The sequence below is a fragment of the Astatotilapia calliptera genome, chromosome 5, assembly GCF_964374335.1.
Source record: "Astatotilapia calliptera chromosome 5, fAstCal68.1, whole genome shotgun sequence".
Classification (NCBI taxonomy): domain Eukaryota; kingdom Metazoa; phylum Chordata; class Actinopteri; order Cichliformes; family Cichlidae; genus Astatotilapia; species Astatotilapia calliptera.
Genome location: NC_137426.1, coordinates 33875700 through 33934161, shown reverse-complemented (window position 1 = coordinate 33934161; position 58462 = coordinate 33875700). Strand labels below are relative to the sequence as shown.

Sequence of the window (58462 nt, the reverse complement as noted above, 5' to 3'; positions counted from 1 at the left end):
GTGCGCACTGCACCCGGAGAGTTTAACTTTGCATCCATGAATTTATTAACACTTGCCAACAAACTTTGCTATAGTGTTAATAGATAATTTAGCACTCAACCCTCTAACCAAACAATTCATAGCGTCTTATAATGTATCAAAAAGTTAACATGGCAGCATGTTTAAGTTTGAAAATGTGGTGTCCAAAAATGTCATCATGGTGGCTGCATCCATATTTTATGCAGACTAAGCCCAACAGAGAGTATGGGAGATTGGTTTCTCAGACTTAAATGTAATTATTGGTATATTGCTGTTTCATTTCTATTTCCCTGGTATTTTAATAGTAATTTTCTGTTTCTGCATTAATATTACTGTTGTCCTCATAATATTATAAGGAGCTGCAAAGTTACAACTAGTTTTAATTGAACAAAACTAGTGCTGAAGAAAACGAAGGCAATAAATATAGTTGAACACTCCATACAATGTTATATGAATATTTACAAAACAATCCATATTCATATATTTCTGGGCATCCTACTTGTGTTTTTACATGCTGGTAGATATGACAGCACATTTTCCAAATATCCTCACCTCCTTATCATAATAGGATACAGCTTTTATCAGATACTTGGGGGACAAAAAGATGAATACATGGCAAAGTGGCATTTACATAACCGGGTTTATTATTCACGTTCGCCTGTTTGGTGTTTCGATGACAGACAGAGAAGTTAACTGTGACTGTGTGGGGGCAGAAGTACAGTTCTAGTAACAATCAAGCTGTGAAGTGTAATTTTTGTGTCAATTATTACCAAAATTTGCATTTGTGCCACCCATCCGCTCACATCAGCACAGAGCACAGGGTCCACAGCAAATTCACATGCATGCATTAGCGGCCCCTATTTAAAGCTGAACTCTTTGTATACATTGGCCAGCTGATCAAAGTCTCTCCTGCAATGAAATTAAAATGAACAGGGTGTTTGATTTTAGGTGCATGCACACGGCCGTGGTGTGAATGGTTGCAATCCAGAATGGAGCTGTCAGTTTTTGTACCATGATACGGCGGGAACTGTGGAGGTGGCAGCATACATAAATATATGTTTCCTACACTGGCAAATGGATCTTTTATGATTCAGGAACCACAGTCGTCAGTGTTTTTCCCTCACAAGCAAACTCAACTTTAAGTTGCCATCTGTAATTCCAGTGTTATGAACCAGCAACCCATGTACTCCCATCAGAATATGTCACTTTTTAAAAACATATATTTGCATACTTATTTATTTTTAATGATGAGCCTTCATCAAGAGAGATGCAGAGTCAACGAAAATCAAACAAGTTTGTGACACCAAACTTCAGCTGTTGGACAAACGGTCTCACATTTGAGTCTAGAATACTTTGATATACGGGGGACTTCATCAGCAACCCAGTGATTGCAAGGTACCTAAATCATCACTCCTCCATGACTGTTTGACAGTTGATATGAAGTGTTTATGCTGCTGTTTGGTTTTTGCACAACATGACGCTGTGCATCACAGCCAAACATCTCCACTTTGCTCTCGTCTGTCCGAAGGACGTCAAGCGGTCTTTTAGTCTGTTCATATAGAACTTTGCATATCTTAGCCATGGTGCCATGTTTCTTTTTAGCTTTTTCCTGGCAACCCTTCCAAACAAGCCAGACGCGTCTTTTCCAAAATATATTGTCATGAACTTTAACATTTAACATGCCAATTGAGTCCTGTAGATGTTCTGAGAAGTACCTCTTGGTCTTTTGCAGTTTCTCTGTTGAATCTGACCTTGTGGTGAATTTACTTGGACTATAGCTGTCAGGGTTTGGTCTCTTTTGATAGTTTGCCCCTTCATGAAACCTGTACGGTGATTAAACAATTGGAAATTGGCGATGTTGACAGCCAGCTGTGCGGGCATGGAAGGCTGGACGATTGAATAAGCAAACTGGACCTGTCTACCATTTTTGTGCCACTGTTGCCTTATTATTGCCTTGTTATTGTTACGAGATAGTCTATGGCTCATGGTGTACCAGTCTTAATCTATTTTTAAACAGTTCATCATGAGTACTATAGCAGTGCAATCATTTGCACTGGAGCACTGTTTCACACTACAGTACACCAATGCTTCTTATGTGTCCCCACAAACATAAAATGCCACGCTGTCCACATAAACCTCACAGTTATTTATTCTGATGCACTTTTCACAGCGTCGCAGCAGTATTCTCCCTCTTGCCTTTCAGGTCGAGCACTTTTGTACCTGCTGATGAAACCTGACAAACCTTACTAAGCAGTGCCAGCCAGCTCTATTTCTACTGTCAGGCCGGCCACACTACAGCACCCCCAGACACTGCAGCTGTAGTTTGTAGCATATTCTTATATTACCGCATTCTCCACAGCCTCAACCTCTGTACTCTTCAAGCACCAAAGTTTCCATAGTAGTGAGCCAGCTTGTTTGGATGATGAAACTTTAATGATTCCCAAGAGGTAACTGAGCTGTTGCAACAGCAAATAATAGGATCCAGCAAAGAAAAGGATAAAATAAAAAGGTATAAGGTTGAACAAGTTGGAGATATTTAACATACAGCAACCTGTGAGAGCAGAGTTTAAAAGAAAACTCTTGAAAGTATTGACTGATTGGGCACGAAAACTCAAAGAAGCCACAGTTTAGTTGAGTGCATGTTTCAGTTGACTATGTCTGCTTTCTAAATCTAACCACATTTACTACAATTTTAATGATCTTAACTCATTTAAATGGTTCTGTTGCATTCTTGGTAGATGTGCTGGTTGTTATGTAGCAGTTTTCTATTCTGTTGCAGAGCAACTTTGCGATGACTGGATCCATCGGTGTAACTTTGTGCTGAACAATGGGGGGTGGGGGGGGTGGGGGGGTGGGGGGGGGGGGTGTCAAGATCTCTGTCTAAATAAATAAATAAATCTGGGTAAATTCCCAGATGATTAAACATGCAACTACTTTGCTGGTATTAACTGAAATGAGTAAAGAAAATCAACAGCCAATTTATGCAAGATAATTCATAATTTTATTGGGGGGGTTATATTGGTTGGGTCTGATTATTGGAGGGGGTCATAACCCCCTAACCCCCCTGGAAATTACACCCCTGACTGGATCAGACAGGAATTGAACGACCAGTCATTCGATTATTATGTGACCTGCTTAACCACCCACACACCAACTTCCCATGATAACAATAACTTGGCTTTGTCATTGTTGAGTGTCATTCCTCTGTTCTTCCTCTTTGTTTTCTGTCATTTGTCTGCTGATTTAATTAATACAAGAATCAAATGTCTGAAAATAAAACAAAGGACAAAGGAAATTCTTCCAGAAGTCTCATGCTTTGTTCAGCTGCAACATTGCAAAGGTAAGTCATGCTGCTGCGTTGCCCGTTCAAGCATGCAGGTAAGGAAATTCCAACAAGTTGATTCTGTTCATCTTCACACAGTGCGGTCGTTGAGAGGCATTCAATCACTCATCCAAGTGACTGACAAAGAAATTGAAAAGTTATCTGCTTCAAACGGTTTAATCTGTAAATCTCAGAGTTTCTGTACCAATATATCCTTGAAATGGTGATAAAAGGTGACGTGACCATGCACTCGTGTCTTCAACCCAGTTGCAGATGCAGCAGCATAGTCAGATGAGACTGAAGAAGTCACTTGGATCAGTGGTGAAACATTTTTTCCTTGGAAAACGCTGCATCCAGATAAACATAATCAGCTCTCTGGGATGCTGCCGTGTTCATTTTAGAGAGCAGTTTTGTTTTGTTTTTTGGCAGGTTGTCTGTGTTGCATGGTGTGATCTCGGGGTGAATTTGCTGGATTGTCCACTCCTGAGAATTTGGCATTGTGTTAAACACATCTGAATGCTCCAGACAAGCAAACTTCAGTTTTTATAGATAATGTGCAGCACATACGTGTCTTAATTCCTATGGAAGGGTGTAATTAGTACATGAGATGTTAGTGTTTAGGACGTATTCACTCACTGCTTCTACGTTTGGCATCATGTTTATTAAATAAATAATAAGATGATATAAAATGTCCTGTGGTGTTTTTCATCTGAGATCATATTTACAACATTTGACACCTAATAAGGGACAGTTTATTTGTTCTGTGGTATTTATGGAAAAATTGATACATAAATAGTTGTGTAGATTGCTTATGACTGTTTCAGTTCATTAATCTGATTTAATCGTTTTATAAAAACCAACAGATTGACTCCTTATTTAATATCACTGTGTCTCTTTATCTGCACCACAGTTACTTTTTTGTCACTGACATTTCCTTTATAAAGGTTCATTTTATTTATTTGGACTGATGATGATTCTTTTAAGACAAACTCTCAGCAGACTGACAGCTTTGGTGTCTGTAAGTACACATGCTGTACTTTGTGAACTTTATTTTACGTTTTAAATCGATTAAAAAATACCTTCACCACTACAAATCTTAATACAGATGGGAATTGAGAACTGGTTCCTAGTTAAGATAAGATAAAATAAACTTTATTAGTCCCACACATGGAGAATTTGTTTTGTTACAGCTGAAAGTAGACAGTACAAAGTTACATGGCAAAAATTACGGTAGAAAAACACTGGAAGATAAGATGATAAGAATAAGACTAAAATGCTGTACACAATAGAATAGAATAAAATAAAATACTATATACAATAGAACAAAAATACTATACACAACTGAGTAAAATACAACGCTGTCAGAAAAAGAGAATTGCACTTAGTGATCAATTCCTTTGAATTGTTGTCTGCCTATCGATCCCACTTGTCAGGTCCAGTTGTATTTGCGCTACAATCAGATTATTTCGGTTCCTGCACAAAACAATGAGCGCACAGTTTTCATCTTTGCTTTCTTTTGTGTTCATAGCTAAATACTAAGAGAAAGATCACGTGTGTCCTCATCAGGACAGGGACTTGTGTTGGTGTGTGGCGCTGTAGCCTGTAGGTTTATACTGTTAGATGTTAATGATGAGACAGCGTGTTTCAGCTCAACAGGTAATGCCATGAATTGTATAATGAATATTACACCATAATGCATTACTCTTAAGAAAAGTGCTCTGTGTAATATGTGTAATAATTCCTTTTTTTGCGCAATGACCTCAACAATGATCACGACAAAGAGGGAAAATACCTGCAACATGCACAAAAATTGGACCACACAGCACATAATGTCTTTGCTGCTTAGAAATGGTGCCGACTCTTAAAGCGTCTCAAATAAGAATCAATAAGAGAATCGAAATCAGTAACTGATATGGATCAATGAAATTGGAATTGCTAAATTCCTTTCATTTCCCATCTCTTTTACTAACCACGTCAACAACCATAAAAATAAATAAAACATAATTCAGATGTTTTTTTGTGTGTTACTTTATTATGGATTTAAAAAATGTAAATATTCAATTTACAGAAGAATTTCTGTGCTTTGCTGTGACATTTAAGACTGTGGTGCTAGTTGCATTAGTTTTCTCTGAGATGCACACAGCACGATGTATAATATATAGAAATATAAATGATATTACATAGGGCCAAAAGGCAAACTTCCAAGGAACTCTCTGTAGACCATAAAGCTGTGGGTACAGGCAGGAAATGACCAAAACACTCATGAAAATGGAGCATATATTTCTCTGATATTAACTTTAATATAGGAAGAAAAGTGACTTTTGGCTTTTTGTGATCTCTTAACAGTGTTTCAGTTTGCCTGAAACGCGGCCGTGCTGTATGACAACAAATAGAAAATATGTTATTAGATCAATTATGAGTTTTTTTTTATGCACACTAACACAAACCCCTCTGGCCACAGTGACAGTTAGTGGAGGCTTGTTGTGCATGAACAGCCTGTGGTGATCTACATGCCACATGTCATAACAACTCTGACCTCAACTGAAGTCAATTACCCACACTGTCTTCCTGTGTCCCAGTTTGCCCCTCTTTTCTGGGGTTGTTAGACTCTGATGGTAGAGATTGGAATCAGGTCACTCGGCTGCTATCTCCACTCACCCATTAGATAGATATCTGCTCTATCTCAGCGCTGCTGACTGCACAGCTACCTGCTGCTACACTCTGCTCCTCACGCACACACATATATATGCACTTTACAACTCAAACCGGGCATGGTTTGGGCATGGGAAGAACCTGCACATGAATAAAATTTAAAACACCCATTATTTGCCAAGTGCTGTATTTTCTTTTGGGAAAACTTTGCGGTGTCCTGCACTTTTTAGAAAGATAGAAAGAATAACGTAGGCAACAGAACGGACTGATTTTTGGCGAGATGAAGACTGCTCAGTTCACTAATTGATAGTGAGAAAAGCACACTACAGTGGATAAATACTGACATGCTATTCAAAGCGAAATCCTGCACGCTCTTCATGGGCCGTGATTACTGGAAAGCACAGAGGGAGACATGTCATCCATACAAAAATGACCCTGACAAAGACACTCTTGAGTTTGTTGGGTCACAGAACTGGTTCAAAGCACGGAAATAGATGTGAGAGACACTGGACTAAAGAGAGAAGTAGGCCCACAGCCACTGCAAAGGGGAGATTTTGGGGTCACTGTTTCCACTAGAGAGACTCTGCCATAATGACCGATAAGAACATTGTTTATATCTGTAATATGAGCCCACTTCAAGCAGTGCAGTTTTGTTATCAGTCAGCAGTGTTAATGACAGTGAATTTTACACAGTCTGTTGATTTATGTTAACTTCATTTCATCCATCAGTCCTTTGTAGGGTTTGGGTCAAGGTTAACCCTCATAGTGATAACCCTAACCCTTAACCCTGACTCCAACCTTGTGCTATCAGACTATGTAATATTTATTCTTTTAAAAATTGTTCTTCTAAGTCTTGACAATCAGTTTTAACTAAAACAAATCAATAATTTCCCCCCAGCACTATTTGCTTGTCTCCAAAATGGTTAGAACTTATGGCACCTAATGGAAGCTTAATAACTGTGAAATGAAAATTTGGGAAAATTTTGAAAATGTTTCATATTCTGTGACCAAATACCTCAGCAGACTCCAGAGAGTCTCATTAGGTGAAAAACCTTTTGTATTTCTGTCTTTGGGTAAAGTGATAAACAGCTATTCAAGGGTTTTTGCTGCTAAATCAAAAGCCATGTCACCGGTGTTATTACGGATGCAACCTGTAGTTATAGCCAAAGTTATTATAGTCAACAACTATCAACTAATTAGACGTGAAAAAACATTTTCGTGAAGTAAAATAAAAATAATATTTTGAAAAAAAGTAAACTAAATATAACGAAATCAAATTAAAATAACTTTTTAGAGAAAATCTCCTTAGTTTTTGTTAGTTTGTTAAAAATGTGGAAACTTTGATGAACGTGTTTATTGAGACTGAACGTCTAAAAGACTGCTTTCAAAAACAGTCTGTTTGTACTGCAATACTTCTACTGGTTTTACTACATTTAGCCTCTGACACGTGCCCTCCATACAATGATAATTAGAACTAAGAACTTAAAAACAAACACTGAAATAAATTAAAGCTAAACTAAAAGTAAACAAAAACTAAACCGAAATGGCCAAACCGGCTCTGGAAACTAACTGAAACTAAACTAAAATTTAAAAAAGTAAAATAAAAACTAAACCGAAATGGCCAAACCGGCTCTGGAAACTAACTGAAACTAAACTAAAATTTAAAAAAGTAAAATAAAAACTCATTAGAAACGTAGTTAAAACTATAAACCAATCGGAATTCCACAAATACACATATTTCAGGAATCTGTGCACATGTTGGAATTCCAGTGAAGCTAACAGGCTAATGGCGGCGTTAACCTGAGAACACTGACTTTGTTTCTGTGTCCAACACGAGCGATGGCCCTCTTATGATTGTCTTCTTACACAACTTCATGATAAACGTTAGCTTTCATAAGAACGCTGAGCACAGTTCAACTTTTTAAAACAGTTTACAGCTCCTGAAAAACGCCAGGCTTTTCATTGTGAGCGTCAACCCTTTACCTGTTCGTTGCAAGTGTAGTTTCCTGCAATAATGTGACCCGTGACATCCACCCTAAATACGGACTGCACCATGCACACCAGAAGGAGGGAGGGGTGGCCCCTGACTGACAACCCTCTGAGATAAACACCAACAGTGGAAAAACCTCATAAGATTATTCTGCTTAGCTGACACAATATCACAGCGATAGTGCAGATCTGCTTATGTGTGCATTTAGAGCGAGCACGGCCTCTACACCACCCTCCAAGAAAGCGACAAACAGCACACACTCATACCAACACACACAGCAAACCGCACGGGGCGGCTGAATGGGACTCGAGACAAGCGTTGGGTTTTTTTTGGTTTTTTTGTGAGCGTGTCAACGTGTTACAGATGCTCCCATCCGATAAGCAAAGTCTGCATTATTTCTGAGAAGCGAGCACACCGCAACACCCTGTTTTCCGACCCCTCATCCGCTGAATGCAGCAAAACAACGCTGCGGAAGCGTGTCGAAGGCGAGAGCTGCTCTTCGCAAACATTACCCTATAGAGATACGCAGGCCACAATGACCCGATTGAGCCGATAGCAACATGCACAATGTTCTACAGAAAGCCTCCAGAGGACGGCGGGGACGCTTCGGAATCAGCGCTGGCTGAACGTCCCAGGTCAGCCGTGATGGGGTCAGATACTCGGACACCCATCGCCCTCCTGCATCTCCTTTTTTTCTCCTTGTCGTCCCTTCTGTCGTTCCCATCCTCTGCGTAGCAGGTTACACTTTGCCCTCCACTGATGGAAAGCAAATAACAAGCAGCATAAAAGGCCTGCTCTCTGTCCACGGGCACATACACGAGCACACGCACGCACAGCCTTGCACAAGATAACAAGGCCTCTGCAGGGGCGAGGGTGCGCAATGGCTGTGGTGGGTAGGTGGGTGGGTGATTCAGGGAGTTGAGGATCGAGGAGAGGTGGAAGGGATGGTGGTGGTGGTGCGGGGGGGGGGGGGGGCTATGGCACTACCCCACACAAAGGCAGCCCTGAAATAGCCCCCTCACACAATGAGACCTGCCACTCTGTCTATGAGATAATGTCTAATTGAAAACACTGCAGCCATTGTGCTCCTGTCACCGGCTCTATTGTCCAGATAGCCCTCTCCCCCCCACCACCTCTCTTTTTCCATTGACGCAGCGCGATTGTTCCTTGCCATTGTGGCAACCCTACCCTCTCTCCCTCTCTTTCTCTGTCTCTCTATCTCCCCTTCTCTCTGTATTGTTATAATTTCATTACTTATTTGTTTTTTGTTCCGCTTCTCCTTTCACTCCCCTGCAGACCTTTTGTTCACCATATTTAGGCACTTCATTGGGATCTGCTGCCAATGTGTGTCATTGTGTGCCTGCGTGTGTGTTTCTGTGTGTGTGTGTGTGTGTACGTGTGTGAGCAGGTGTCAGTTTCATGAGGAGATAAAAACAGGAAGCAAGATAAAATAGCTCTCTGAGATGAAATAAAGCCCTTGCAGGCATCACATAGAAGGGGAGAGATTGGCTTTATCCCTACACAGCTCCTCATTCTGGCAATATGAAGCATGGCCCTCGGGCTTCATGTAACTTCAAAGTACAAGCGTTTATGAGGAAAACAGACATTATCCTGAACGAATTACAGTCTGCGTGGAAACTGGCTTTTATTGACATTGTGGCGTCCTTCCAGAAACGATGGATGACCCGTCACCTAACGATGGGGAAGAGGCAAGCGGGGGTCATGAATCACTACGTGGGAGAAGTGTGCCAGAAGACCGATTAACTAATGCTGAAAAACGTCCTGCCTTTGAACTTAAAGCTGACTTTTACATGGTTCTTCTCAATCTTTTGTTGCTCATAGAGTTTTAAGTGCTAATAAGCCCAGAGTGTTTGAATCGTTGATAGAGACCCGTGCCGGGTCTGTTTACCTTTGTGGTCAGGGAAACAGGGAAATGTTGACAAGAATAATATTTTGACACTTTTAATAGAACTGAAATCCCAACAGCTATGAAAAGGCCCAGGATGCTTCATGAGGCTAGGTGCTGTGAAACAACTGTAACAGTGAAATTGTGCCTGTGGCTGGAGGCTAGCTGTCATTTACTTTATGTGCTAACAGGTTAATTAATGAAGGGGCTGAATTATTGAAGTTTTGACTTCAATTTTTAGGTTTAGGACTTGCATCGTCATTGATGATGACTTACACCTCAGATGGATAACGATTTTTTGGGCATGAACATCATGTCTTTATGCTTTGGATCTGATAGAGAGCTGTAGTTCTAATAATAGGGTTTGGACACGGCACAAAAGAAACGAACAAAAAACAAAAACAAGAAACCTCCATCAAGGTAGCTCACTATAATAGGTACTGACTTATAAATAACTGGACATGAATAACTTGAGCCTATTATATAATATTTCACAACAGTATATTTGTAATGAATTAAGCAGCTGATTATCTTTCTCTTGACAATACTTTCTTTAAAGATGTAAAGAGCGGTCAGGGGTCAAATATGACATATTTTAAATCTTTAAATGGTCATTTTTATATGTTGGCATTAAACACCACATTTGTAAAAATCATAGTTTCCAAAGTTCTAAGGCTTTTTGTTCATCTTTGACCAATAAGTCATTTGGTTGACCTTGAAGACATCTGTGGGTGTAAGGCAAATTTAATGGACTGTTAACATGATCCCACTCTACACCCCTAAAAAGTCTGATCAGAATTTATTCAAAACTTTTTTAGTTATCGTGTTACAATGCTTCCAAAACCATAACCCCCTTGGTGGAGCGAAAAACACAAACACCTGGAGTCACAGACAATCTGTTGGATGCTCTGTGCAATCGTCAGAGCTACTAACACCATCAGTCTTTCTAAGATTTAGAAGCTAAGTAGATTTTTCTGTAGGACAAGCCCCAGCAGCTTGCAGTAAAAGTGTGCTCCAAGATTGTCACTGGGGTGAATGAACACCACTCCTTACTCTTAGACGATATTGCTTTTACATTGGTCCACATGTTTGGACGCACACAGCCATTCAGCCCGTTGGCGTCAGCATGTGGGACTGACAAACAACAGCAGCAGAGAATAGAGATGAATCCTCCTTCCTGTTTCTGCAAATGGAAGTTAAGTAACTCATTTAGCAGCATTTGTGCACCAACACGTCAGGCTGCAAATGTCATAGTGGTTGAAAGAACGGCTCCAAACAATGTCAATTATTCATTCCTATGAACTTTGCTGTCAGCTAATCATGTCAAAGGTATCTCCTTTGGCTCTGCGAGCTTCTTTGCCTGTGGGGAAAAGCCCAAAGACACTGGATTCTTCTGCCATTACACAAGCAACAATACAGAGAAACCTTTAACTGTGAAATTAAGATTACTTGCAGCCATGGCAGCACTTAACACAGAGTCTGTTTTATCTCAGCTCACATTGTGTTTTGAATGATCTACAAGTGGTCTGATTGTTTTAAAAGGTGTTTTACTTGGTTGACATTCACTAACTGTCTCAACTGAACTAGACAGGTTTGTTGAGTACACACTGTCACTATATTTATAATGCACAGAGCAGAGGGAGAACAATTTAATTTTAGTGAGATTTTAAATGAGAATCACATCAAGGCCAGTGTGTTTTAAAGGAAAGTGTTTTACTGACGTGTTTTAGTTTAATGATTTAAAGCATGTTTCACACTCGAGAAGGGATAAAATTGTGTTAATAAAAGTAAATAAAACAAACAATGCATTCTGGATCCATTTTTACAAGAAGCCTACTACACAGCTAATTCCTAACAACCTTCATAAAACCAAACTTTCCACAGGTAATCCGCTGAGGTCTAAGTTGTTGTAGGTGACGACCCCAAACCTTATCCTAGACAATCAAAATATGTTATCTTTGCAAAGAAATCAATATGAAATGGGTCGACCCTGACCCCATTTTGATTCTTATTGGACTATCGGGACAATCTAAAAAACTTAAGAGCACACTCCTATGTGCAACGTCATCCCCGAACTGCTGTGTTGTTTCGGAGCGGTGCGCCGAAAACATGCCAAAGCGCAAGTGCATCTTTTCAGACAAACTGCGAAAGAAATTTCCCTCGTACCATCCCGGTCGGAATAAATGGGAGGCGTAGTGCACTGTGTGCAGAGCTGGCACAGACTTTTGTGTGTCTAACAAAGGTGCCGGAGATCTTGTTGCTTACATGGACACAGAAAAACATAAAAAGGCTGTGCGAGGCGAAAATTCATCTAGTAAGTTGACTGAGTTCTTTGTTACACCTGGGAAAAACTAGGATGCTGTTGCTCTGCAGCAGAAGGTGCACTGACATTTCATACTATGAAGCATCACAGTAGCTACAGATCCATGGATTGGATGTTGTTGCTAAAAAAAGAAGGGAAAAAAAGCATTTCCAGACTTTAACACAGCTAAAAAGTTCAGCAGTGCCCGCACCAAGACTGAAGCTATTGTCAATGGTGTGATAGTGCTACATTCAGTGAAAGTCACTCTTGAAGCTCTTAATGAAATCCAGTACTGTGGCATTTCTCAGACTTCGGTAACCATGGAACAGGGAAAATATTCCCAATCATACTTTGACTGGAAGAATGGTGGCGTGCAAACAAAATTATTTGAGGTTAGAAACGCCAAATGAGACAGCAGAAACCATTGCACAATACCTCACTGGTACCTCACTATAATTTTTCTTGTACAGATTATTTCTGTAACATTATTTAATTCCAGAGGTTTCTAAGTTATTTTTTTTGCACTTGTTGACTTGTACAAGACTATATGACATTTTTTATTTAACCATTCATTAACTGCACAAAGAAGGCATCTTTTAAATATGTTAAAATCTTCTTTAAACAAACAGTATTATTAAAATTCTTCATGACTGGGCCAAATGTCCTCTTTTTTGGAAATCAAAATATGGTCACCCTATCTTTTGGAAAGTGGCAACTACCTTATGGTAAATTAATAGCTGGGCTTTACTTATACAAATTAACTGACTCGTGTCTTCATGATGATGATGACTTCAACTTGAGTTCTCCCTTTTTATACCTACAGTGGTAGTTAGCTAGTTAGCTAGCTTACAGCTGCAGCAAAAGAGCTGCAACACGAGCCAACGTTTAAGGAGAGTCTAAATACAGGCTGTCCTAAAATTTTCAAAGGGTAGGCTTGCATATGACACATGATATGCAGAATATTAATAAAACATTCTTACCTACAATATGTGCAAATACATGTGATTGACACACATGTATTTGTGTGTCAATCACAGGTTTTAAATGTCTACCATGTTTGCTGGTGTTTACTCTATATTTGATAACTACTGATTATATTAATTAAAAAACATTTACTGTGTGATTTGATGGCTGCTTCTTCAATTGTTAATCTCTATTGGATTGAGATCTGGTGAATGTGGATGCCACTTGAGTGTAGTGAACATATTTCCATGTTCATGTAACCAGGCTGAGATGATTTGAGCTTTGTGACATATGTTATCCAGCAGCCATAACTGCAGCCATCAGACGATGGGCATGCTATGGTCATGAAGGGATAGTCACCAGCAATACTCGGGTAGGTGTGGCATAAATCAGTTTGTATATGTGGTCTTCTGCAGCTGTAGCTCAACTGCTTCAAGGTTCGATGTGTTGTGTTTTCAGAGATGGATGTAACAAATGGTTATTTTTGAGTTATTGTGGCTTTCCAGCTTGAAACAGTCTGGTCATTCTCCTCTGACATCTGGCATGAACAAGATATTTTAACCCAGAAATCTCTTGGTTACCAAACCAAATCTGGTTTGGGTAGACTAAACAAGTCAGTGAGATGATTCAGCCCAAAAAGACTGGGGAAAGAAAAGAAAACAGGTTTAGCATCACACATGCTTTAACCATCAGTCAGTACAAATGCTTTCAGTCATTCATGTAATGTATTATGAGACAGCATTGTAAATTTGTAAATTTCAGATTACCATCTTGCAGTGTAAATTGCTTATATAGTCATGTGAAACGGAAAGCTTTCAGAACTCTATGCAGTCCTGTGAAAAACTAAGTAAACTCGTACGGCTTTCATAGGAGGGTAAGTAGTAGCTGAGTTCCACTAATCATATGCACAAAACTGATCATCAGGAGGTGAGAGCACCTCTTTAAAAGCACAGGATTTGGCTGAAAAGGAAAAGAATCAAAGTGTTGGAATAGTTCAGTCAAACTCGATACCTCAACTCGACTGAAATGCTGTGGTGGGGCCTTAAGAGAGCTGTGCACAAACTAATGCCCACAAATTCATTGAACTGAAGCAATGCTGTAAAAAAAGTGGGCCAAAAGTCCTCCACAAGGATGTGAGAATCTAATAAAGTAATACACACAATAAGTACTTTGTTGCCTCAAGGATCTTTATATTGTAAAGACCTTAGAGTAATGGAGAGAAAAACCCACCAAGATGAACCCGTATGAGCACTTAGTGACAGTGGGAAGGAAAACCCCCCTTTTAACAGGAAGAAACCTCCAGCAGAAGCAGGCTCAGGGAGGGCAGCCATGTGCCATGATGTGGTGGAGGTGAAAGGAAAGAGACAGGATAAAGGACATGCTGTGGAAGAGAGCCAGAGATTAATAATAACTAATTATTAAATGCAGAGTGGTGTATAAACACATAGTGAGTAAAGAAGAAAGAGTGGATCGTGGTAAGCCTATTACAAGTAACTAAAGGGAGGATTCAGGGTCACCTGATCCAGCTCTAACTGCTTTATCAAGACGGAAGCTTTTAAGCCTAACCTTAAAAGCAGAAAGTGTGCTGTCGCCTGAATCCAAACTGGGAGCTGGTTCGACAGACGAGAGCCCCCCACGTGAAAGGCTCTGGCTGGGATTCTACTTTTAGATATCTCAGGAGTTAGTGTGAACCACGGCCTGTGCATAGTTTCTCACAGCACTGCATAGAGTCCTGTGAGAAACCTTTGTCACGTGACTCTATTTGCTGTGCATATTTCAGTCTAATAACGATCATTAAAAAGTTACTTTAAATATTTCCTGCACTGAGCAACAGGTAAATGAATAATATTTCATATCTAATCATTGATTACATCTTCTGTTGATCAGTGTCTGTGATATTGCTCAAGTTTTCCTTCCCCTCCTCTCTCTCCACTTTCCTCAAGCAGTGCCTCTGCTCACTGACCCCTTGCCACTTCTGGAGCAGCTTTGGCTGACGCGCACATCAGATTCAGTTACAGCCAAACAAGCTCACAATGAAAAATGCCTCCACATTTCCCCGGTTTCACAAACACTGTTTGAAACAAAAAGCCCTTATCAGACCTGTGTATTATTCACAGTGTTAATTGGAGGGAAAATAAGTGCATTGTGCATCTCAACGGTGCTGTTAAAACAAGATAAGGACCGCGCAAGCAGGTCCGACGCAGTGGCTATTGAATGAATTGTTTAATAGCGAAAGTGTGAACAAGTTGGGAACTGTGTGTTTTTTTTTCCTTTTTCTGGTGAACTGTGCTCTGGTGGGGCTGATGTGACCATTCTGGTAATCCCCAGGTAGGTGTCATTTATTTATTGTCACTAGCTGTAGCGTTATGTATTCAGGCAGCAAAGGTCAGCGTTAAACATGCGCACAAAGAAACACAATCGCCACCCGTGAAAATGCGATAACTCAGTAGGCAGCGGTAAGTGACACTGAACATAAGAGTGAAACATGGCAGCTAAGGAGACCCGCATGCAGGTTTCTTTCAATAGAGAAGTTTTGCTTCACTCTAAGCAGCTGTCGAGCTCGGGCCGCAGTGAACCTCACCCCCGTGTTCCTGACAAGTACGGCCCTCTAATAAAGTGGCAGCATTGCATGAATTAAAATGGTCCTCTTTTATCTTCAGGCTTTCAGAGAAGTTTCAGCAGCCTAACGGTTGTAGTTGCTTCGATTACTGAGTCAAACAGATGAAAGAGAGATGACAGATTAAAAAGGAAAAGATCATGAGGTCAGAACTTACGAAATCATTCTGTACTTACAAATATGTTTGGTGGTTCAAAACCACACACCATAACCCGGTTTGCAGCAAAGCGGCACTAAACTGAAGCAGTACAGTAAGAGCTGTTTCATTCACCCTGATTCACTTTAGTAAAGTCCATATTTGGTAACGTTAGGGCACAGAAAAGAAGTATATGGTTGCATGTGTTTCTATAAAGGGTTTCTGCATCACAGGTTAGAGCAGTGACAAGTCACTCCACCCTGTGCAAACCGAGGCAAACCGATTGTCCACTTTGAATAAAGCCAATAAACATGTCAGTGAAGCTGTTTGTTTGGTAGGGGCTTTACTGAACGCTGCCACGTCTCGGAGTGATACCATCTATCGCAGAGAAAAGCATCACAGAATGAATGAGTGCGTGAACAGGTACAAGGTTCACATACAGGTCGAACTCATCTGCCATCACAGTTTTACCCCAAAACTGCTGACTGACAAAGTCTTCAGCTGGTAATTATTAAAGATATTAGGTAACTGGTTAGTATCTATGTGCATTTAGTTTAGAGTCTTCACTGAGCAGTAATGTCCATTGCAGGGTCTTACATCATTTGACATAAACATGTCCTAAAGACAGAATTTGACAGAGTTAGTTGGAATGTGTTGATCTGGGTGAGTGAATGTCATAAAATTATTATTATTTCAACTGTTTAAAAAAATGCATTAAAACATTTAGCATTGCATTATGGGATTTAAAGAACTACATAGTTTACAGGCTACAGATACTAGGGACTCCAATTACTATTTTTACTGTTTGCCATTTCTGAGACATGTTGTGAAACATCAGACGTCAGATATGATTGCTGTCAGAGCCAAAACGGAACCTTCAAGTTTTAAGAATCTTTCTAAAAAGACTTTTCAGTGTCATAAACAGGTGAATGACAAAATAAAACTGCAATGCAGTTCACTCATGATGTCAAGCGATGATCATCAGCAAGTTCTTGGACAGGAGTTCAAAATGCTGTAGATTCTTAGCAGTGCTTTTGACATATTGAGGTGGCTGTAGCTCAGGAGGAAGAGCGGGTCTCTCTTGATGATGGTTGGAAGGTTGATGGTTCGATCCCTCCACAGTCTACATGCTAAATATCCTCAAGCAAGATACTAACCCCAAGTTGCTCTGTGATGCATCCGTTGGAGCATGGAGTATCTGTTAGTTAGAAAGCACTTAAAAGCAAAGAAAACATTACTTGTGGCATGTTGCACAAAGTGCTTTGAGTGATCCAGGAGAGTAGAAAAGCGCTATATAAGAATCAGACCACTTACCATGTTTTATACTGAACAGTAGCCAACATCAGCCACTGTGAACTGCAGTTGATTATGATGACCCAAGTGTACCCCAAGAATTAAATGTGTATTTTAAAAGTTATCACTATTTAGGCTTTAGACTGCATGCGCTTTGCTGGAGATCTGTTTTTTTTACCCACTATACACAAAATCTCTTTCAAGTTACATCGTTTAAATTAATAAAAAGAAAGAAAATTCCACATCAATTCTACATTACTAACTTTTGGTAGATAAAGGTCAAAGTTGAGCTAATCTGTGTCCACAGTCAGAGATATGGATCGAATAGACCCAGAAACACATCAGGTTTGATGTTTGTAAACTGTCAACACAACTGTCGCTACTTCTGTCCTTACCATGACTTTTATGCTTCATCCTGGTATGGTTACTAGTGGAGGGCACACAACACAAACTAGCTCAACTGGATTTTTCTTCTTTGCCAGAATCCAGAACACGTTGTTTAGCATAATTTACCAACATCTTTTTGTTGTCTTGTCCATTGTGTCATTTCAAACTGCATTCCTATTGATTGATTAACAGCCATAAGCCATACAGACAGAAAGCAACTCCAAAGGACTGTATGCATATGATTCACAAGCTTGTGGAACCACTTTTAGCAGCAATAGCAACTTGAAGCAAACTTTTTTTTGTGTGTACGACTTTAACAGTCTCTCTCACATAGAGGAGTTTTAATTAACCCCTCTTTTCAATGCAGTTTAAGTTCATTGAGGTTTGTAGATGCGGCTCTTTTAAGATCCCACCACATCATTTCAATCTGGTTGAGGTCTAGGCTTTGTCTGGAACATTGCAACACCTTGATTTATTTTTCAGCCATTCTTTTGCAAAGTTGCTGTTGTTCTTGCAATCATTGTCTTGTTGCATGACTCAATTTTAACCAAGCTTTAGCTGCTAGGTAGAGCTTCACATTTGAGTCTAGAATACTCTGGTATACAGAGGAGTTCAGGGTTGACTTATTAATTGCAAGGTGCCCATGTTTGGTTTTTATCGAAAGGGGTGCTGTGAAAACAAGCTCCACAATGGTCTCGTCTGTTCAAAGGAAACAGTTGGAGAAATCTTGTTATTTTTTTTAGATACAACTTTATAAAACTAAACCACGTTTAATCTTCTTTTTATAGAGAGAAGCCTTTCTCCTCTATCACCATGAAGTGTGGCCAGATGGGCCACCCTTAAAACAAGCCATACTTGTTAAGTGTTTTTCTAATTGTGGTGTCATGAACTTTAACATTTAACATGTGAACTGAGGCCTGTAAAGTCTTACATGTAGCTCTTGGTATTTTTGCAGTTTCTCTGAGTCTTACACCGTCTGGCCTCTGGGTGAATTGCTGAGACAAACAATCCTGGGACGACTGCGACATTGTGAATGCTCCAGACCAGCAAAGTGCTAAAACTTCTTTTAGAGAGATGCTGAGACTTGATGATGATGAGCTAATCAAGTGCATTTGATTTGCAGCACCTCGCTGCTACTTACCCTCTTAATTCCTATGGAAGGTGTAAGGTGTATGGACGTTTTACAGGATGCTCTGCAGCCCACTCTTACTGTGCGATGTATGGCATGACTAAATATATTGCCATGATTGTTTCAGATTGGTACTCTTTAGTCTGGGACAACAGTCCATAATCGCAGTGTATTCCTGGATTTAGGCTACCAGCCAATAAAGCACGGCATTCAAAACAATCCCAGCAGAGGTTGGGAATCAGTTACTGTCATCAAGACATGTGACAGTTAAAAACTCAACCAACTGGTGAAACTGAAAATGCTCATATACCTCAAGGCGAAAAAGCAGCACATCACACCTTTAAAGCTAACCAATAATTTGGAGCAAGAACAAACACCCTTACTTTGTAAATATGCAGTCAAACAACATGTGACAATATTTAGAAAAAAAATCCATTGTCAACTCAGACTTGCAGTCTCGCTTTGACTGTGGCCCAAGTACGTTATGAATATCCTGCCAGTCAGCGAGGCAGGAAACAGACAGCCAGTGGCTCACTCTACCAGGGCTGCAGGGGTCAAAAGCCTGTCAGGTGGTGCGGCGGTGGAGGTGGTGGGGGTCAGGCAGGTGAGCCAGTGAGGAAAACAAAGAACCACTACTAAACCCCCACCCCCTTTTCCTTCCCCTATCCCGTCTGCCTTCTCTTCCTCTCAGAACAATCACCACCAACAGGACCAGGAAGTGATGTAGAGAGGAGGTTGATCTAACCGGGGCAGTTCCTTTCAGATAGGTCAGACAGGGGAAGAGAAGGTAGGAAAGACAGGCGTGGAAATGGGAAAAGATAGAAAACATACACAGCAAGTGGTGGCAGAGTTTCCTGTTTGGGTGTGCGTGTATGTGAGTGTGAGACTTTCCTATTTATAGAGTATTCCAGTCCTGTAGTGTTGTTCACTGATGACTAACGGTGTCCAGTATTGTTTTAAGCCCTGTGCTATTTCTTTTTTAAATATTCCTGCACTGTTGTGTTCTTTCCTTCATATCTGATCCTCATAGGTGTTATAATTATAAAAATAATGTCCGATGCCCAAGTGACCCTGACTGTGACAAAGGTCATGACAGCACTTTGAAGCTACCATTCTGTTCCGTGTTAGCAGCTGCCTCCATTATTGTTATTTTGACTTCAGGGCCTCTGTGGCTCGCCAGCATCTGCAGCGTCTCCCTTCGCTCAGTCTTCCTTGAGAATGTGAGCAGGCATGTGGCATTGAGAGTCAGTCGGGCCATTCCTGCGCTCATAGCACAGACACAAAGCATGTGGCACTTGACAGGGATGCCAGATGAGGGACGCACGCCACCACGAGCCGCAGCAGCCCCCTTGCCTTTTAAGACACACACTGAGGGGTTCCTGCCCTGAAAGGCGACACCTCGGCCTGCGCCACCGAGGCTCCTTGCGTCTTGTCTTTCCCCCCACTTGCGGACTCTTGTCTGTCCTCGGCTCCTCATTTCCGTCACACTTTCTCTTCCAGGGAGGGTAGCGCGGGGGGCAAGACTGTGTCGTATGTTATTAATACTATTGTTAACTGCACACTCAAGGCTGGCCTTCCTGACTCAGCTCATCATGTTACAGGTATATTGTGCACAGCAGAGAAATGGCCAATCCTGCTTTATATAATGCCATCTATATATATCGCGAGGAATGCCTTGGCCAATTATGGTTCGAAGCCGGCTGATTGTCATGATGGATCTGTCAGCAGACTTAAAGGCTTTCTTCTTGGACTAAAAACAGATGATGTCTTTTGACTGAGGTGATATTCTCCCTGTGAGCATCATTAAAAATGAGTAGACACAAGACAAATGCAAGAGACATTTACTTTACAGGCAGAAGAGATAGGGGTCTCCCAGTGATCGAACAGAACTGTTATTACTACTTTACTGATCGATTCTGACACTATAACTTTTGATAATTGTGCTGCGTGCTGGAATATTAGATGTGTTGGAGCGCCCTCTAGAGGCAGGTACCTGAGAGTACTATTGTTGGATGTTACTTGCAGATTTAAAGTTACTTATTGCAAGTATTAAATAATATGTATTTATTTATATTGGATTTAAATAAGAATTTGCTCTTAATCACTTGTCTGGTTAATCAAAGATCACACTGACTGCCTGCATCTTTTTGTAGTACAAACCTCAAATTAAACCAAAATACAGCCTGGCCCTGTTTCAGTCTTGGCTGAGCCTTCTTTAGCACGATGCATAGACATCTGGGACATATAGTCAGAGTGGCTCTTTCTTCATATTCTGTTGATAGCTTTATTCATTTTGGAAAGTTTTAAGATATGTTAAAAGACTGAAATTTACCATAAGTACCTTTGAGCTGTGCAATGGTTTTGAGAACCCTGCAGCTACAGTAAAGTTTTTATGTTTAAGGTAACAATAATAAAACACACACAAAAGTATGGAGAGATTTAGAAATTGTTCTGATTGCTACATAAGAATTTAGTTTTACTTGAACATTAATTACTGATAGATGAATATTTTTTAAATTACTAATTTAAGTGAAGCTTAAACTTTTTTTTGTATAGAAAAACTCTGTTATCATCATGCACATGTGTTGTCAGGCAGTGGACTGTTTTGCATCTTCTCTTAAAATGTATTAAATCTACAGCAGTGCTGAACAGATGGTGCTGTTCACTGCTAGCAGAGTGGGTTGGTTTTCCCATGGCGCCACCCAGTGGCGGTCCTAGCCTGTTTGGTGCCCTGGGCGAACACGCCCTCTTTTTTCTAAACTGAGCACCTGATGGCTTTGACCTTTTCTTGTCCATCTTCCACTGGTTTTAGTGTTGCACTACGGTATGAACATCCATCCCCCAACCCGAGGATCACCACAACATAACGTAATAGACCTACACCTTAAATCATAGATTGGCTTTGTCTAGACTCTAGGGTTTATTTCTGGGATTTTGCACAACCGAGGAGTCTAATCATGAATACATAATGGGCTTGGATTTACATCATTATGAATGAAATGTGCTCTATTTGGAAGCAGCATGTCTCCCTCCCCTTTCGACAGGTTGCGTGTGAGACTTTAAATCATCAAACTGTAAATTATACATTTTAAATTGTTATTGATCTCTTTACCCCGAGTCCTAAAGTGTATATTTATTTTCTTATTCTTCTTAGATTTATTGTTTGTTTACTTGCACTGCTGTAACTGGAGGCTCGCCGTCTCGTCTCTCTATATACTGGACTTATATAGTGGAGATGACAATAAAGTTTACTTTGACTTCAGCAGCAAGTAGGTGCACCGAGGGCTCTCGCGCTCACTTTTCGGTATAGAATTTCGAAAAAACGTCGGTGCAGATTATAAGTCTGTATCATAATGTCTGGTGTTTTCGTGTTTGTTTGTTTTATTTTGCGAGTTGATTATTAGATGGTGCTAATAACCAACTGAGGAGGATGTCAGGATCTGAGGAGGAAGTGCGTCAGGAAGGTGAACGTACGCTGGTCCGGACGGGATTCCCGACCGCGTCCTCAGGTCATGCGCGGCTCAGCTGGCTGGAGTGTTCACACACATCTTCAACCTTTCCCTCTCTCTGTCTGTAGTCCCAGCCTGCTTCAAAATGGCCACCATCGTCCCTGTACCCAAATCCTCCACCATCTCCTCATTGAACGACTGGCGACCTGTAGCCCTGACCCCCATCGTGAGCAAATGCTTCGAGAAGCTGATCAGGGACTTCGTTTGCTCTGCACTGCCTGACTCACTGGACCCTCTACAATTTGCATACCGCCACAACAGGTCCACTGATGATGCCATAGCCCTGACACTACACACTGCCCTGTCACACCTGGAGAAGAGAGACACGTATGTGAGAATGCTGTTTGTAGATTACAGCTCAGCATTCAATACCATCGTTCCCTCAAAGCTGGACAGGAAACTGCAGGATCTAGGACTGAGCAGCTCCCTCTGCAGCTGGATCCTTAACTTCCTGTCTGACAGACAGGAAGCTAAGTGGTCAGACTGGGCAGCATCACCTCATCCACACTGGTGCTCCACAGGGGTGTGTACTGAGCCCTGTCCTGTACTGGTAAACGGACTGATTCTTATATAGCGCTTTTCTACTCTCCCGGAGTACTCAAAGCACTCTATACAACATGCCTCATTCACCCCCACTCATACAACTCAAGTGCAACCTAAACTACATTCATACAGATTCATACTCCGATGAACGCATCGGAGGGCAACTCTGGGTTAGTATCTTGCCCAAGGATATTTGGCATGCAGACTGAGGAAGCCAAGGATCGAACCACCAACCTTCCGATCAGTAGCTGATCTGCTCTACCACCTGAGCCACCCCACTCTACTCACTCTACACCTACGACTGCACGGCCATTAGCAACTCCAACATCATTGGGAAGTTTGCGGATGACACTACAGTGGTGGGTCTTATCACCAAAGGTGATGAGATGGCCTACAGGGAGGAGGTCAGCGCCCTGACCCACTGGTGTCGAGACAACCATCTCACCCTCAAAGTCGCAAAGACAAAGGAGCTGATAGTGGACTTCCGGAGGTGCAGAGAAGTACACACCCCCATCACCATCAACGGCGCTGCTGTGGAGAGAGTGAGCAGCTTCCGGTTCCTTGGTGTACATCTGGCTGAGGATCTTACGTGGTCAGTACACACAGTGAAGAAGGCGCAGCAGCTCCTCTTCTTTCTCAGGAGACTGAAAAGATTCTGCAAGCCATTCTTATATTTTGCTTGTTCTTATGTTATTGTATTTTGCACACCTCTGTTGCTTGTGAAGCTCGCACACAAGAATTTCACTCACATGTACTGTACCAGTGTATCTGCACATGTGATGTGACAATAAAAGTGATTTGAAATCCCCCGCCGCCACGCCCTCTCCTCCCTGTGCCGCAAGCAGCAAGCGCAGCTCGCAGCTCGCAAACGGAGGGCGCCCTTACTCCCCGCAAATGGCCGCAAGAACACCGATCGGTGCCTATGACATCCCCAGAATGCGCATGAGTACGAGCAACTTTTTTTTGCCGATGCCCGTTATGCCGCCCCCCACTACGATGCCGCCCCGGGCAACCGCCCATGTCGCCCATATCAAAACCCGCTAGTGGCGCCACCTGACTGCAGCGGTGGTAAAATTTACACACACTTGTTATTTGAGCAAAAGTGCAGATAAGAATTACTCTGGCAAGGACTGATTTGACTTCTTTACTCGGCAAAAGTGTAAAACTACAGGCTCTGAAATGTACTCAAAGAATACAAGTAACAGTAGGTCTTGAATGAAGGTGCGCTAGCTTTAAACTTCCAGTTCATCAAATGTCACTGAGCGCTCCTTTTAAAAAGATAAGCGCTCTTCTTCCTCCTGTCATGTCTTTCTTACATCTTTCTCCATCTCTGCGTGAAATTATCTCACAATCATCAAACTCATCTTTTCTCTGGTAAGCAGCTGCAGGACAACTGTATGACAGCCTTTGCTGCTACTGTCTGATCTATTGGACACTGTAAACCTGAATAAGTTACCAGAACTCAAAAAAATTGAGGCAATCGATTGCCTCAATTTTTTTGAGTTGATCAACTCAAAAGTCAAATTTTTCCAGAACATAAAAGTTTGGATTACATGGTACTTGTATCTTTTGAGAACGGTCAACTCAAATATTTGCAGTTAATATGACTTAAAGTTTCAAGTTTACAAATTCAAAGAAATAAGTTCACAGAACTTATAAAAAGTACACAACTACAACATTTTTATGTTAACAAAACTCAAATGTTTATTAGTTTGTGTTGTCATTATTTTAAGTACACGTTAGTCAAATATGTTGACTACTTGATACTTAAAAACATGTGACCCAAAACTTAAAATTTTTGAGGCAATTGATTGCCTCAATTACACTGAGTATCGGTAACTTAATATGCAAAAGTCATAAACATCTGCCATTGAACAGTATCTTGACTGCTCCCTTTTAGCACTATGTTGAAATTAAATACATTTAAAAAAAAAATTTAAATACATTAAAAATAATTAACAAAAACATTTATAAATTAAAATAAGTAGACCAAAAATTGTTTAGTCAGGAAAACTGTCAGAGTAATGAAACATAATGCCAAATAATAATTAATAATATCAAAATGTGCTTTTGGCTCTCTGGCTAATATCTGAATAAGACAACAAGGCAGCAATTTGAGTGAATTACAATGCTATTTGTTTTACATTAACCAGTGAAATTTAGGTCATCTTGCGCAGCCCACAATGTTTTGGAAATAGTATTACGAAAAACATTAAAACATACAAAACATTAGTGTTGCTTTGCATTATGTTAATGAGAACAAAGGCACGTTGTATAGTTTGGACCTATTGGCTGAACACCTGTAGAGTAATGCAGGAATGTTTTGAGGCATTATTTAGATGAAAGGAGAGAACTTTGAACCAGTCTTTTATAATGCTTCACCCTGCATCCTTCTTTCAGATGAGTTCCTACATAACCAAGTCATTCTTGAGGGTCTGTAACCTGGGTGACAGTTTACCACTTTCTAGACCAAATAAAATCTTTTGAGTAAATTCTAAAGTGTTGGTCAGGCCTTTGGGGTAGCTGAGGTGAAGTGCATAGATCAGTCCAAACATTACCAGGAAGGCTTCACCAAATCTGGGGAGACTGAACACGGCATCACTTTCAATGACGACAGAGATTTTCACAGGTTGGTAGTGAACTGGACTTGTTGTGTCATGGTCACTGATGACAGTGAAGAGGGCCACTTCAACACCATCAAGCTCCAACTCATCAGATTCGTCCTGAATTAATGAAAAAGAGATACTAATCACAATCTAAACCAAGAAATACAACAGACGACATATAATTTCTCATTTTACCAACTCCCACTGAGATCCAATACCTCTTTTACAAGGGAGACCTGAGTCTCACTGTAAGAGGTGAAAAACAGAAGATCCATGTTCTGCACACATAAATCAGCTAATTCACCAGAGAATCAAGTGGTGTGAGATAGACTGAAACTAAGCTAAAGGAAATACACAGGAAAATGTTTTACTAAACATCTTATCACTTTCAACAAAACACCAATTCAGTTCATTCGTAGTGAGGAGACAGAAAAGACCATACATGGAAACCATATGGGTAGACTAAACAAAGGTAAGTCCAAACAGTGCATCAAAATACATGTTTGTACTTTGATGCACTGTTTATATACACAGTAGTATCTGTTAGATACTTAAGGACACTCACAGTGCAGGTTCTGAAAAATCCAGAGACATCCTCACGCAGATAGACAGGAAGGGCATGGAGAACGGTAGTGCGCTTGGTGTGGATATCATGGATTTCCTATTTCCAGATAAAAACAGAATTGTATATACACTGGTGAGTTTACTGAACAACAACAAAAACAACAGTCAAATCAGAACATATGTCCACAAATAACCTGTTCACATCTTTAATACAGTCAGACAAATAGCAAACACAAAGTGGAGTAATAGCAAAATTCAAAAAGCTCATTTAAATCATTGAACCTGTCCAATGTTCCACTGGTTCAACCTATGAAAATGTGTAACAATCTATTATTACCTGTTCATTGTGAATTCTTAGAATTTCAGCCAGGGCATCTGCTGTCAAAAATTTAGAGAGATTAAAATACTTTGTTTCATACTAGGCGACCGGGCGCCACCTCTAGAACAAGTAGTATCTAACTTTTTAAACAGCCTGCGACCCTCATTACAACAACTTAATGCTAGCTCTGCAAGCGCAAAGTTTCCTTCGGGGAGAGCAGCAAAGCACATAAAAAACACGGACCGACATTTCTGCTATTCTTTTCGACACGCACCCAAAATACAACTAAATATTCGTATTTTAACAATAAACTAATATCAACATTGAAAACTTACTGTAAGTCCAGTGATGCTAGTTGCTGCCGTTAGGTCCAACTTTCTCCAGTCGTCCGTGTTGCCTCTTTGGTGCTGTTCCCGCCCATATACCTTTACTTCTTCTGTGTTTCGTATTAATGCTCATTAGCGCCGCCTTCCGCTTCGGAGGGTGAATCAGAGATTAACTCGGAATAAAAATTGATTCCTGCAGCTGCTCAACACTTACGGAAAAAATTAAAAATATATATGTAGGACACATTGATAAAACAATGAATATTAAATGTCTGTGAAGGTTCTCAGTCATCCAGGTCATCGTAGTCAAAGGAACTTAAAGAAGTCCAGACGCTTTTCTTTGCAAGCTCCTTTGACAATGAATATTAAAATAAATACATTTTGTCTTTCACTAATGCATTTAAGACAATTTGATTTTACTTATTTGGTGAAACACTTTGAGATTTTATTGTATTTTAGCATGTGCTACATAAATTAAGTTTATTATTAAATCCTACTTGAAACAACAAAAATAACAGGACTTTACCATTCTTATATGTCCTAACTTAACTGTGTTACGTTGTGCTTAAGTTATGATTTTAAGTGATGCTTACTTAATATAGAAATAGTTAAATTCAATCAAATATTATTAGTTTCATTTACTCAAAAAGAAGAACATGTTATACGAACTTGACATATTTAAGTTAACAGAACTTTTTAAAGACTTTGAGTATACACTACTTAATCTGTTTAATTACTTTGAACATTCGGGTTTACAGTGGAAACATTGCACGTGAAACTGCATTATTTTGTACTCCTGGTTATTTGTATTCATGTTCTACTCTCTTGTATACCTCATCTGTTTGTATGTTGTACTCACTGATTGATTAATAAAGTTCTTGTTAAAAAAAAAAAAAGCAGTGGGTGCGGACTTTGTCCACCAAAAACGGAGCTGAAGAAGGAGGCTCTTGACTTTTAAGCCATTTTCGTCTTCCTTCGCTTACCTACAATGGAGATACCAGTGTACACGCTGGATTCCTTCACCAATTTGCCGTTCAAGGGAAACCCTGCGGCAATTTGTCCACTTCTGCATGTGAGTAAAACTATTTAGGCCACAGCTTAATGTGTAGTCTGGCGCTATGGCGGCCTGCATCGGTGCTTCGCACAAGTGCAGACCAGAGGCAGAAATTCGTTCTGCAAAACAAGCTCGACAACATGTGTTTTTAAAGGTATTTTAACTCAAACAATCTTTTATCAATCAAACCATGAAAATTAAAGTGGGTTTTTTTTTGTTTGCTTTCCCCTGAAAACTTTCTTATCACACAAGAACAGATACACACAATAAGATACATCAGCCTGCTGCTTCTAATTAACTTATTTAGTTGTTTATTCTTTTTCAGTCAGCAAACTTCGTCTGTTTGCCTGCCAGAAGCTTACAATAATCTGCTTTAGAAAGATGAACTCAAATGGAGGTCAGTCCACTACTGCCACCTGTGGCCAAGTGCTACTACTAGATTAACTTGTGACATATCTGCAGAAGAAGCTGAGTGGCTACACTTAAAATCGACCCACAAACATGTTGAAAGATGCAATGACAGCAATGTGGATTGTCAGGACTAAAACCAATCATTAAGTAAAGACAACAGGGATCATTTGTTTCTGTTTATTTAGCATGCACAACATTTGTAGTCTGGCCTCCATTTGAGACTGCTCCAGCTGCTATGTGATAGTCAGTAGATCTGCTACAAATTGCAGATCATATGCAAGTTTTGGAAATAAATCATGAATATTCCTTGCTTAGCATTAAAAGTAAACATTTCTAGCTCTCCCCCACACTCAAACACAGATGACAAACCAACTGACACACCTGAGTCACTCACTTTCTTAAATCCAATCACTCTCACTGGCTCTGTTTATTACTAATCACTGTGTAACAGCTGTAAATTCACGGTAACTGCCATCTCCTTACAAATGTTTATAGATTAACCACAATTATACAACTCATACAAACTCTCTCCAGCCATGTTGTTGTTTTACCTATACTGGCTGAAAATGTTCATTTCCAGAGAAAAGACACAGGCAGACTATGCTTACAGGATGTGATGTTACAACACCAGTGAAATATGAATGTGTCATATATTTGTTCAAGACGTATTTCTTTGTTATGGGAAGAAATATTGAAATCATCATGAACAACGGGAGTGGTGATTTCTATAACTTTGTGTATATAATTGTGCATTTCTTACTGATGTAGGCCACAAATAAATACATAATGCCATTTCATTTATTTTAAAGGTTTATTTGCAAGACATGCAATCAGACAAAATAGAAAGTTCCAAATGTATTGTGCATGAAACGAATTCAAACGTGGCGATAGAGCCAGGTGCAGATGTGTCACAAGTTAATCTGGCTGTAGGCTGTGGCGCTCGGCCACAGGTGGAGCTAGTTGACTCGACTCCATTTGAGTGAACACAAAGTAAACTGCACGCTTTAGTTGTGAAGCGAAAACACTGAAATCGGAGCAATAACACGTACGAGGGGAACGATAACGACGACAAGATTCTCCCGATCGTTTGCTCTTGCTGCCCTGTGAACAGCATCGGCGTGGTGTTAATTGTTTGCCGTTTTCACGATCGCCTCCTGCATGAGAATATCACCAGGTACACTCGCGACATTTTTAAACATTTAGTTGTTCATCATGAGCAACAAGATTGAGGTAACCTCACAAATATCACAGATGAAGTATTTGGTGTTTATTTGCTGTTTTGTTGGTAGCGGCTCCTGAAAAGCAAGTCGACCACACATCTGTTCGACCAACCCCTAAGGTATGGAACGCCAGGACTGCCATAATGAATTAATTAAATACACCATTAAATAATTAATAAATGTGGCAATAATTAATTAAAATTGGAATTAATTAAATAAATAGTTATGACACATGTAATTAATTAATTATTGACACATTTAATTAATTATTTATGTATTTCACATTTTAATTAATTATTGACACATTTAATTAATTAATTATTGACACATTTAATTAATTAATTATGTATTTCACATTTTAATTAATTATTGACACATTTAATTAATTATTGACACATTTAATTAATTATTTAATGATATATTTATTTATTTCATTTTGGCAGTCATGGCGCCTGGCTCTCATCATGAAATAATTTTATCTGTCAGCCTCACCCATCAAACTCAGGGGGCGGGGTTAACGCTGCCCATGCAGCTTCTCTAACATTTGATTGGTTGCCGTGCAAAGTAAGTCAAAACAGGTCGATCCTAGATAATCGATTGCTTGTGTAGACTTGGGGCAGCCAGGTATCCCAGAATGCAGATCAAATCACAGGCAGCAATGGTGGTGGTGTAGTTTTAAAATACCCCGTTTTTCTGTCACCAGCTACACTTTTAACAGTGTTTTAGCCGCGAATGTCGCGCCGTATGTCTGGTCAGGTTGTCAACATAGAACATGTTTGCAAAAGTGCTCAGATGTTTTCAGAGATTTCACTAGCTCTGCTAACAATTAGCATGCAGAGTGCACCGAGGGGGTTACGTTAACCGGTTTGTTTACATATTCCACTCTCCGTGTTCCACATGTTGCATTCGCAGATTCTCATTTTCACCGAACGATCGTCTCTTTCCGCCTGGTCTTGTGTCTCTGTGCTTCTGTAACATAAAGAACGAGCTGACATTTTTCTCACGAAACCAGCGATCAGCTCAACAGACCGTCAGTTTACCTGCATGCATCCTCCTCCTCATCTGTCAGCTGTTTAACACCTGCTGCTAATTCAAGAAACACGCCTAAGTTACCTGGTGATAGTCACAGTTTAACTGGGCAGCTCGATATAAAGCAATGTCAGCGCATTTTTCTGCACAAGATAAGTAAATATAGTGTTTTCCCCGAGCGCAGAGCTGCTGGAGCTCGTTTCCTTACAGAGCACTTTATAGGCGAACAGCTTTATCAGCGGCTGATGTCCAATCACCGGCACACAGCTTTCAAACCTCAGCTGAGTTTTAGCTCTCAGTGGTTAAACGCTGGACTTCATTCACTCAGGTTCTGTCTGTCGGGTCACGTTTACTTCGCTGTTTTATTTACAACTGAGCAAATCGGTTTGGCTGAGGTTAAAGTTACGTTTCATAACTGCATAGTTTCACAGACGTTTAATGGTTCAATGGCACATGTGTTAGACTGAACTATCATCTAAATATCATCTGTTTTTTAATAGTTATTCAACTGTATTCTAAGCACCAGCTGTCAGTTAGAATGTGATTTTTTTTCTCTCTGTTGGCAGACGTATAAAAATGCGCAGGAAAATCTGACGTGCATGGCGAACTTCACCGACGATATGTAGGGAGGAATAAACACACATCAAACATAAATGAACCATTTGCCTGTCTCCATAATTGAGAGCATTTTCTCTTCTTACGTCAACACTCTCTCTCTCTCTCTTTTTTTTTTCTTTTTTTTTGCTTTTTCGGTCATGTTATGTTTACCTGTCAAAGGCTTGTTACAAACTATGAAACACATCGTGCAGACTTCTGGATGTTAGAAGAAAACTAATACTGCTCATGAATGAGACTAAAGGCAGGAAGGTGTCCTTTAAAACTAAACATGTTAATAGGACCTCCCTATTTATATCATAGTTTATGATATAGCACGTGTATTTCAGTAATAGCCTGCTGAGGCCACTATACGTGCTGGCCTCATATCAAATGTGAAGGCAGACTGAGTCTATCTTTGACGTTTTTTATATCTAATCTTCCTTTTCAAACATTTAAACAGCAGCGAGTCTGCAGCTGAGGGAATACAAACTCAAATTGTCGGAACAGGTTTGCTCGTTTCTTGGATTCATTTGGTGATTTATTAAATCTATCACTGTTATTCTAATCTGCTGCTGAGTCTCTTACACTTTTCTTTATGCTGTATATTTTCACGTCTCTGGAATAGTTGGCAGTTAGATAGTCAGCTGGGAAACTTTGTGTTAACTCATGGAGCTGAGGATATCGTGGATATCGTGGATATGCTGACCTCGCTGCGTGGTGTACAGAGCGAGGTCAGCATGATTAATATTCACAATAAAAATATTAGCCGAACATCATGAAGTCTGTATGTGTTTCATAGTGTCGAACAACCTTTGTACAGTTAAAGCCAGCAGTTACTACATGACGGAAACACCAACGTTATCTCTTTTATGTGTTTATACACAGGTCACGCTGATTACTGAACAAAAACCCAAAGATCAGATGTTAAACAGATTTATTTGCTCTCTCTCCTCCTTAAACATGTTTTTAATGTTAGTTATAATTCAGAATTGGCGACTGAAACACGTAGGACACATAAGAACTTCAGGAAATAAAACACCGATAAATATAACCTCAGTAAAAGAAGTCAGCGGGGGTTACTACAGCTGTGTACCGGGGCCTGCGCTTTGTCGGTGGGATTGCTTGCGAGGCGAGCGGGTCTATCCCACGCTTTGCCGTGAGACTGGGCAGACATCTCCGAAATCATCGAAGCACTTTTGCAAAGAGGCTGTATCTTGACAAACCGACCAGACACATGAAGATTAAACCACTACATTCTCGGCTAAAAAAATATTAAAACGGTATTTGGTAACACACAAACAGGGTTTTTCAAAGCTCAGTTCTGTTAGCTTCCACATGCCGGTTGTTGTGTGCTAGAAACAATGGCCACCAGGCCAAAGCAATGGTTTTGACTCGATCAGCGTTAACCCCGCCCCCTGAGTTTGATGGGTGAGGCTGACAGATAAAATTATTTCATGATGAGAGCCAGGCGCCAGGACTGCCAAAATGAAATAAATAAATATATCATTAAATAATTAATTAAATGTGTCAATAATTAATTAAATGTGTCAATAATTCATTAATTACATGTGTCATAACTATTTATTTAATTAATTAATTCCAATTTTAATTAATTATTGCCATATTTAATTAATTATTTAATGGTGTATTTAATTAATTCATTATGGCAGTCCTGGCTTTCCATACTAAGGAAGCCCGTTTCCGCCACTAAATAAAAACAAAAAAGCTAGTATCCATAACTCGAAATTTCGAGTTATTTTCTCGAAATTTCGAGTTAGCTCTGCCAATCAAAAATATATGTGAATGAGGTCGCTTTCTTGTTACCCGGAAGCATATGGCGCAGAGGAACGCGCACTCAAAAACGGATCCCAACAAATTGGCGCTTTCGCGAGTACGTTTGCTGATAGTAACACCATGTGATTCAGCTAATAACACAGGGACTTCATCATTTGTGAAGCCAGGCTGAAAACACTCAGCAATCTGTGCATTCACGACTGGATGTAATACCGGTAGCTTAGCTGTAGCATTTGTAGCTGAGGGCTTCAGCTTCCGGGTAACAAGGAAATGATGTCATTCATGTAGATTACTGATTGGCAGCGCTAACTCGAAATTTCGAGTTACTTTTCTCAAAATTTTGAGTTAATATGTCGAAATTTTGAGTTAATATGTCGAAATTTCGAGAAAGTAACTCGAAATTTCGAGAAAATAACTCGAAATTTTGAGAAAATAACTCGAAATTTTGAGTTATGGATCCTTTTTTTTTTTTTAGTGGCGGAAACGGGCTTCCATAAACCCCAGTTAATCTGGAACCGTGGTCATAGCAGCTCATATCAGTGACACTCATCACAAATATTTATATTTACTCATCAAATCGTGTGTTTCTAACAGGAGCTGAGTGATGACTTGTATTACAAGATAGCAGCAGAGATGAACCTCTCAGAAACTGCTTTCATCACCAGGATTAATCCCTCTGATAGCTTTACTACAGGTATGTCTGTTTTAATTCAGATCACATTTGGGTTGCCAATTCCAAAGCCTCTTAGATTATAATGCTGTAATGGAAAGCTCCCTTTCAAAAGTATACAGTATGGTGTATGATTCACATACTGCTTAAACTTAAAAGTAGTCCCTATAGGTGCAGGATAGAAATTTTTCAATATGGATTAACAAGTTTGTATGACTTTATAGTTATAAGAACCGTAGTATATCGTATTTGCAGAAAATAAAAAAGACTGAAATAAAATAACAAAAACCTGAAAACCTGAATAACATGACAAGTGAAATAAATGAGTCAAGGAAATTGTATGATAGGAAAAAATGGAGTCACTATTAAATAAAGAAGAAGCTGTGAGTAGTGGTGAAGAATTTGCACAGCTGTGAGGCTCTAAGAGAAAATGCCACGTCATTTTGTAATGATGTGAGCTGCAGGAATAGTTAGGAGTGTCTGAATCAAACCAGTGGCTCTGTTAACAAAGTGAGACAACAGACATTTCAGGGTCAAAATACAGTTAATTAGAGAAAAATATCTTTAAATCACCACAAAGTCTATTTCATGGCACTTTGTACCTATTGAGAAATGTCATTCACGAAAGGTTAGCCTTCAGCAAAACTAAACTAGTCCCGTCAGGCAGAATTAAGGACCCACAACCATTAGCAGGAGCTCATTATTTTTCAAGTTTATCTGTTCAATAGCTTATGTTTAGAGAGATCCTATACAGTTAAACACACACAGAGCTGCATTGTACTCACTTTGTGCACAAACTGTCCTCAGCAGTCTGTCGGGTCAAAATGTTACATTGTATGGAGTCCAAAGAACTGTGCAACAAGCTGTCACAGTGAAAAATGCAGTGTGCAGTCGGTCCAAGAGGAATGCAGGTATCATTAACACAAAGACAAAGAAGAAGCAGGAACAGATACAATAAGTTTAACTTCAGACTTAAAAATGTGACTTTTGAAGAAGGTCACCAGAGAACTTCAATCTATACATCTAAAAACCACAAACCAGGCGAGAAATTTGGGTGTAGTGATGGATGCAGACCTAAACTTAGAAAAACACATTAAGACAATAACAAAGTCAGCTTACTATCACCTCAAGAATATATCAAGGATAAAAGATCTGATGTCTCAACAGGACCTGGAAAAACTAGTCCATGCATTCATCTTTAGTAGGCTTGGCTACTGTAACAGCATCTTTACAGGTCTACCTAAAAAATCAGTCAGACAACTACAGCTCATTCAGAACTCTGCTGCTCGAGTCCTCACTAAGACCAAAAAAGTGGACCACATCAGTCCAGCTCTGAGGTCCTTACACTGGCTGCCTGTCCGTCAGAGGATAGACTTTAAAGTTCTGATGCTGGCCTATAAAGCTCTGAATGGTTTAGGACCAAAATACATCAGTGACCTCCTGACCCAGTATGAACCATCCAGATCCCTCAGGTCATCTGGATCCGGTCTTTTATCAGTTCCCAGAGTCAGAACCAGACACGGAGAAGCTGCATTCAGCTTTTATGCTCCTTATATCTGGAACAAACTCCCAGAAAGCCTCAGATCAGCTGAAACACTCAGTTTATTTAAATCCAGGTTGAAGACTCACCTGTTCTCAGCTGCATTTGAATAAAGCACCAAATCCACACTTTAAGCTTAAATTTCAAAACTTACATTTAACTACTGATTTTATCTACTGTTCTGATTTTATCTGTTTTGATTTTATATACTGTTGTTTGTTTGTTTTTGTTTGTTAATTAGTTAGTTAATTTGCTTGTTTTATTCAATTTTAAATCATGCTTTTTATTTGTTCTTGTTTCTAATGTCTCTGTAAAGCACTTTGAATCACCTTGTTGTTGAATTGTGCTATACAAATAAACTTGCCTTGCCTTGCCTTGCCTTACTCTGAATTATATTTGCTGAGAAAGGAGAAAAAAACTGGTTGAGCCCATATTAGAGGGAATTACAATAGTCCATATGTAATAAGATCAAAGCATGTATGACTTTTTAAAGAGTGCCTGATATTTAAATTAAATAAGTAAAAAGTGAACCCAAACCATGACAGTAACAGTTCAGTATTCTTCTTGTAATTTGCCAAAAATATCATCTGGCATTTGCAGTTCTCTGCTCACACACAGATGTTGTAGAGCCATCTCCCACATTTTTTCCTCATCTCCCACAATTTAATGACTTCCAGCTATGAGCAGCTTCTCTAAGGCTACGTCCACACTAGCCCGGATAGATTTGAAAACGGCATTTTCATCTGAAAACGCTCTGCATCCACACTAGCGTCTTAATTCGTTTTCACAGAGTTGTGCGTCCACATTTAAACGGCCGAAAACGCTTACGTTCTAGTACTGTGCATGCGTAAAACGCAAGAAGATTCGACCTACCTCATTTCTATCTGCCGTTTATTTACTTTCTGGCTCTTTGAAACGTCGCGGCAAAATGTTGAGGAAAAACACCAAGTTTTTTTTAAATGGACTAACAATGAGGTGGAGTTGTTGCTGCGAGTAACACAAAAGTACAACGTTGCAAAAGCGAGTGAGAATTAAAGAATGTAGAAACTGATATTAATCTTTAATAGGGCTGTCAAAATTGAGAGCAAACAAAACAACTGCTGTGTAATGCCCTCCTCGATCTTTGTTTAATTGGTCACATGACTGCATCATATGACTAACATGTGCCATCGTTTTCGAAAGTCTGCGTTTTCAGTCCACACTGCCATGCCAAAGCACCGTCTTCAAATATATGCGTTTTCGAGAGCGTTTTGAGAACGCTGCGTTTTCCTTCGGGGAAAACGCCGTCTCAGTGTGGACGGGAGGCCAATGATGGTTTCTAAATTATAAGGCTTTTTGTCAATCTTTAACCAATAAATCATTAATTGGACCTTGAAGACCTTTGTGGATGTAAGCCAATCACTAACATTATTATCTACACTGCTTAACTCTGTGTATTTGAAACTAATACCAAAACAAAACTGAAAAAAGTCTTAAATGTGTGATTAACAGGATCAAGATTCCGCCTTCGATGGTTTACACCAACTACTGAAGTAGACCTGTGCGGTCATGCCACTCTGGCCTCTGCAGCAGTGCTATTCCAACACATCAGTAAGATGCAACATTTACACATAAAAAGGTTTTTCAAAAAACCAAAAAGTGACATCATGGTGCACTAGAAAAGGCCGCTGGAGCTATTTTAAAAGATGCCTGTAATGCACAATGCAGCTGACTGCAAGAAGGAGCAAAGAGGTGCCAGCATGTAACCATATAATGGATTTTTTCCTTCAGAAAATGTAAATCCCACCCTGGTGTTTGAGACCAAAAGTGGAGATCTTTCCGTCACCCAGAAGGAGGAAGGGTACATCATGGACTTTCCTCTGAATCCCCCCACCAGAGTGGTAAAATAAACTTTTCCTGTTTAGTTACATGAACAATTTAATCAGATCCTGTAATGTAAAAAAACGAGTTCTTGTGTTTTATTAACAGTGTATAAAATGGCTTTCTTTCTGAACTCCCTTTATTTCAGGATCCCAACGACTTCAAAGACACCATCAAGGTCAGAAATCACATTTTTCTGAACGGTTTGAGAAAGTGTAACTACATTCCTGTGTGTGTGTTCAGCTAAGTCTCTGCCTTTACATGTGTGACACAGGCGGCAGTCGGAAACCTCCCGGTTCAGGAAGTTTTATTTTGCTACAACACCAAGAAGCTGCTGATTCGACTGGCTGACAGCTGTGACATGTTGGTTAAAAAACACTTTGCTTGTTGCCAAATTCAAAGGAATCTCAATAGTGGTCCTACTGTTCATGAGATCTTAAACATTTGTTCAGCAACAATCAATCAGCTAGTGGGGCTTATTCATATGTTTAAAGCCCAAACAAATAATCAAGCAACTGGCCTTCTACACCCACTCATCACGTTTTAGTAAATGTATATGTGCTTTTTGTGTATTATCTCCAGCTCTGCGCTTACCGATCTGAAAGTTGACACTGTGGCTCTTGAGAATACTGAGAGAAGTGGAAGATTCTGCGCCGTCATCATCACTATGAAAGGTAATCGGAGCTGTGCGTTTCGTAGAGTTGTAGACTTGCTGGATCGGACCACATGTAGTATTTCCATTAAAATGAAGACGTAACAGTAAAGAATAAACCAGAGGAAACCCAACATGAAGTGTTTAAGCGAGGTGTGGTCCCACCATGTACCATCAGAAAAGCTTCAATGCACCTCTGTTAGAGGGATGAACAGCACTCTGCCAAAAACATTCCCTCATTTGGTGTTTTAATGATGATGGTGATGAAGAGCACAGTCTATGATTCCACTCATAATATAGGCCAGGGGTCCCCAATCCCAGTCCACGAGGCCGGTGTCCCTGCAGGGTTTAGATGTGTCCTTGATCCAACACAGCTGATTTAAAGGTTAACTGACCTCCTCAACATGTCTTGAAGTTCTCCAGAGGCCTGGTAATGAACTAATCATGTGTAGGGATGGGTATCGTTTAGGTTTTATCCGATACCGGTGCCAAATCGGTACTTTTGAAACAGTGCCGGTGCTTAAACGGTGCTCGAACCGGTGCTTAAAGAATGGAGAACACAAACTTTGTCCAAAAACCTCTCATGTTCAGCTGGTTTTTTTTGTAAAAAGATAACAATGTTAGCCTTTTCTGCAGCTATGTGGCATATATGGTATCACTCTTGGTTGGAAGCAGTGCTTAAACAATGGAAAAAACACAAACTTTGTCCAAAAACCTCTCATGTTCAGCTGTTTCCCACTTTTTCTTTGGTCATTTTAGCCTTTTTGGCCAGGGTGAAGGGAGTATCTGCCATCAAACAAGAAGACAGCCGCATGTAGCTATGATGATGTTTGCTAGTTCACCATACCTGCATTAATGTAATAACATGGTTAGCCTACTCAACGTAAATTACACACGAACAACATTAAGCTACTCACGCAGAGAAGAACGGCTGCTGCTGCCATCATCATCCGTCATCATTTCTGCTACACTGGCAGGGCTAGGGGCCAGGACTCTATTCTTCGGGTTTTTGGGGGATGTTGCTCCGGGTCCGATAACTGGCAACCCACCCGACGTGCACGGTGTGAGGTCTCGCAGCAAGCTATCAAATACGGCGCATTTCTCGGCTTTTAAAAAAAAAACGCTATGCGTCGCCAGGTGTTTCATCGGATTCTTGGTGTTACCTCCTTTGACAGTATCACAGTATCAGCTTAAAGCACTTGTTGCTGCTGAGTTTGCATCTTTTGCTGTGAAGTACAGCCAGACTTTTAACCGCTTCGCCTTGGACATTTTTAATCTGTAGCTCTGCTCTAACAGAACGTACGTACCTGGCCCCGCCTACTATCCTCGGAAACGTAAAATGATTGGCTAGAAGTGTATCACAGCTCAGGAAAAAAAAGCACCGAAATAAAGCACCGAAATGTGCGCTGCTTTTCGGTCTGGTTACTACCGTTTATGTCAGAACCGGTGCCATCATGGCACCGGACACCGGTACCTAGTGATGTGACGTTCTGTATCGAGGCTTCGGAGCGTGTGTCGAGTAATGGAGGGGGCGTTTCCGCGAAGCGCGTATCGAGGCTTGCTTCATTTATGGGAGGAGCTGAAAATGATGACGTCCGAAGCCTCGCTGCCCGGCTGTACCACGTGACTGGTTCATGAAGCGGTTCGAACTTTGCCGCAAATAATCATTTTCCCTACTGCCAGCATAAATATACACAGTATACTGCCATCACTACACTATAGGTGTTTTACACACTCCTTTTGTTGTTGACATTTACAGGCTGTGTGCAAAATGCCACACTCTTCAAATTCATGCCAGCTATTATTTTTACGTCCAGTAGGTGTCCTGCTAGAGCAAATGAAGCTTCATGAAGCTTCGCGTTGGGGTGAACCAATTGGATGAAAAGCTTCAGTGCTTCATGGGGCTTCATCTGCCCATCACTACCGGTACCCATCCCTAATCATGTGATTCAGGTGTGTTGACCCAGGGTGAGATCTAAAACCTGCAGGGACACCGGCCCTTGTGGACTGGGATTGGGGACCCCTGATATAGGCCTTCACTTGGGTTGAGCTCTGGGGAAATGTTTGATCACAGGACAAATGGTGCGCCGATTTCTCCTTTGCCGTCACCATCCTGTGGACTCGTTTGTTGCCCATTTTAATTTGTATAACAACATTCACTGAATGTTTCTGCCAACAAACATTACATATCAAACACTGCTAACATGTGGAAACAGGATCACCTGACTGCCAGCCACGATATGACTTCTACTCGAGAGACTTTTCTCCATGGTTTGGCGTCCCTGAGGATCCTGTCACTGGTAAGATGGTTGCTCTTTACTAGTATGTAATCTATAGACATTATTTCTCAAATAACATAATTCTGACCATGTTTGTGTGTCTAAAAACGTTTACATATAAGCAGCTGGACTAAAGTGATTAAAGAGGATGCATTTACAGGTGTCTTATTACTGAGAGAAAGTGTTAAGCTATTCCTGCTATGCATTCTTTGTTCTGGCAGGCTCTAACCACACAATCCTAGGTAGCTACTGGTCTGAAAAACTAGGAAAGAAGAAAATGCTGGGTAGGTATTTGAACATTCTCCGCCTTTTACTAATGTGTCATTTATCTGATGATAACAGACGTTGTGTTCCACTTTTATCCATAATTAACCTGCTTATTGTGTCTGTGCAGCTTACCAGTGCTCCAGTCGTGGTGGCGAGCTGGAACTTGAACTGAGGGATGATGGAAGAATCAACATAGCTGGACAGGCCATCACTATTCTGCAGGGAACAATCAAACTGTAGACTGAGACACATCCAAGAAGACGGCGTCTGATGTTCTATCTTAACCATTGTGTCCCTGCAGATAGACACTTTATGGCTCTTGTTTAAAAATTAGATGGCTAAAATAAAAAGAAAAAACGCACTCAAGTCCTAACTGTTCTATCCTGAAATGATTCAGCTAACATAGCTTTGTTACGCTCATTCATTCATAACATTACAGCAAAAAAATTACAACCAAAAGATTTTAAAATGATAAAAACAGAAACACAAAAACACAGCAGGTAAAATCCGAAGAGTCATGATTAGCCTTGTGGTCAGGAGAATTTTTAACATTTGCTACTTAATAATGAATGGGGTTCAATAAAATGAAGTACAGCTGATATGGACTAAACTAAAAAAATGATACTGCAGATTCGTTTTGATCCTAAATAACATGTACATATTCCTGAAATTAAAAGTCATCATGATGACTGTTTGTTTGTTTTGTTTTTTTGTATAATCTGTTCCTGCACAGATGTAGTTCTGCCGATCTGGTTTTTACTGACAAAATAATGGAATAAACTTGAGGCCCACTGACATAGTTAAGTTCTTTTAAAGTTGACATTTCTGGTTACATATGACTCTATCATAGGAAACAGGAAATGGCACTACACCTAGAGCTGGAGAATGTTAACTTTTGTCACATACAGACGATGATGGATGTTGTCATGGCTTTTTAGTTTGTTTTTATGCTAAAGACCGCGCGTTTTACGCTGCCCGCAAACTTGCACAGGTATGTTCTCGCGAGGTTATAAACGTTGATTTGTTCTAGTGTTTTTATAGTGACCTCCCACCCACAGGGGCGCTCTTTCACATCACAAGACCTCCGTGCTGGCAGAGCACGCGAAAGGAAACCCGCCATTGAAGACGTCTCACAACGTGAGAGTTTCGTTGTAGTGCACTCTTTTAACAAAAGGTGCAATTTTTTTCAGCATATACCTACAGCTGGTAATTAGTTGGAGGAATGGCATACAGAGGACAAGGACAGAAGGTCCAGAAGGTTATGGTGCAGCCCATTGTATCCTTTTGTATTGCAGGACGACACTGCGCGGTTGAATTGGTTGCTACAATAGCTTAGTAGCTAGGCTAACATTTAGTCATTCGTAAACATTTGTAGTCACTCATGTGAGGAGAGGAGTTTTACAAGGCATGTAAGCTTTTTTGAAGACCAGTTTCACCCAGAGAAGTCGCGCGGGTATGAAATATGTTTGCAGAAAAAAAATGTGTTTTATTGAAATGCAGTCAGAAAGCCAGTGTATAGACTTAGCCGCGTTAATCCCGGGGAAACACCGGCTCTGTGGTTCCGTGTTATAGCTAAACGCAAAAGAGGCTAATTTCTGCCTTCAAACTACTCAATATGATACCATATGGAGGGTTTTAGGCCCACCAATCGATAGTTATTAACACCAAAATATAATATGATGTGGGAGAGTGAGGAAGTTACGGAATACTTACCTAACGAAAGTGTTTTGACAGTTAATAGCTATAAAACTGGAATTACTTTCATCTTCTCAAATATTTTAAAAATATAATTAGTTAATTGTTAGTGAAACTTGGTAGTGTTTTCTTTGATTTGCTATCGATCCACGTTTACATGGTCTCTTATGGGAATGCCAGCAACTGATATTACTGCTAATATGATGTAAGAATTACCTAAACCTAAAATAATGACAAAAATAAATGTAACTATATTTTAATTATTTGTTAAACAGATTTTTATTTACAAAAGGATCAGGGGAAAATAAAGTTTGCCCTCAAGATATGAAGCCGAAAAGCCAATTTTAAGCCAGGAAGAACCCCTGACCCAAACTCTGACTCTGAATCACATTTCCAATAACTTGGACTAAATGCAAATATAACCATTAACAACATAGGTGCACATTTTAACTATAAACATGTTGAACTTGAGTCTGTGTGTATGTCCTTGACTGTGGTTGTCAGAATCTCATTTTCAGGTACCTGCAAAATGTAAGTAGCTTTTAACTTTTTCGTGCATCCTTCTGATTAGTTTTGTTTTCTGGTAATTTTGAAGATAAAACTGTATTCAGTTTATTCTCTCTCTCATTCCCAGCGCTCACGGATCCAGGTTTGGTTGTATGAACAGGTGAACATGCGGATAGAAGGCTGCATTATCGTAAGTAACATACAACCTTTCTCCATGTTCTTGGTCAGTTTATAAAGCTTGATGTTGATGGGCAGTGTGGAAACCCCTCTTAGCCCTACGTCGTAACCTTCCAGGCCAGTCAGTTGTGGCGGGCTGCTTTGACCTGGCAGGCAGATTCCTCAGGAGGTGCACGTCAGGTTATGTGGAAGGTTATGGCATAGGGTTAAAGGGGATTTCTGGTTATGTTGTAAGCTACAATGCAGATTTCCCACTGAAGCATAATCTGAGCCTCAGTAACCACCCTCTGTAACACACGTTCAAATGTGTCCAGTTGGCAGCCAGTCACAGAGCCAGCCTTCCTGATCAGTTTATCCACTTATTTGGTGTCACAGTGTATCTTCTTGTATACAGCCTCAACCTTAGTCTTCCAGTTCAGCCTGTTGTCAGTGTGGATGACCAGGTACTTGTCCTCCTCCTCCACATTAGCATTCTGTCCCAGGATAGACAGAGGTGGTATAGCCACCCATTTTCTTCTGTCAGTCTGTCATCTCTGTGGTCCTATTCACATTCAGAAACAGCTGATTCCTCTCTGACAACTCCACCAAATCATCCATTAGTGCTCTGTACTCATTCTGCCCATCATTGATGCATCTGACCACTGCAGAATTATTAGTTTTGTGGTAAGTAAGGTCTGCAAGGTGAACAGGAGTGGAGATGGCTCAGTTCCCTGTGGAGCTCCTGTACCATGTCATCATTTTGACACCGAGCACTGCCCAGTTTTACATACTGTTTACTCGCATTCCCTTTAGCCTTCTCTAAGTAGCAGTGGCTGAAATGTGTTATACACACCAAAGAAATCAAAGAAGTCATCTTCACCATGTGCGTGTTGCTATCTAGATAGAAACAAGCTCTCACTGGGAACAAACCTTTGTCACTTGCTGTTCCCCTGTATGGCCACATTATATCCTAGCATGGCTTAAAATGATTTGGTCTAACTTGAAATGGCCTGATCTATGAGTAGCATTTCCACTCAGGCTGAACTTTCTGTGAGATCAGGCATGTACAAGTTCTAGTTAAACCAATGTGACTCACTTTTGTTGTCTTGTGTCTCATTGCCTTAGGGTTTCGATGAGTACATGAATCTGGTTCTAGACGATGCTGAGGAAGTCCACATGAAGACTAAGAACAGAAAACCATTGGGTAAGAGTGCATCACTTTTTGTAAAGCTGTTTTATTATTTTACTTTATTTACTTTACTTTATTTTACTTTATTATTTTTAGGAAGGTTGACTGTGAAAGGTAAGAATGAAGAAAAATTGTGTGTCATCAAGACATTGTTGTTTCTCAGGGATTTTTGAAAAACAGTTGTCCTGCATATCCCAGAAACTGCAAACCCAATTCTGAAAATGTTGGGATGCTATGTAAAGTGTAATTAAAAACACTTACAGTGATTTGAAACAAAGAAGCAAAATACAAACACACAACACATGTAAGAATTTCAAGACAATCGTCAGTCTGCTTTGGTGCATTTTCTGTTTCGTGACGTACTAAATGTTTTCAAATGGTGAAAGTGCAGGTCAATTCTGCAGCTGGACTGTGCTGCTACGAAGTCATGCTGTTTTAATAGCTGTGCTATGCGGTCTAGCGTTGTCTTGACGTCATCAGGATTATATATATAAATGTTGTTCTAAAGCCTGTATACAACGTTCAGCACTGCTGTCTTTCCACACCTGCAAACTGTCAATTCCATAGGCATAAATCCACCATCGGAGATGCAGGCTTATGAACTGAACACTGATAATAAGGCAGATGGTCCCCCTCCTCTTTAGTCCAGAGTTCATTTTTTCCAAAAATCTTGAATCATCTGATCACAGATCAGTTTTCCCCTTTTTCTCAGTTCATTTTGAATGAACTTTGGCCCAGACTGGAATTTCTGGATCATGTTCACATATGGCTTTCAACCTGCATTTGTGGATGGCACAGTGAGCTGTGTTCACAGACACTGATTTCCATAACAGAATCATAACAAATTTCCCACGTGTGGGACTAATAAAGGTTGTCTTATCTTATGTCTGATTTTAACGCAGTGCTGCCTGAGGACCTATATATATATATATATATATATATATATATATATATATATATATATATATATATATATATATATATATATATACATATATACACACACACACACCTACACCTACACCTATGGTCAGGTCCTCAGGCAGCACTGCATATATATATATATATATATACACACACACACACACACACAAACAAGTCATTTTATTCTGTTTTTAATTTACAATTTACACAGCATCACAACTTATTTGCAGTTGGGATTGTAAATGAAATCAACTCTTGGATTTTTGTGTGTGTGTTTGTTGGCGACTGTAGGTGGTTGGTGAGGATTGCTCTGTTGTTGCATCATGCCCCTGGCTACTGATCCACTTTATACTGATGTTAGATTTCACATTACCTTTACCCAGCGTTGATGGGGGCATGGTGCTTTGTCTGAAAGTGAACAGACACTTTGTGCCTCCCCTTGTCCAGCATCTGGCAGTTCTGTTCTAATTTAGCTTTGATCTCTCCTTCATTCTTTTCTGTGTTGCCCAGGGAGGATCATGTTGAAGGGAGACAACATTACCTTGCTGCAGAGTGTGTCCAACTGAGGCAAGAATGGAGATGTCTACAAACTTCAACTTTTGTAGAAGAAATTGGTTTTTGTTTTTCTTCAGAGATTAAGTGTTTGTGTTTATGACATGAATATTGTAATTGTTTCTTTCTACCACATGGATCTGTTTGGAGAATAAAGGTTTTTTTCTTTTCTTACAGTTGTTCTCTGTTAACTTTTTAGTGTTTCAGACTCTAGATGTGTTTTGGTTTAATGGACTGTGCTGCCGTCTAGTGGCAGACAGAACTATTGCAGTGCACGTATATAGGTCAAATGCACTGCAGCGGCGCAGTTGCATTTAATACGTCTGTCTTGTAAGTGCAGGCGCTATTGTGTGTGAAATACAGAAAATGAACATGTGCTTCCTCGTGTAACTTTTCTATGCTGTACATAGTACAGAACTGCTACAAAGAAAATTAGGGCAGAACTTGGGTGCATGCCCAAATTATGAGTGCAGACTACTTAATGTATATGTACGTTTTGTAAGTAGTGTATAGCTTGTTTATTTTACTAAATGCAGGGAGAATATAAATTGAAACAAATTAGGCAATGTACTTTATACAGTAAATGCTGTATCTACTGGTCTGATTAGCAAACGACACAGATGCTGTGAATGTTGATCTTGAATGTTATGTTGAAAAGTTATAAAATCAGGTTATTAATTTACTGGAACCACACACTACTTGGTTTAAACAATAATACCATTTTAGCTTTTGGCCTCAGAAAATGAGCCTTAATGTAGGCAAATTGATTAACGTAATTACGTAGTTAGTCGCTACGCAACTCAACGTGTCCCTGTTCTGTTGACTGGGAAACCCCTAGCACGGAGCTGCCAACGCCCGGCGTAAAGACACAAATAGAGGATACGGTATGGAAATTTTTTGCTCGTTTCTTATTACTATTTATTCTTTTGGGTAATGTTTAGGTCTAACTCTTGTCACTTTACTGTATAATATGAATTCCTAACACTGATTGTAATCAGCAGTTTATCAGACTCATTCAGCAACAGCATCCGCTAAGCTTAGCACAGCTCGTTAGCTCGCAAGCTAATTGGGGAGGACAGTAGTTAGCTAGCGAAACAGGCAGGGTGTCTATCGTTAGACCGGTGTGTAAATCGAGCTCCTGGAGTTACTCATAAAGAACATGCAAGTTTTTTAATTGGTGGTTCTGATGTTGTAATGATAAAATAAAACACCTCTTTGTTATTAAGATAAGTTGGTGACGAACCTAAGAATTGACTAGTTACGGTACGCGGTAAGTGGGTTAACAAACAGAATAAACGAGCATACCAAGAGTTTGGTTAAGTTGTGATTTTGTAGACAGCATAGTCCCATCGTATAGATGGAAAGCGTAATGTCTGGGTACTAAGGAAAAGATTCATAACACTGACCCTGTAAAAATAGGGGATCAGTTGTAAGTTTATCGTTTTAACAGCGGGCAGGAAATTAGGCCAGACTGAGGCCGAGGATGTGGCCGAAATATATGGCTAATGCTACCAAGCTAACAGATCTTTAAGTGGTAGTTATCTCTCAAGTGTGAGGTAAAATGTTCCATAATAGGATATTTACATGCTGATCCTAACAGCTTGGCACACCACTCGCGGCTGCGTAGTTAAACATGTTATAAACTCAACGGAAGACAAAGTCTAGTTTGAGATTTCGGGTCGGTGATGTCAGATCAAAAATACACATGATTGAGGTCTGTTTTTGTCAAGAATCAGAGGGTAACATTCTTTCCCCCCCCCAACGTGCGGAAGTACGTACATGTATCAGTGGAAATTAGAAGGAAGTTATGACCAATCCTTAAGGAAATACCTCCAACGTAACGATCATTACCGGTTTGTGTTTAAATGTACTGATATTTGATCATGTAGATGACATAAGTGTCTGCTTTAAAATAAATCCACACTGCTCAGAGGATTAGCTGACCCGAACATACAAAATCGCAAATTATACAGAGTCCATTTCAGTATGGCAGCTAAATATTTGGAAACTGTTATCAGGCTCAGTTGAGCCGCTTTCGCTATTAGTATTTAAGCAGGGCTGCAGTTAGTGCTGGCTGGCCTACAAACACAAATGTGAGGATTAAGTCTGGCGGCATTAATGCAGCTGCAGTCATCCTTTGGTGCCCATTGCCGTTGGCTTACTACATTGTTACACTTAGATTTATATTTTTTACTTTTACAAGATGAGTTGAGATTTTTATTCAGATTGATGGGACACACAGTAAAATACTTGTGTTCATACACTACTGTGTTTCATGGATGTCACGGTGTTCATTGTACAGTGAAATTGACCATGTATTCACCAACCAAAGAATTGCTGAAGACAGTGGCACTTTCTCTTAGTCAGTAATTAGTTGACTTGGTCCTAAGGCACAGTTCTCCTTGATGATGTGCGTTGGAATGTTGTCGATAAGTGTTATGCTTGATTCATCTGCCAACATCTGTAATAACAGTGTTCTTGGTTTTCGGAGACAGAAATCTGTCAGTTTGTTGATAAACCAGTGGTGTGTACTCTAAGTGGACTAGAACATGATCAGATACCGCCTGTTACTTGTCCATGGTGTCTGCAGCAGTTTGCACGTACATCTACGCAGGAGTGTAATCCCAGCCAAATGGAGTGTCTTCACTTTTAGGATCAAGATGCGGCATAATGCAGTTGCTTTATATATAGATTTTTTGGGATCAACCTTGATAACATATGTACTCTGATTAATCAAGTTTTGCATGTCTGTTTGACCTTACTTACAAGTCTGTGCATTTTCCTGTTATTATTGTAGGGTACCGGTATGTGTTTTTACAAAATGATTTAAACTTGAAAAAAATCAAAGCCAACTTAGTCTCTGTTTTTTAGTCTTGTGTCCTGGTGATTTTACTTTGAAAGGCCAGACTCTTTGGTGGCACCAAATTTTTGTTTATACTGAGAAAACTGCTGTGTAGCATTGTGACACACATGAAACAGTTATCACAACATTAACAAATTCACATGAACAGACAAGCATTTATAGTTCAGCATTACAATTCAGTATTTTCAGGCAATGTACGTATGGTCAATTTTTTTGTTTTTACATATTATTCACATTATTCACATTATTTTATAAAATCCCTCCTAAAAGAACTGCCCTGTATTGCATCACACCTGGAGAATTTCCAGCCGGAAGCGCCCATTGTTCAGTTTCCGGTAATGCTAGCTGCTCATATGATGCACTTGCGGTAATGGGTAAGCTCCATTAGCACGTACAGCTCCATTCAATTAGATATTTAACAGCTGTAATTGTGTTAAACATTGTTGTATTATAACAACATACTGGATAGAAACATGTTGTATTTTGTGATGAGGTTTTTGTTAATAAGGGGAGATTTGACTTGTGCTCAGAAAATGGTACACGTGTGGGGAAATGATTTTTGGTTTAGAAATGTTCATTATTAGAAGTGGACAACTTCATTTGATTGTTCTCTAATTGCTGGAATAAATCATTAAAGACTTATAAGGCATTTTAAACAATGACATATGCATTAGACATATGCAGTGGCATAGTGGTAGAAATCACATAAATCTGTAGCAGGTATTGCACTGATGATGACAGGGAAAAAAAACTTACAGGTCTAATGTAAAAGCCTTTTTTGAAAAGGAGTGGTATGTTGAAGATATTTGGGTTGTTAGTTGGGCACCTGTTTTAGCAGGTTCTGTTTCTGTGTTAAACACTGTAGCGTTTGGTGCCTGCAGTTTTGTCCCTCATGCTTCTCTCAATGACATCCCCACCCCCACACTGTGCTGCAGAGCTCTGCAGTGGCTTAGCACTGACAGACTGTAACTTACAGAGGAGAAATGGGGGAACAGTGTTGCTTGTGTACTACATACAGTGCGTTGTCTCTAAAATCAGGCACACACTGAACAATGTTGTCAGACCAAGAAAGTACTGCTGTGACATTATACACTACTTACCAAGAAACATGGAAAGACAGACAGCTTTAGAAATAAAAGCAAAAAAGACGAGCAGATGAAGTCAAGCAAAAGCTGTAGTTAAAGCTATACATAGTCATTTAGAAGTGGTTTGAGATGGATGATGATTGTTGAAGAACCATCAAATGACTGTCAATGAATATTGAATAGTTCTTTTGGTTGAGATTCCCATCTCTACGTAGAACGTGATATTAAATATCTACGATAGCCTAATATATCAGGAGTGCCTCAACCTCCTATATGCCTGTCAGTGACTCAGTTAGCATAACAGCAAAGCATCAGCCCCATCAATTAATTTTCTTTGTTGGCTTAGTCTGGTTCCTTTTCATAAATCACTTGTTGGTAAGTTTTTATTTCACTTAAAGTTACATAACAAATTGTTTCCTAGTCGAGTCTTCCTGTCCTCATTTTTATGCGCACTGTCTGCTCCACTCTTAGTGTGTTAGTGGGTGCAAACAAAGTGAAACTGAGAGCGGAGGAAAATGCAAATTAGAATGGCCATAATGGCAACAAGTGAAGAATTCACACTAAGCTGGAAGAAAAGTAGTGCAAATACATTAGCTTAATAACATATATATAATGAGCCCGTGTGCATCTTGTAATGTGGACGTTCTGACATGTTAATATGTGTGTTGGTTTCAACAATAAAACACGTCAGTGTAGGTAGAGCCTTGGTGGTGTTCCTACTGGCTCACTATCACAACTGAATAGAACAGATTTGTTGTTTCTTTTATTTGTGCAATTTGAGCTTTTCCTGTGATAACAGACAGAAAGAACTTTGTAGGTTAGCTTTACTCTTGGAGTTGTGTTCACATCTACACTACATTCATGTTTGATGTTTTAGTTTCTAATTTTGTATAACAAATTAAAACAAATAAAATAAGAGCATGAAGCCACCATTAGTGTTTTTGAGTCTGATCTGTTTCTTGGGCCATATGGGGAAGAGAGACTGCGCCAGCTGATGTTTTCCCTTTTTTCCCAAATTTCCTTTCATGTTTCCTTCCTTCATTTGTGTGAAGCAGGCCTGTGCTGTGTCCAGTTGTTAAGCTGTACTGACCCTCAGTCCATTAACTGTAAAAAGCTCATTGGAGCCTTTCCAGTTTAATTCCCGTAGTTAGTGGAGGTTACTGGTTTTCACTTCACTTCCTGTGGCAAGTAAATCACGATTTGTAGTCAGAGTTTAGGTAAAAAGTTCTTAACCAACATTTTGTCTTTTACAAATAATGAAAAATGCCATCTGGTACTCAGCTTACAAAAAAATGGCTAGTCCTTGGTCCATGCATTTTTCTCCTAATATGAGCTCACCTCAAACAAAATGCTCCTATCAGAAGTCCACATGTACAATGTAGAGTAAAATAATAATGATCAAAGATGATATTTTTAAATTTATCTGTGGTATGTCTGTGAAAGTTGTTCAGCCAAAAAGTAAATTATTAAATGTGCCTCTTTTCTTTTCCAGATCTTGAATGAGTAGCAAAGACTGTAACACACAGCTATGCAGACCATTAAGTGTGTTGTAGTTGGTGATGGTGCCGTGGGTAAAACCTGCCTGCTCATCTCTTACACCACAAACAAGTTTCCCTCTGAATATGTACCTACGGTAAGTGCATCAATCTCCATATTAGATTTTAAATGTTTTAGTTACCACATGTTCAGCGAACCACACGCACGTGAGTTTATATTTGCTTGTTGCACAATTTACAGAAGATTCAGCTGGAGTTTGGAGTTTGAGTACATACAATGCTGTTTGCATGTTTCCGTTGATCCTGCAGAGGTCTGAACAGGATGTTTGCTATTGTTGACTAATTGGCCTTGACCACTAAGTACGTGATCAAAGTTGTGTTCTGTATGCAGCTTTACAAACACACAATCAGGTCGAAGAACCTGCTGGAATATGGTTTATTTGAAGGATGTTGAATAAGAGTAATAGACGAGCAATTTGAATATATTATTTCTCAGCTCTGTAGTGTAAATAAATGTGTCTATAACTGTATCTTTAGTTCTATTGCGTTATGAGTGGCTGAGCTGATTTTGGTCTGTGTGTTGCAGGTGTTTGATAACTATGCTGTAACTGTAATGATTGGAGGTGAGCCCTACACTCTGGGCTTGTTTGATACAGCAGGTATGTTACATTTCACTTTCTATTATAAAGTAGGAATCATGCTTTCAGAAGCAGCTTGTCTGTCTTCACACTGCAGCCACAGGGGAGCTTTAGTAAATGTAGAGTTTGTGTGATGTTTTCTTTCAGTCAGAGTTGTGCTTTCAAACAATCGAGTTAAATATAATTTTTGTGTGGCTTCTCCAGGTCAGGAAGATTACGACAGGTTACGACCTCTGAGTTATCCCCAGACAGATGTCTTCCTCGTCTGTTTCTCTGTCGTGTCACCATCCTCCTTTGAAAATGTAAAAGAAAAGGTAAGTGTGACCTGCTCATTTTGGTGTTTTTCTGTTAGTGTAAAAATGAACATGTTGTAACAGTTTGTTTCATACTGTGTAATATATACTGAATATTGTTTATTTTGTAAAAATGATGAATTATGGGTTGCTCAAATTTTACTGGCAGGTACAGTACTAATTAGCCGTTTGGTACAAAAAGCCAGAGGGAAGGGAACTTGGTTAAAAATGCAGTGCTTGTCTGAGGATGCAAATGCCTTAAAAAAGGGTTAAAATAAAGGGCTCTCTTCAAATTTTTAAAATAAAATTAACATTTTCCTAATTTTGTTTAATAAGAAAACCCCCCGGTATTCCGCACATGTGTGGTATTGTGCTGACTCTTGTATTTGTCCATTTAGTGGGTTCCCGAGATCACCCACCACTGTCCAAAGACGCCCTTCCTTCTAGTTGGGACTCAGATCGACTTGCGAGATGATCCCTCCACTATAGAGAAGCTGGCTAAGAACAAGCAAAAGCCCATTACTCCGGAGACAGCCGAGAAGCTGGCAAGAGATCTCAAGGCTGTGAAATATGTGGAGTGCTCAGCCCTCACACAGGTACTGTATATACTTGGATATAAAAGATTTACAGTCACGCACACACACTCTCAGAGACGAGTATGATGGATACTTCAGTGGCAAGAACTAAGAAAGTGGAGGAAAGAGGAACATGCCTGTACCCCCACTGTCCTGTGCATGTTTGTTCTGCATGCTGGTTTGATCTTGGTAATTGATGTACCTTGTGGGTTCACTGATGTTGCTAGTTGGAAATGATCCTTGCTACAGTAAGCAGACCTTCATTTAGGTAAACTGTTACTTATTCAGCTGCACTGGTCTTGAGCATAGTCACATGGTAGATTAGCCAACTTTTCTTAACAGTGGGGTGGATTTTAAGCAAATGCACTAAATGTTAGAGTTTAGGATTCTGGGTGAGCAGACCTAAAGCGATTAAAGCGTAGGAAGGAGAGAGTTCATGTTTTGCAAACCTCTCCAGTATATGTGCTTGTTAAAGCCTGTGGGCTTTACACCACATCATGGACCAGCAATCGCTCCTGGGATCAGCTGATGGTGTTTGCAGTAATAGAACAGGCACAAACACATTATTGTGTCAGCATTTTGACTAAATGGCAAAGTAAAATGTTTCTAGTTTATGAAGGCAAACCTGCTGCTAGTTAGTTGTTTGTTTGTTTGGTTTTTTTGCACTGTTTCTAAAGAGGACCAAAGGTAGACAGTGGGCTTCGTGTCAAATTTAGGAGCGCTTGACTTCTCTGTGGTAGATTTAATGTTGTATTATTGAGTGCTTGTGTTGACTAAATCAGTCAGTGCCTTTAAAGGCTTTACCTGCTCAGTTATGTCCCGAGTTTGTTTGTGTTGGCGTTGATGCATAACTGTTAGAAACTGAAGCACAGTAAGCATGACTCGGAGGAGAGCAGGTGACTTGGATCTCTGATTCTGAACAATAGTGTTGATAAAGCTGGGGTGCCCCCACCTCCCTGCTCTGCTCCTTCCTTCCTGTACTCCCCCCTATCTCACTGGCACAAAAGTTGCATAGCTGCTGATGTCATTTCCTGTTTCCTGTTGGGGATCTCAACACCCAGGTCCCCAGCTCACTTTCAGCCCCCTGTTAAACAACTTCCTTGTCTTCATTCAGTGTTGACACGGCTGCACGGCACTCCTGGTCTTTATGCTATGAAACCTTCCTCCTCACTCTGCCATGTTCCTCTTCTTCTCCTCCTCTTCTTTGGTCTCTCTCTCTGTGTTTGCTCTGCTAATTGCACTCTTGTTCTCTTCCCGCTCTTCCTGTCGTCATAGCGAGGGCTGAAGAATGTTTTTGACGAAGCTATCCTAGCTGCCCTAGAGCCGCCTGAGACGCAAAGAAAGAGGAAATGTTGTTTATTTTAAACTTTCTGTGCCACATCGCTCATGTCTTCTTCCTGTCATTGCTGTTTATCCATTTTTCGTTCCCTTGCTCCACTTCTCTCCTCCTTCCCATTTTCTCTCTCTCTCTCTGCATTTGCTGCTTAAAACTCTCATCTGTCTCAATCTCAGCCATCTATTAACAGATCCACCAGTTTGATACTCACACTGCTGCTCTACTCTGCATCAAGATTGCGTTTCTCATCTTTGTTCTGTGGCTTGTTAAACTAACCAGAGGCCTTTCTGCACTTAAAAATACTTGTTGCCTTTTCTAATTTGGTTTACTCGGCATCATATCTTCATATTTTTCTTCTGGATTAGTGTGTCCACCTGCATCATTTCACATCCTAATTCTTGGACCACTCTGTGTCTTAAACTGTTTTCACACATGAACTCTGGACAGTCAAACACAGTTGTCCTTTCTGGAAGGATAAATTCTGCACACAGATACCTCCTTCATTCTAACATGGACTTAAACGCCACCACGCCTCTGAATTGAACTCATTCTAAAAGATGAGATTAAACATTATTGTGTGTGTATTTAAGAGCCACTGAAAATTGATCGCAGTCAGTGACCACATTTTTTTAAACGTGTCACTTTCTGTAGTTTATAGTGCTCCAGACACATAATGTTAGGGTGCTGAATGTAGTAGCACCAGCAGTCTTCTTTCCTTTTTAAAATACAAATGGAAAAAGAATAGAGCAAAACTAGCTAGAAAATACAAACTAAGAACTCACACATCTGTGCAGTGCTGTTTACTCACTGCTGTCTGTAGGCTGTTGACACAGTCTGCAGACAACTTTCCACTCTCTATGTCAGAGTGCTACAGGTCATCTGTTTTACTTTCCACATTGTTTGTTTGTAATTTCAAATTAAAGAGAAAGCAGAAATAAGCCTAACACCAATATTAAAATCATACAATAATAAAATGTGAATAAATAGCACAGCAAGAGCAGCAGCTGTGTACATTGACAGTCATTCACACACTGTGTTGAAACAGCCGGGTCGGTAAAGCTGGTTCATTGTGACACCGTCTGAAAGGTTTGTGTGTGAAAACGTCTTGAGTTTAGCTTATTAACAAGACCTGTGTCTAACAATAGGTGGCTAGTGTCTAGAAGGATACATCCTTTGTTTGGGATGGTCCTCGACTCTTCTCTCTGCTCTGTGCGAGTAGTAGTCGTGTGAAGGTGGTGGCTTTACAGGCTGAGATTGAGCTTACACTCAACAGAGCTTCCATTTCTAATGCTAAAGTATTTTTTATACTTCTACAGTTATGTTTAATTTATCAGAATCTGAAGTGTGACTGTGGTTTCTCACGCAGGGCTTTTAACTGCTCAAGTCACCTATGGGAGTGTCTGACCTCAGCAGACATTGCTATGTGCTGGTGTCATGGTACTCTCATTGATCTATTTTATAGCTAAGCCACACTTGATGATACTTGCAAGCCGTGTTTAGTGACTTATTTCGCTTTCTCTACATATAACATCAGTGTGCCATTACCTGTGGTACAGATTGTTGTATTAGAAGTCTATATAATAATAAAAGCTATAATTGTGTGAAATGACTTGTGAACTGAATTAATAAAGGACAACTTAACTTGCGCTCATCTGGCTTCCGTCTTTTTTCAGTGCCGTGTCAGAAGAATTTAGTAGTTTGGTCAGCTGAGATAGGCAACGCAGTGCAGCTCTGGTTACCTCACATGACTGAGCTCATGACGTAAGCAGTTCTGCTCGGGTTAATACAAAGGTTCCCCTCTTGCACTCGGCAAGTGCTTGATTGTGGTCATGTGTTTGGAATATGAACCAGTGAAGTCAAGAAAAAGTTCTTGTTTGCCGTTGTAATGTCAAGGGTTATGTCCTGTTTTTCCTCCACTTGCTTGTTTGACTTGCCTTTGATTTCGGCTGTCTCAGGTCAGCTGCACTATGCAGACATGCATGTGATTTGTGTTGTTGACACTTAATCCCTGATCTGGCTTACACCACTGAAAACACCACAAGACATCGTTTCCCACACACAGACTTTACTTGGGAGGGTACTCCAGGGATGCTGATGGCTAACTAAGTATAGTGTGTAATTATTTTTTATTTACAGTGTGATCGATTTAGTCACTGCTAAGCATGTAGACTAATAATATAAATTCTGTAATGCAATTGTTTGGTTCTGCAGTCAGATAAACTCCAACTAAACTATGCTGGACTGCAGCTGGTCAAAGTAGACTTTATTCTACTTAAAAGATGTGCTTTAAGGAGTTTAATGTAGAGGCAGCAATATTTGCGTATTATTGTCACAGAGAATGTGTGCTATTATTTTAAAAAGCACGGGTGCACCTCCTGTGTCATTTGTCTGATTCTGTGGGAAACACTACATGACAGTCTCCTGACTTGTTCATTGCAGATCCTACTTGGAAATTTTGTTGTTGTTTTATCTTTTTCTTTGCATTCCCACCAGCTTCCCCTCTTTCTTATGAAACCCCTCTGAATTACCTTCAGTGTGTTTTGCTTTTTCACTGTCCCCCCCCAGTTGAAGCCATTTCTGCCTTTTGTTGCAAGATCTTTTTTTTGTTCCTTTTAAATCTGTGTGTGTGTGTGTTTGCGCTGCTCCCTCATTCTGTTTGTATGTTTTTGTTCACAGAAAGGACTAAAGAATGTGTTTGATGAGGCGATATTGGCTGCATTGGAGCCCCCAGAGCCCAAGAAGAAACGCAAATGTGTGCTGCTATGAGAGGCTCCTACCTTTCCAAAGCACACACCCCCTTCACTCACGCATACACACACACACACAGAAATACACACGTCTTTAAATACATACATCCCTGCCTCTCCCAAACCCCCCTCCCTTGCTCTGCTAAGGCTGCTTGACAGCATTGTTTTCCTTGTGGAAGACTAGGAAGAAAACAGCCTACCAAGTTTCAGATAATTCTCTGCAATAATAACAACCAAGCTTCACCCCTGCGTCTGAGTTCGGGATAAAACATGAACGTTACATGGCTAAGAACCCAGTGAGGGCTCAGACAGGGATCCAGATACCAAGCATACTCACAAGTAGAAATCCCTCTGTCGAGCTTTGGATAGCTGATTTCATTAGTTCAGTCAGTGTTGTGGCCTAATCGAGTTCTAGCTGTCCAGCCGTGTAGTCGTCTTCAGCCAATGTAAAGGTTTCGTGGACATAAGCCCAGCCCCAGCCCCTCCCAGCTGCTTAATTAGCAGCTGCTCATGCTGCTGTTCCCGTCGCCTCAGTTGACGAGCACGCTCATTGCTCAGCCCCCCTCTATGTTCTCACTCAGCACTACCACAAGAGATGCTAACAGAGTAGTGTTGTTGATTTTGTTTGCCAACACCTCCTTTATCCCTCAAACAGTCTGAGATATTTACTCGATGTTCCAAGTAGACGCGCTCTTAACCACTAGGACACCGTGGGGGTTTGACACAGCTCGGTAATTCAGTCAAGGCTCCATCAAGCCTTACCTCCACAGTACAGAGTAGCAGTCTTTTTAAGAGTGTGGAAATCACTTGAAAAGCTAAAGGCATTCATTAGTAATGGGTCTCATAGTCGACCACAGGAATTTGCCTTTTAGATGGAGGGAACTTAAACAGTGTTAGCAGAACAAGCGGTTGTTCTTCATGCGTTGCCAGGGACCAAGTAGAATACTGTTTTCACATTGTCATCACCGTACACTGAGAACGGGCATAGCAGAGACAACTGTGTTAAATGACGAATGCTTATTGGCCAGACAACAGATGAGCAAATGTGAATTTTCACCAGATTTCTGTGCCAGGTCAGAATTTGGTGCCTTCCTGTAGTGCGTCATATCCAGGCAGAGGTGTGAGGCCTGTTGTACCTGTTCACACTGTACGGCGCTGCATGTAGCTCGGCCTTGGTCTCTGTTCTAAATGATAGGTTTAACAGATGTAATTATAATGTAAGCTGGCACACAATGTTCATGTAGGCTCCAGGTGTTTTTACCAAAATCTGTTTTTCTTTATCATTTCTGTTTGTGTGTTGTTGTTGTTTTTTTGTTTTTTTGTTGTTTTTTATTATTATTTCATTCATATATATATATATATATATATATATATATATATTAGAATAAAAAAGGTTACTTTCACTCCTTTTACATTTTAGGGGTCGGAACTCATCTGAACTCTCGCCCGCCAGTTTATACCAAGTAAACCTCTGATTGGTTTAGCTGAATAAAAACCTCCAATGGCAGCGAGACTGTTTGGTAATGATTATTTGTGATTGGTTGGTTCTTGTTTTTCTTTACTGGTGGCTTAGAGTTGGGTCGACGTCCAGCCCAAGTCAGTAAAATTATTATTATAACCTGTTGTTGTTTTGGTGCAAAACCAAATGCTTTGTCTAAAGTCTTTGTTCTTTGTATATGCATTCTTTTCAAAAATATTAAACTTATACCTTAATTGCCTTTACCACTTTGCACTTGCTGTTCTTTGTTTTTCCAGCCAGCAGGTGGAGCTGTCTAATCACATCTCCATCGTCTATATCCTTCATTCGAAGCTGATAAATGAAAATGTTGCAAAACGCCCACAAAAGTTCACTGAAATGTTTTGGGGTTTTTTTTCCCATTACAAAAACCTAAAGCATCATTACAAAAAATATTAATTATGTTGACAGGTTTGAACAGATTTTCAGGATTGCATTGTCAGAATATTTAAGTTTAGAGGTCCGTACGTTGGGAAGGTGTGTGTTTACCTGCTGAAAACTACTTCGCTTAGCACGTTACCATGTTATCCTGATGAGAGACGAAACCATTTTCCTACTCATGGACTCATGGCCCGTTTTTTTTTTTTTACTATGTATCATTGGTGATGCTCTTAAATTGAAGGGGGAAATGTAAGTTGTCTCCATTACATACAGTATTCATCTCATTACATAAGTCTTACCTTACATGGTAGTAAAGTATAGCCCCTTGTATATTTGGAGGATTCCCAGCATGACAACTTTGATTAAGCTATTCTGTAATACTTGGCCTGTAATTAAAATACTGATCATAGTTAAACTGTCTAGCCAGATTTTCATTCTTTTCAAAATGAAAGTGCACTGTTACTCTAGTGACTCGATCCAGAGGTTCAGCCTCAAAGAGAGATCAACAAACCAACTTGACTAGGTAGGATTTTTTCCTTTTGTAAGATAGCATA

The 58462-nt window shown here is 40.0% G+C and overlaps 3 protein-coding genes and 1 long non-coding RNA gene across 6 annotated transcripts; 3 read left to right on the top strand and 1 right to left on the bottom strand.

Moving 5' to 3' along the window:
• Window positions 1-24445: 24445 nt before the first annotated feature.
• Window positions 24446-26690, bottom strand: LOC113030303 (uncharacterized). The gene is made up of 3 exons (XR_003273569.2): window positions 26592-26690; window positions 25939-26034; window positions 24446-25490 (listed from the first exon to the last, which is right to left on the bottom strand). It is a non-coding gene; the product is annotated as an uncharacterized LOC113030303 (long non-coding RNA).
• A 767-nt stretch (window positions 26691-27457) lies between these two features.
• LOC113022987 (phenazine biosynthesis-like domain-containing protein 1) lies at window positions 27458-40644 on the top strand. The gene is made up of 10 exons (XM_026168995.2): window positions 27458-27654; window positions 33282-33381; window positions 36389-36487; window positions 36668-36777; window positions 36906-36935; window positions 37032-37120; window positions 37340-37431; window positions 39626-39709; window positions 39910-39972; window positions 40083-40644. Exons 1-10 carry the CDS (start codon window positions 27571-27573, stop codon window positions 40193-40195), a joined length of 864 nt encoding a protein of 287 aa, XP_026024780.1. The 5' UTR covers window positions 27458-27570; the 3' UTR covers window positions 40196-40644.
• Window positions 40645-40805: 161 nt separating this feature from the next.
• snrpe (small nuclear ribonucleoprotein polypeptide E) lies at window positions 40806-45154 on the top strand. Of its 2 annotated transcripts, none has more exons than XM_026169001.2 (5): window positions 40806-41231; window positions 42155-42181; window positions 42285-42347; window positions 43439-43517; window positions 44937-45154. In XM_026169001.2, exons 1-5 carry the CDS (start codon window positions 41178-41180, stop codon window positions 44990-44992), a joined length of 279 nt encoding a protein of 92 aa, XP_026024786.1. In that variant the 5' UTR covers window positions 40806-41177; the 3' UTR covers window positions 44993-45154. The 2 variants fall into 2 exon arrangements, with proteins under 2 accessions (XP_026024786.1, XP_080158256.1); XM_080302130.1 differs by lacking the exon at window positions 44937-45154 and adding an exon at window positions 43599-43690.
• Window positions 45155-45735: 581 nt separating this feature from the next.
• Window positions 45736-57733, top strand: cdc42 (cell division cycle 42). 2 transcript variants are annotated; one of them, XM_026168998.2, is made up of 6 exons: window positions 45736-45862; window positions 50419-50559; window positions 51009-51081; window positions 51265-51374; window positions 51752-51949; window positions 55941-57733. In XM_026168998.2, exons 2-6 carry the CDS (start codon window positions 50455-50457, stop codon window positions 56028-56030), a joined length of 576 nt encoding a protein of 191 aa, XP_026024783.1. In that variant the 5' UTR covers window positions 45736-45862; window positions 50419-50454; the 3' UTR covers window positions 56031-57733. The 2 variants fall into 2 exon arrangements, with proteins under 2 accessions (XP_026024783.1, XP_026024784.1); XM_026168999.2 differs by lacking the exon at window positions 55941-57733 and adding an exon at window positions 53204-54170.
• Window positions 57734-58462: the final 729 nt, after the last annotated feature.

What these genes read in the sequence shown, in the direction of transcription:
- snrpe (XM_080302130.1), top strand. Translation starts at nt 41,178, where the DNA reads ATGGCATACAGAGGACAAGGACAGAAGGTCCAGAAGGTTATGGTGCAG. An exon ending in GGATAGAAGGCTGCATTATC is followed by an intron (nt 42,348 to 43,438) that starts GTAAGTAACATA and finishes TCATTGCCTTAG; the next exon opens with GGTTTCGATGAGTACATGAA. An exon ending in TAAGAACAGAAAACCATTGG is followed by an intron (nt 43,518 to 43,598) that starts GTAAGAGTGCAT and finishes TATTATTTTTAG; the next exon opens with GAAGGTTGACTGTGAAAGGT.
- LOC113022987 (XM_026168995.2), top strand. Translation starts at nt 27,571, where the DNA reads ATGGAGATACCAGTGTACACGCTGGATTCCTTCACCAATTTGCCGTTC. An exon ending in TGAATCCCCCCACCAGAGTG is followed by an intron (nt 36,778 to 36,905) that starts GTAAAATAAACT and finishes CCTTTATTTCAG; the next exon opens with GATCCCAACGACTTCAAAGA. An exon ending in ACTTCAAAGACACCATCAAG is followed by an intron (nt 36,936 to 37,031) that starts GTCAGAAATCAC and finishes TGTGTGACACAG; the next exon opens with GCGGCAGTCGGAAACCTCCC.
- cdc42 (XM_026168998.2), top strand. Translation starts at nt 50,455, where the DNA reads ATGCAGACCATTAAGTGTGTTGTAGTTGGTGATGGTGCCGTGGGTAAA. An exon ending in TTGAAAATGTAAAAGAAAAG is followed by an intron (nt 51,375 to 51,751) that starts GTAAGTGTGACC and finishes TTGTCCATTTAG; the next exon opens with TGGGTTCCCGAGATCACCCA. An exon ending in AGTGCTCAGCCCTCACACAG is followed by an intron (nt 51,950 to 55,940) that starts GTACTGTATATA and finishes TTTTGTTCACAG; the next exon opens with AAAGGACTAAAGAATGTGTT.